Below are 72,089 nucleotides of genomic sequence, written 5' to 3'. Positions count from 1 at the left end.
AATAATTTACATTTTCATACTTTTAGTATTTCAATATGTATGATTATTGTATGGAATAGTTTGATGAGGCTTTTATTGCAAAAGAGGATAGATTCCCTAATGAAGTACATGGTAGTGAGGATGAAAATGGTTCAGATAAGATCACTATTGATCCTATTCGTATTTCACTCTCCTCCATAACCTCTTCAATTGACCTTTACCATAGGGTGTGTGCATGGTTAAATTCATGTTCCACTATATACAACATTGATAAACCTAAAATGATATATCCTAAACCTTTAGTAACGATAAAAGGATGTCCTTTAATAACAATTAAGGGTAAACCTAGAGATTCTTTCAATTTCTATGATAACACTGGTTCTATTCGACATTCTTATCACACATGGAATAACCCTCAGCCTATTTTTCTAGTTTCTTTACCACCTTCTTAGCCTATTCTTCCTCAAGCTCCTAAGTTTTCTTCTATTTTTAAAGAGTATAACTTAGTTGATCAATTGCATGCTACTCCTGCTAAGATATCCTTATGGGAGTTACTTCAAAATTTTCCCACATATTATGAGGCATTACAAAAACCTTTATCCACTCTTCTTGCTTCACCTCCCAACCAAGAGAACATTCATTCTATTTTAGATTTCATACATGCTTATATGCCTTTTATACCTCCTATTGTGTTTTCTAATAATGATTTACCTTCTATTGAGGTGAATAATCAATATGATACTCTTATGGTTGTTGTTTCTATTAACTACAATATTATTTGAAGAGCATTAATTGATAATAGATCTAGGCTTTACATTTGGAGCATGGAGATGCTTAAAGCAATTAAGGTTGATCTTACTACTATTCAACCTGATAATGTCCCTATACATGGATTTAATAATATTGTGAAAAGAACTTTGGGCATTATTATCTTACCTATTAAAGTTCATCTAGTTATTCTAAATATGCCTATTTATGTTATGCTTGGACCTCTCAATTATAACCTTCTTTTAGGAAGATCTTGGTTGCATTCTATGCATGTGGTCCCTTCTACTCTTCATCACAAGGTTCCTGTTCATTTATAACAACCTAATGTATACATTACATGCAGATGATGTGCCAAATCCTTTCTTAAATGCTAAATATGTTAAGATCTATTAGTCTCTTCAACCAAGTAAAGAGATTGAAAAATAACCTGAGATTCAAGAATCAGAATTTCAATCTTCTTCTTTAACTGATGATTATTGGGAGATGTTGTATTTTAGTCATACTTTCATTGGAAAATATAAGGTTTCTAATTTGGAATTCATGAAGCAACAAAGTGAATTTGAGAAACAAGTTTTTATTCCTTCTCTTTCTGAGGAATTAAATAGTAATTTTGTAGTCACTTCTATTAATGAAACAATTGAAATGATAAGACCTGATTGTTATGATATTGTGGCATATGCCACTCCTTAGATTCCATCTAAAATGGCTGATTGGTATGGTTCTGGTTAACATTTTCTTAAGAAATCTGGATTTAATGGGAAAGGATTTGGTAAATATGAGCAAGGTATACAAGTAATTTTGGATAATGAAATTTATGATCATAAGTATGGATTAGGATTTAATCCATATAAAAAAACCATCAGCTTTCCCCCTTAATATTAATCATATATGTGGTAGATAGTTGAAATTGGTTAACCCACTGCTCATTGATATGAATCAATCACCTATTTTGGATATTTTTCTTAAAGATAAAACTTTAATGGAATTTTTAGGGGTTTATGAAGATTTACCTAAGTTCCATCACAAATGAAGGAAGCCTTATTGTTTAAATAAAGATGCTTATTTTGGAGAACATGATAATCAAGATATTCTTTTTTTATCAATGGATCCTCCAATATGAAGTGATTTCTTAGTAACAGAGATTGTTGATATTCAAATGGATGAGAATATTCTTGAAAAGATAATAAAATTTGAGAAATGTTTGAATTGGGATGAACATGATCAATTGCATTCCATTTTACTTGAATTCGAGGATATTTTTGCTTGGACATATTCAGATATGTTGAGTATGATTCTAAGATTGATACTCATAATATTGTTTTAAAACCCAATATGAAACTTGTGAAGTAAAAAATTTGAAAGATGAATCCACAGATTGCTTTATTAGCCAAAAATGAAATTGAAAAATTCTTGGATTATGGATTTATTCATTCTATTGATTATTTAGATTTGATTTCAAACACTTTTCCTATTTCAAAAAGAGAAAATAAGATAAGGTTGTGTACTAATTTTCAAGATTTAAATGAAGCATCCTTAAAGGATGGTTTCCCATTGCCTGATATTGATATGATTGTGGATTCAATTGTGGGTCATGCTTTGCTATCTTTTATGGATGGTTTTTCTGGATATCATCAAATCTTTATTCCTTCTAAAGATAAATCTATAACTACATTTATAACACCATGGGGAACATTTTGTTGGGTCATGATGCCTTTTGGATTAAAAAATGTAGGAGCAACTTATCAATGAGCTATGACTTTGATTTTTCATGATTACATCCATAAGATTCTTGAAGATTATGTGGATGATATCTTAGCAAAATATATACAAAGAGAATATCATGCTACTATCTTGCAAAAAATATTTGAAAGGATTAGGAGTTACAACATGAGATTGAATCCTAAGAAATGTGTTTTTGGAGTAGCCTCTAGTAAATTATTGGGATTTATAAACTCTAAGATTGATGCGATTTTTAGTATGCCTCCTCCTAAGAATATTTCTCAGCTACAAAGTTTACAAGAAAAGATACAAGCTATTTGTTTCTTTGTTTCTAAATTAGTTGATCAAACAATTCCTTTTACTTCATTTCTTAGAAAAGATACCACTTTCTCTTGGAATGATGAATGTAAAAAAGTGATGCAGGAGCATCCAGAGGTATAAGGGCAATCCTGTGTCACCCAAAAAATGTACTTAGACTTAGTTTCTATTTCATGTCTTTACATTTTTGGATACCCATTTGGGTCAAACAAAGGTTCCAACTCTCACAGTTCCACTATCAGTGCGTTTGAAAATCTCAAAAAAATAGGAGCATGCAATTTGGCCATCATTTTGGTGACCTAGAAGGTGTGAATTGACCAGATGAATGTAATTGTGATTTAGAGCATTCTAGAAAAAGAATCAGGTCAAAAGGCCCCATGGTTTGAAAGTTATTGCAATTTTTTGGGTTTTGGAGACCCCCTAAGAATGCTTCAAAGTCAGGTTAGGGGCATTAAATGACCTCAAAAAGGGCCAAAAAATGGGGAACGAGTGAGGCTTGTCCATAAAACTATAGAGCACTTTGAGAGCTTTCTGAAAATGTAAACAGTTCGTCAATCGGAGCTACGGTTCAAAAGTTATGCCTCCCAAAAGTTCGGTTACCATTTCTGGATTCTTCTAGAATTGCACCAACTTCTAACGCAGCTTCCAGAACCTTCTATTTGGTCAGTGGATGCCTACTAGAACTTTCTAGAATTTACTCCTAGTCCTTAACCCTCTGGGGTCTATTTAAGGAGATTTTTGGCATTGTAAAAGGCAGTTCGGAGTGGAGTTTGAGAGGAGGTGCTAAAAGGAGAAATATTCTCTAGATTTATGCTATTGTAAGCCCTTAGGGCATGTTCTAAAGTTTATTTTCTCTATAATATTTGTACTAGCTTATTTTCTCAGTTAATATAATTTCCCTTTTCTGTTGTCTCCATTCTATTCTTGGGTTGTGTCCCCATCAAGTGGTATCAGAGCGGGTTTTCCTGAGTGTGTAGACAGAGCATCGACTGTGAGGCAGTTTGCACCAGGACTGTGCAGTTGTGGGTTCGAGTTAGAAGATGCCTCCATGAAGAGAGCATGGCAAAAGGGCCAGAGCCATTGATCCTAAGGAGGTTAGGGCCCTCCAGAGGCAGGTACATGCATTGCAAGAGGAGCTTCGTAGAGGAGCAAATGTTGCCGCAAGTGACAACAGTGAGGATGACAATGAAGAGGAAGTAATGGGACCAGAAGAGGAAGTTGACGGGGAAGTTCTGAATTCTGTAGAGGAAAGGATTTTTAGGGCCATTACTAAGTTTGGGAAAAGACCTACAATTGAAGTGGGTATATTTCCAGGAAATCTGAAACCAGATGAGTTGATCGATTGGATCAATGAACTGGAAGAATACTTTGAGTATGAGGATATAAGGGACCCAGATAGGGTTAAGTTTACAAAGGCTAAACTGAAAGGCTATGCCAAAATCTAGTGGCAAGAGGTTCAACTGGAAAGACTTAGAAGAGGAAAGGAGAATATCACAAGATGGGATCACATGGTGGACAAATTGAAGAAGCAGTTCATTCCTATGGACTACGAGCTTAATCTGTTTAAGAAGATGCATGAGTTAAAGCAAGAAGGAAGATCAGTCCAAGAATATACAGAGGAGTTTTACCGACTCTTGATTAGAGTGGGGCATGCAGAAGCAAATAATGAGAAGGTTGCTTGTTATATCAGTGGGTTGCGACCTAGCATCCAGGAGGAATTAAGTCTGGTAAGAATGACTAGCGTTGAAGAAGCATACCAGTTTGCCCCACGAGTTGAAGAGAAGTTGAGTAAAAGGTTTGAAGGAAGACAAAGAGGGTGCAGTCAAGGAGGAAGGGGAAGCACTAGATCATCTGGAGGCTGCAATGAAACCCAAAAGAAAAATGAAGATGTGGGTACTAGTAGAAACCAGAGGAATGAGGGTTTCAACCGCTCCCATGATCAAGACTTTGGAAATCAAAGAGGAAGAGGTAGAGGATGTGGACAAGGAAGAGGAGGCTTTCGTGGTACCTATTTCCATTGCAATGAAGAAGGTCATTATGCCTTTGAATGCCCTCAACGACAAAGAAGGACAGATAGGAGAGCTGAGGGCCAAGCTAGGGTTGCTCATGTGGATGAGGATGCACAATCATCACATTTAGAGGATGCAAAAAGAGGAGAGACCTTGGTAAATGAAAGAGTCCTACTAAGTGGTGAGAATGAACTAGGACAATGGAGGAGTTTGTTGAGTACCAGATGCAAGTGTGAGGATAAATGTTGTGATGTGATCATTGATGGTGGTAGCACTGATAACTTGGTATCAGAAGAGATGGTCTCTAAGCTGAAGCTCAAGAGGGAGAAACATCCCCAGCCCTATCGGATTTCTGAGAAGAACCTCCTTATAGCAATACTGTGAGAATGCTCGAAATAACAGAATACAAAGTGATAGCAGAACTCAGAATAAATCTACTGATCGCAGGCCACTTCGAGGGGGTAACCTCCTTTGAGCAAGCTCAATACAATAAATTCGTCCGTGCCCATCAAGGGCCTCAACCTATTCTTATATACTGGGTACGATCTAGAAAAGTAATACTACCTATGCATGTGGGATAATAAAATAAACTCACGGGACGACTTACAAAGCATATGCGTCCAACAACTCTACTGTAACAAAATAAACAGAAGGAACACACAGGTTCCTAACATCCCCTCTCCCTTAGAAAAAAGCTTTTTCCTCAAAGCTTAAGGTGTGGAAATTGTTGTTGAATCTGAAGAAGGGGTTCCCAGGTAGCATCCTCTGGTTGCATGCCATGCCACTGAATCAAGACCTCAGAGATGGAGCGAGAGCGAAGCTGGCGAGTGCGCTGGTCAATGATTGCCACCGGCTCCAGGATAATGGATCCTTCCGTATCCATTTTAGGGAGAGTAGTTTGTGCTCTGACAGTGGTACCCAAAACTTTCTTTAGACAAGAAACATGAAAGACTGGATGAATGCGGGAAGAAGGAGGAAGTTCCAGTTTATAAGCAACTGAACCAATCTTCTGCAGAACCTGATAAGGCCCATAAAATTTTGGGGCCAGCTTATGACGCCCTTTCAGCTTTAGGGAGGATTGTTTGTATGGCTGTAGACGAAGAAAAACCATATCCCCAACTTGAAATGAGCACTCAGAACGGTGTTGATCTGCTTGCTGTTTCATCCGATTACGGGCCATGTGAAGATTATCCTGTAAGGTACGAAGAATCTGATCCCTGCTGCGGAGAACTATGTCAACTGCCTGGACTGGTGAGCTATTGGGAGTGTAGGGAAGGAGCACTGGAGGTGCCTGACCATAGACTGCTTCATATGGAGTCATTTTAGAGGTAGTGTGGTAAGAGGTATTGTACCACCATTCAGCTAAAGGGAGCCACTTGGCCCACTGATGTTGTTGTTCGGAAGTGAAGCAACGAAGATAAGTTTCCAAGCATTTATTGACAATTTCCGTTTGACCATCAGTTTGTGGGTGATAGCCCGAACTCATCTTCAGTTTGGTGCCAGTTTTCTGAAACAGTTCAGTCCAAAAATGACTGGTAAAAGTTGCATCACGATTAGAGACAATGGAAGAAGGGAGTCCATGAAGACGAAATATCTGGTCCATGAAGATTTGTGCAACAGAGGAGGCAGTATAGGGGTGGCTGAGGGCACAAAAATGACTATATTTCGAGAGACGATCAACCACAACCAAGATCACTGTCTTGCCACCGGATTTAGGAAGCCCTTCAATGAAATCCATAGAAATATCAGTCCAAATCTGTGTAGGGATGGGCAATGGTTCGAGCAAGCCAGGAAGGAGGGTCGTTTCACCCTTGTGGCGTTGGCAAGTATCACATTCAGCCACCATCTGTTGAATCGTCTGTTTCATCCCTTTCCAAAAGAAGTTTCTCCTTGCTCGCTCATAAGTTTTGAGAAAGCCTGAGTGCCCTGCTGAAGGAGAAGCATGGAGTTCATAAAAAATAGCCTGATGTAGAGCTGGGTTCTGAGGAAGCACTAGCCGACCCTTGTATCGAAGAGAAGCACCATCCCAAGAGTAATGTGGTATAGCAGAAGGATTATTGGCTAGCTGGTGAATGATTTGAGATAAAGAAGAGTCACTGTCATAGCCCCTTCTTGTAGGTGATCTCATAATCATACCCCATGAGTTTGCTGACCCATTTTTGTTGTGTAGGAGAGGATACCCGTTGTTCCAGGAAGTATTTCAGACTTTGGTGATCGGTTCTGATGCAAAAATGACTCCCTAAGAGGTATGGCCGCCACTTCTGTACAGCATGCAAAATAGCCATCATTTCTTTTTCATAAGTAGAGAGGGCTAGATTCTTACCAGAGAGGGCTTTGCTAGTGAATGCAATAGGATGGTCATCTTGCAGGAGAACAGCACCCAATCCATTGCCGCAAGCATCACTCTCAATAGTGAAGGGTTTGGAAAAATCTGGCATCGCGAGAACAGGTGTACTGCACATAGCCTGTTTCAGTTGTTCAAATGCAGTCTCAGCAACAGGGGTCCAGGAGAAGGCATCCTTTTTTAACAGAGCTGTCAATGGTGCTGCAATTTTCCCGTAATCTTTGACAAACTTGCGGTAGTAGCCAGTCAACCCCAAAAAACCCCGAAGGCTCTTGAGAGTTTTAGGATGCGGCCAAGTTTTCATGGCATCTATTTTTGTAGGATCCACCCGCACTCCATGGTGTGCAACAATATGCTCGAGATACTCCACTTCCTCCTGGCCAAACACACATTTAGATAGTTTTGCACAAAGTTGATGATCAGAGAGAAGTTGCAAGACAAGCTCCAGATGATGGAGATGCTCAGCCCAAGTTTTGCTATATATGAGGATATCATCAAAGAAGACCAGAATGAATTTCCGGAGGTATGGTCGAAATATGTTATTCATCACTGCCTGAAATGTTGAAGGAGCATTCGTGAGGCCAAAGGGCATGACTAAAAATTCATAGTGACCATCATGTGTGCGGAAGGCAATTTTAGGTATATCCTCCTCATTAACCCGAATTTGATGATACCCAGAACGAAGATCTAACTTGGAGAAAAAATGAGCCCCATGAAGTTCATCAAGAAGTTCATCAACAACTGGAATGGGAAACTTGTCCTTTATAGTGAGATGATTAAGTGCTCGGAAATCAATGCAGAGTCGCCATGACCCATCTTTTTTGCGAACAAGCAGAACTGGAGAAGAAGAGGAACTGGTACTAGGGCGAATAATACCTTGCTTCAGTAAGTCACGGACAAGTATCTCGATTTCGGTCTTCTGATGAAATGGGTAGCGGTAGGGCCTGATGTTGGGCGGAACACTGCCAGGAAGGAGCTGAATACGGTGGTCCTCTGGACGAGAAGGAGGTAATCCCACAGGTTCAGCAAATATACCAGAATACTTGTCCAAAATGTGTTGGAGATCGGCAGGAGTGCTAGAGACTGCTGATGGCTGCATCTGAATGGAATGGAGCTGAGCGATGACACCATGCGAATTCTTCTTAAGAAGTTTTTCCATACGGTGTGAACTGATGATGCTAAGAGACCCTGGTTGTAAGCCTTTCAAAGTGTGTTGGTGCCCCTCGGCTGAAAACTGCATCCAAAGTTCAGCAAAATCCCAGAGAATGGGGCCAAGAGTGCGTAACCATTGGGCACCCAAAACCACATCACAACCACCTAAGGGTAAGGCAAACATGTCAGAGCGCATGTTATAAGCTCCAATAGAGAGACGCACATTGCGACATTTCCCTTTACAAGGTAAAGTGCCCCCATTGGCAATCATGACTTCAAAGCTAGAGCAGGGATGGATAAAGCAATCAGCCTGTTTGGCTATTCGTGGATCAATGAAGTTATGAGTGCTACCAGAATCAATGAGTATAGTAAGAGGGATCTTCTTGAAGAAACCCTGGACCCGCATGGTTTGTGGAGTAGTGACTCCTGCCAACGCATGGACAGATATCTCTGGTGGAGCTTCTGGGGAAGGAGGTTCAGGCTGGTGAGGCTCAACCTCAGCATCCACTGTTTCCTGAGCATCTACATATTCTTCCAGTTCCGGTGGAGAATCCACATCCAAGAGATAGAACTTTTGCTGAACACATCTATGGCCCCGAGACCATTTCTCATCACAATTATAACAAAGCCCTTTGTCTCGCCTAACCCGCATCTCTGTTTCAGACAAGTGCTTGATCGGAGTAGTTCTGGGAGCTGGTATGGCTGGAGGGTTGTGAGAACCTGTATTTCTGAATGGAACAAAATTAGATCTGGAGCATTGTAGAGCACTAATCTTGTCTTTCGCTAACTTAGCCAACCCAAGGGCTTCCATCATTGTAGTAGGTCGAAACATTTTGACTTCTGAGCGAAGTGCATCCTTCAGACCACTGACAAAACAACTACGGAAGAATTCATCAGACAAGCCCTCTGTGTGATTAGCTAATTTTTCAAACTCTGTCTGGTATTCTCTTACAGTGCCTGTTTGACACAGTTTAGTGAGTGCTCCTATGAAATCATCAAAGGAACTAGGGCCAAAGCGCTCCAAAATGAGGGTGCACAATTCGCTCCACGTTGGGCCTACATTAGCCTTGATGTACCAACGGAACCATTGAAGAGCTTCATGTTCCAAATGAAAAGATGCAAGGGAGACTTTGTGGTTATCCAAAGTATTATGCAAGCTGAAATACTACTCTGCCCTATAGATCCATCCAGTCGGATCAGAACCATCGAAGCGTGGAAAATCAAGCTTTGGTCCACGGAAATTGCCAGAAGAGGACCCAGTATCTCCTGAATGGTTTCGGCTCATGGCTGACTGCTGAAAGTTAAGACCCAGAATTTTGTCATCCAGATCTTGAAGTCTGGTTTTGAGGGATGCAATTTCCTCTTCCATGATTTTTGCTCCTGTACGCGTAACAACCATAAAACAAGGTTTTTTTTTTTTTTTTTTTTTTTTTTTTTTTTTTTTTTTTTTTTTTTGGAACAGTTGACTTAGAAAAATTCACTCACAGACAGAGCAACGGAAAAGAGTTATTGCAATAACAAGAGATATTAGAAGTGAGAGGAACCTGAAGGCCACGACAGAAAAAAAATTTGATGTTATTTCCACCCAGCGAGCCCAAGAGAGTGCTCTGATACCAGATGAGAAGAACCTCCTTATAGCAATACTGTGAGAATGCTCGAAATAACAGAATACAAAGTGATAGCAGAACTCAGAATAAATCTACTGATCGCAGGCCACTTCGAGGGGGTAACCTCCTTTGAGCAAGCTCAATACAATAAATTCGTCCGTGCCCATCAAGGGCCTCAACCTATTCTTATATACTGGGTACGATCTAGAAAAGTAATACTACCTATGCATGTGGGATAATAAAATAAACTCACGGGATGACTTACAAAGCATATGCGTCCAACAAATCTACTGTAACAAAATAAACAGAAGGAACACACAGGTTCCTAACAATTTCTTGGGTAAAAGATGATCATAAGGTCCTGGTAAGTGAACAATGTTTAGTAAAATTCAAAATTGGGAGTTACCATGATGAAGTTCTCTGTGACGTTATTTCGATGGATGTTTGCCATCTATTGTTGGGTAGACCATGGCAGTTTGATAGACATGCAATACATGATGGACATGCAAACACATACTCTCTGACAAAGGATGGAGTTCACCACAAATTGAAGCCCATGAAAAAGAAAGTTGAAAAGGTATGTAGCAGTGCTAGGATTTGTCTTGTTGATGAAAGGAAGTTTTAAGATGGCATGAAACATCAGCATATGTGCTATGCTTTGATTCCTAGGACAGATAAAGAAGGTAGTAGTGAAATACCATTTGAAGTTTCAGATTTACTAGGGGAGTTTGGAGATATTATCTTTGATAATGTTCTAGATGGATTGCCACTAGTAAGGCAAATCAGTCATCAGATAGATCTAATTCCAGGAGCTAGTTTTCCAAACAAGGCTGCTCACAAGATGACTCCTACTGAAATAGAGGAGCTAAATAGACAGGTTCAAGAGCTATTGAGGAAGGGCTTGATTCGAGAGAGCCTGAGTCCATGTGTAGTACCTGTAGTACTCACACCAAAGAAGGATGGAGAATGGAGGATGTGTACAGATTCTCGAGCTATAAATAGGATCACCATCAAGTACCAGTTTCCTTTGCCAAGGATGGATGATATTATGGACTGCTTGAGTGGAGCTCAGTACTTCACAAAGATAGATCTGAAGAGTGGTTATCACCAGATACAGATTCGAGAAGGAGATGAGTGGAAAACAACCTTCAAGACCAAGGAGGGTCTTTATGAGTGTTTAGTCATGCCCTTTGGATTGACGAACGCCCCAAGCACCTTCGTGCGGGTCATGAATGAGGTACTTAAGAAGTTCTTGGGAAAATTTGTTATTGTCTATTTGGATGATATTTTAATTTTCAGCAAGACTTTGGAAGAACATTTACTGCATATTCGTAGTGTCCTTGAAAGGCTAAGGGAAGAGAAACTGTTAATTAATCTAAAGAAGTGTGTCTTTACAAAAAAGGAGTTAGTCTATTTGGGATTTGTTATATCACCTAAAGGTCTCAAAATGGATCCAGAGAAGATAAAAGCCATCTTGGAATGGCCTACTCCAAGGTCTGCTACTGAGGTAAGATCATTTCATGGTCTGGTTAGTTTTTACAGGAAGTTTATTAAGAATTTCAGTGGCATATGTGAACCCCTAACTAATACAATAAGAGGGGATAGAAAAGAGTTCAAATGGACTACAGCAGCTACAAAAAGTTTTGAATTGATGAAGAAGAAGGTGATAGAACAGCCTGTGTTGGCACTTCTAGATTTTAGAAAAGTGTTCCAGGTGGATTGTGATGCTAGTGGCAGCGCTATTGGGGCTGTATTAAGCCAAGAAGGTAAGCCTATTGCATATTTTAGTGAAAAATTGAATGATGCAAAGAAGAAGTATTCTGTTTATTATCAAGAGTTCTATGCAATAGTTCAGGCCTTAAAGAAATGGAGGCATTATTTATTGCCAAAGGAATTTATTTTGTATACTGATCATCAGGAATTACAGTACCCAAATAGCCAAGGTAAATTGAATCAGAGGCATATCAAGTGGGCAGAATTCTTGTAGAGTTATACATTTGTGTTGAAGCATAGAAGTGGAAAATCTAACAGGGTTGCAGATGCACTAAGTAGGAGACAATTGTTGCTTACAACAATGCAGGTTGAAGTAGTTGGGTTTGATGAACTCAAGAATTTGTACCCCGAGGATCCTGATTTTGCTGAAGCATGGAAAGCTTGTAAAGAACCTGTTGTTGTAGATAGAACCAAGTGGTTAGACTATTTGATTCAGGATGGCATGTTGTTCAAAGGTAGTCAATTGTGCATTCCAAGGAGTTCCATGAGGGAAAATCTGATTAAGGAGAAACACAGTGGAGGGATGGCAAGACATTTTGGTCGGGATAAGACCATTGCCATTCTTAGAGAACATTATTTTTTGCCTCAAATTACATAGGATGTGAAGAAGTTTGTACAGAGTTGCCAGGTTTGTCAAGTTGTCAAGGGGTTTAGGCAAAATACTGGCCTATATCAGCCATTGCCTGTTCCATCAAGGCCATGGGAGGACATAAGTATGGATTTTGTTCTTGGATTGCTAAGGACACAAAGGGGTAATGACTCATTATTCGTGGTGGTTGATAGGTTCTCCAAAATGGCACATTTCATTTCATGCCACAAAACTCATGATGCTGTCCATATTCCAGACTTGTTTTTCAAAGAGGTGGTAAGACTACATGGTCTTCCAAGGAGTATAGTTTCTGACAGAGATACTAAATTTGTGGGGTATTTCTAGAGGACATTGTGGAAGAAGTTGAGAACAGACTTGAAATTCAGTTCCACACATCACCCACAGACTTATGGCCAAACAGAAGTGGTAAATAGAAGTCTGGGCAATTTGCTAAGATGTTTAGTTGGGGAGAAGCCCAAGGGATGGGATTTGATTCTACCATAGGCAGAATTTGCTTATAATAACTCTATAAATAGGAGTACTAGAAAATCACCATTCCAAATTGTATATGGGAATAGCCCAAGGACTGCACCAAAGCTGAGGAAGATAGAACCAGGGGAGAGGACAAGTGCTAAAGCTGAGAAATTTGTTGAACATATCAAGCATCTACATGAGGAGGTTCAGGCACACATAACCAAGATGAATCAAGAGTATAAAGCTAGGGCTGATCAAAGGAGAAGACATAAGGAATTCCAAGTAGGAGATTTAGTCATGGTACACTTACGAAAAGAAAGATTCCCAGCCGGTACCTACAACAAGCTGAAAATGAAGAAGTTTGTCCCCTACAAAATTTTGAAGAAACATGACTCAGGAAATGCATATGAAGTAGAACTGCCAGATGGTATTCAGATTTCTCCCATTTTCAACATTGCAGATTTAACAGAGTATCATGATGATGGTGCAGATGAGGAGTTGGTGTTAGATCCATGTCTGATTCCTGCTTCTAAGAAGGAGGAGATAGAAGACATTCTAGATCATCGTGTGGGTAGGAGTACTAGAAATAGGCAGTAGAAGAGTATTTGGTCAAATGGAAAGGACGGCCAATTGAGGACTCAAGTTGGATTTCAGCAGCTGAGGTTTCCCATTTGGGATTTCCTCTACCATCCATAAAGTGACAGGGTCACTTTTCAATCTACCCTGGGTGTCTGATGCAGGAGCATCTAGAGGTATAAGGGCAATCCTATGTCACCCAAAAAATGTACTTAGACTTAGTTTTTGTTTCATGTCTTTACATTTTTGGATACCCATTTGGGTCAAATAAAGGTTCCAACTCTCATAGTTCCACTATTAGTGCATTTGAAAATCCTAAAAAAATAGGAGCATGCAATTTGGCCATCATTTTTGTGACCTAGAAGGTGTGAATTTACTAGATGAATGTAATTGTGATTCAGAGCATTCCAGAAAAAGAATCAGGTCAAAAGGCCCCACGGTTTGAAAGTTATTGCAGTTTTTCAGGTTTTGGAGACCCCCTAAGAATGCTTCGAAGTCAGGTTAGGGGCATTAAATGACCTCAAAAAGGGCTGAAAAATGGGGGACAAGGGAAGCTTGTCGATAAAACTATAGAGTACTTCGAGAGCTTTCCAAAAATGTAAATGGTTCGTCAATCAGAGCTACAGTTCAAAATTTATGCCTCCCGGAAGTTCGGTTACTGTTTTTGGATTCTTCTAGAATTGCACCGACTTCTAACGCAGCTTCCAGAACCTTCTATTTGGTCGGTGGATGCCTACTAGCACTTTCTAGAATGTACTCCTAGTCCTTAACCCTCTAGGGTCTATTTAAGGAGATTTCTGGCATTGTAAAAGGCAGTTCGGAGTGGAGTTTGAGAGGAGGTGCTAAAAGGAGAAATATTCTCCAGATTTATGCTATTGTAAGCCCTTAGGGCATGTTCTAAAGTTTATTTTCTCTGTACTATTTGTACTAGCTTATTTTCTCAGTTAATATAATTTCCCTTTTCTATTGTGTCCATTCTATTCTTGGGTTGTGTCCCCATCAAAAAGCATTTGAGAAATTTAAGGAACATCTAGCAAATCCTCCCATCTTGTAGTCAACTAAATTTGATAAACCATTTCATTTGTACTCAAAAGGCTGTGAGTGCCTTGTTAGCTCAAAATGGTGATAATGGTAAGGAAAGACCTATGTATTACATTAATTGGACTTTACTTGATTATGAAATAAGATACACATATTTGGAAAGAAAATGTCTATTGTAGTTTATACATGTTAGAAACTTGAGTATTATCTTATAAATGCTGAAGTCAATGTGATTGTCAAGTTTGATCCTTTGAAACATCTTTTCTCACAAACTGATCTCTCTGGAAAGTGGGTGATGTTACTTATAGAATTTGATCTTAATTTTATTTCTTAGAAGTTTGTTAAGGGATAAGATTTAATACATTATTTAGTTGAAGCTCCTTGTCCTCATTCAGATACATGTTCTACTTCAATAGAATTTACTAATGATAAAATTTTAGCTATTCAAAAAGATGATATTTGGAAATTATATTTTGATGGATCTAAAAGTATGATAGGTTCTGGTGTTGGTATTATTTTTATTCCTCCTATAAAAAAGCCAATCCCTTTATCATACAAATTAACCCTTACTTGTACTAATAATATTGTAGAGCATGAAGCTCTTATATCTAGTTTATGAGAAACTTCATCCCTTAACATCAAACACTTGCAAATATATGGAGATTCGTAATTGATTGTTGAAAAAATTAAAGGAGCTTATCAAACTAAGAATGATAAAATGACATAATATAGAGATTTGGATCTAAATGTGCTTTCACAATTCTCTTCTTATATGATTCATATATTACCTATAAAAGATCATCGACATGCAAACGTGATGGCAAGTGCAACATTTTTGGTGTGTCTTGAAAATAATGCTGAAATTTTTCAATTTACTATACAAACTCTTAAAAACCCTACAATTTTTGAAATCATTGCCGCTAATTGTTTCAATTTGCATTTGGATGAATGGTATTCACACATTTTTCATTTTTTGAAAGATGGTACTTTTCTTGAATAAAAAACAAGAAACACATGTAATCATATTAGGAAGCTTGCAGTGCATTACATTATTTTAGGAGATGTTGTGTTTTCACAATGCACACCCCATTTTGAGTCACAATATAGTGATCCCCTAGCTTAAAAATTCCCTATGAGCCATCCTGTTTGAAGCCTCAATCATTTTGGATCCTCCTCTAGGTGAAACCTTGACCTTTGATTGAGAAGGGTTGGGCAATCAAATAGAGAAAAAATATCAACTTTAAGATTTCATGTGCTTAAAGTACCCACATGTACACTTGTGCACATGTGCACTTTACCCCCACTCCATAGATGTGTATATGCACACATGTGCATGTGCACACCCTCTAAGGTGTCCACCTTTGCAAGATGTGCACTTGTGAAGTTGTGCACTCAGGTCCCCCCCACACTTGCACAATGCCACAATGCTCAACTGCACAATTGTGCACCATGTGAACCTTTTCAACTTGCACATGTGTGCTAGTGTGTAGTTATGCACTTTTCCATCTCCAAGGAAAATTTGTGCACCTACCACACCTTTTAAGGTGTGTTAGTGTGCAAAACTAGCTTTTGAAGGGGGCATATCCAATGTCTTATCTATTTTGACTAATGTTGACCCAATTTTTGATAGTCTAAGTCTTATGGAGTCCTCTTTTGGGTCTTCCAATAGATTACAACTAATGTTTTTTTCTTTTTGCAGATAAAAAATGCATCCTTAACTTGTCAAGGTCATAAATTTTGACCTAGAGCTCATAATTCAAAACCATTTACATTGTTGGAAAGAAGAACCAAAAATTTAATTTTAATCTCTAAAATAGTGAGCCTTCAGCAACCCATTTTTTGGGACCAATGAAAGTTTCAACGTGAAATTTTGAGTAGAAAACCTCTGAAAAAGCTAGTTAAAAATGCCTAGAAAATCTTGTTAAAAATAGGAATTTTTAAAAAACTTTTGGATAATTTGGATCACCTAGTCTCTAATCGAGAAGGATCAAGTAATTAGAGAGAAGAAACAAATCAAGGAATGGACTTCATAGTGCATTATGATGTGCATAACACAAAGGTATGCAAGTGTGCATAACATGAACGTGTGACACATAATGCACATGTGCACATATTATCATAGCATCTTCATTGTCAATAGCAATATTGATCTCACCTAAGCTGGTAACCTTCACCTTCAAAGGAGTCATGCACAAGTTTTGATTCATGAATTTACACTAAAGATCAAAGATATAGATGTTGGACATATGAACTAGAACAAATTCCTCATTTTATGAAACTATTAATGACAAGATTCAACATAGGTGCCTTGGGATTTCAAATAGAAGAAGCATAAGGATTTCAAATCTATGAAAATGTTTGCATATAAAGAGGGTATAAATCATCAAAAAGGAAAAAATAAGTACACTAGAGTGCTCCTAGACCTCATCTGAGAAAAACCCAGAAACTATTTTCAAAATTGAGAACTTTGGTTTTTTGGTGAATTGAGCACATTACACAAATTTCATCAAGGTGCATAAGTTTGTAGATGTGCAACGTGCATTATTCATAGAGGTGTGTTGATAGTTAATTGCTAGTTGCTAATTTAGAGCTTTCCATGCACTGGAAATGCATTTTGATGGTAATTCAACTCCTAAAAACATCCAAAGAAGGTCAAGCTTCCATTTTTAGAGCTTATAGTGACTCACAAATCCTCTTGCAACTTCCTTCTTCTTGTCTACTACTTATTTATTTGTTTCAAGTCATGTAAAGGCTCATGCACCCATTAATTGATATAAACAAGGGGGGAGACCTACTTAGCACCATTTAGAGAGTCAGTTTGTACATAATTATAATTGTTTGATTAGTTTTAAGCATATATTTGTATGAAGAGATCTCTCACTCTCAACACAAATTGAGGAAATGATTTCTTATAAATTGATGAATGTAAAATATATTCTAGGCCATTATTTTGATGCAATAATATATTCTTTTAGTGTTCTCATTCTAAGTGTAGTTATTCTTGCTGGAGTGTGTTATTTTTGTGGATTTTTGTTCACAATAATAATGGAGCCAATATTTTTGTTGTGTTGATTTGATTGTGCGATATTTTAGTTCTAGTGTTTACCATGTGTTGACAAATTTTGCTGACGTACTAAGTTGGAGAGATGATCAACTTATTGTTCCTACATAACTTCTTGTCTCACATGAGTGCACTTTCCATGGCCTTGCGATTTGATAAGTAGTGAAAAATCCTTTGGTTTTACTAATTTTCCATCGATGATTGCATTAGTGGATTTGAGGAAGTGTTTCTCGTACTTTCATTGGTTTCCTACCCGATCTTTTCAACAATTTAAATTGTAAATGTGTTTTTACCATGGTTTATGTCTATTAGGAATTTCTCTTCTATGTTATTTACTTTCATCTTTCATTATCTCATCTTTGTTATTTTCTTTGCTAACCCTTGGTTAAATTAGGAATTCATATAGTTGCATAGTTATATTGCATATATTCAAAAAATATAAAATACCAAAAAATATATTTCTTTTTGTGGTTAATTTTGAAAGAACAAGTAGATTGATCATCTTATCCAAAATTGGTTTGAACCAACAAAGGCCTCTTTGTGAAAAAATACATTTATCTTCAACTAACAAGATTCCAGTAGGTCACAAGATCACCTAGAACCTTGGAGTTGATCCCAAATCAACTTTTCAAGAGGAGTTCGAAAGGATTCCTACCATCAAGCTTCATGCAACATGAAAGCTCAATAAGAGATACACTTGAAAAACACTCTTATGAAGGATTATTATTAAGATGTCTCAATATAATTGAAATTTTGATTGCTTCTCATTCTAGTTCTTATGGAGGGAATTTTGGTGGAAAGTCTATGGTTAATAAATTACTTAGAATGGGATATTATTGGCAAATGATGGAGTAAGAATCTTTTATTTTTGTTAAGAAATGTCCTCAATGTCAACAACATAGTAGTTTGATTTATGCTCCTACTCATGAGCTTCATAATCAAATTTCTCCATGTCATTTTAGTATTTTTTTTTTGACCTTATTGGAAAAATCTCAATAGATTCTTCTCAAGGGAATACTTATATTCTGACTACTACGGATTATTTCATGAAGTGGTTTGAAGCTATCCCTCTTTTTTCAACAATTGTGGATGTTATTTGTGATTTTGTCCTTAATAATATCATAACATGATTTGGTATACCTTCAATGATAGTTTTGGATAATGGTACCTCTTTTAAAAACAAAGAAGTCATGAAATTCTTGGAGAGATATCAAATTCAACATAAATTTTCAACTCCTTATTACCCTCAATCTAATGATCAAGATGAAGCATCAAATAAAATTATTGAGAAAATTCTGAGAAAAATAGTTAATAAGCATGCAAAAGATTGGCATACTCAATTGACATATGCTTTATGGGCTTATAGGATGAGTGTTTGTACTACAATGGGTACTTCTCCTTATAGTATCATTTATGGTACTGATGCTATTATAGCTTTGGAATTAGAAATACCTTCTTTGCATATTTCATTTCATGGGATAATTGATAAAGATACTTCTAGAAACAATGTTTTCAAGAACTAGAAATGTTGGAGGAACAACAAATACATGCATTAGAAAATATAAAAGCTTATCATAAATCTCTATAGAAGCAGTATAATCATAAAGTAATTGAATGAAATTTTTCAATTGGTGATTTAGTTCTATATGAGAATCAACAAAATGTGAATGTCTGATGAGAAAGGAAAGTTTAGCCCTAATTCACTTGGACCTTTTGTTGTCATTGAATAATTTGGTTTAGGTTCTTATAAACTTATTGATATGGATAGTATTTCTTTTAAGGAACCTATTAATATTGTGCATCTTAAAAGTTATAATCCTTAAGTTCATTATTTATTTTCTACATTTATATATTCCTTATAGACTTTGTTTTATAGGTTTTATAGTTTTAGAAAAATTATATAGTGCATATATTTATGTATATTCATTCTTTCTATTAAGTTTTATATTGAACATAGAATTAATTAGTAAAGAAAGTTTTTCATTCATCAAAAAGTGATTCAAGTTCTGATACATATGTGGTAAATGGCCCTGTCTCTCACTATGTCTATCACTAAGCTTTGAAGGCTAATGTTTGTTGGATGTCTTTGGCCTATGATATGAAGATGTAGATCTATGTGTCCACATCTGGCTCCTTGATATGCTCATTACCATGTGAGCACTCTTGGGCACTCTATAGATTAGCTATCAATTTATCCTCCCTTTCTTTGCACATCCTTAACTCTCATCGGACAAGTGCAGAGATATCAGAATTCCTACAAGGATCTGTATAGCCAACATAAGACTCTTGCTCACTCATTTCTAGTCAGTAGGATATGCATGTATCCTTTAGATTCGTGGATACTAATGAATGTATGCTCCGATACCACTTGATGAAGGGTGCTCCCCTTAATACCATAAACTTGTAACAAAGAACAAAGAAATAACAACAAATGTGAGAAAAAGATATGGACTTCTTATTTTTACCAAAAATGTGTAATTACACAATTCACAAGTACAATATTCTAACCCACATGGGCACCTTCATTACAATAATTTGCAAGACAAGATGTGAACTATCACCTAGAGCTGTCCTAAACAATCAAAGAGATCAAATTTCCACAATCCATTGAAATTGTTGGCACTTGTTTTTGGATTAGATTGTGTTGAATTTTTTATCATCAACGTTTTGAATCACACTATGTGATTCATCATTAAGATGAGAGAGCAAGATTTGTAAACCAAAGTAGGTTGCAGAATTGGACAAATTCCAAAGAAATAGGGAACTAGAGAGAGAGAGAGAAAAAAGGCACACAAACCAAGGGTGGAAAACCTAAAAACCTAAAAAGTAAAAATGAAAGTGAATAAATAAATAACAAAAAGAATAAGACATAAATTAAAGTACGAATAAAATAATAAATAAAGACATAAATAAGACAAAAGAGCACACTGAACAAAACTCCCACTCAAAGAACCTATACATACATACATACATACATACATACATATACATATATGTGTGTGTGTGTGTGTGTGTGTGTGTGTGTGTGTGTGTGTGTGTACCTACATAGAAAACTATATTTTTATACATACATACATAAAGATATATATCTATCTATAAATATATACATGCATACATACATACATATATATATATATATACATATATATATATATATATATATATATATATAAACATGTATGCATGTGTGTGTGTGAAAGTATATATACACACACATACATATATGTGTATATATGTATATATGTATACAAATATCATATATATATATGTATGTATGTATGTATGTATGTATGTATGTATATATGTATGTATGTATATGTATGTATGTATGTATATAAATATAAATATATATATATACCCAAATATGCATGTGTGTGTGAATGTATACACACACACACACATACACACACACACACACATATACACATATCAAATGTGTGTGTGTGTGTGTGTGTGTGTGTGAAGGCCTTGGGGAATAAGAGGCTTTAGAGATAAATTCCCAAGAGTTAAAGAGAGAGAGGACACTAAACCAAAGAGGGAAGGAAAAATGTTAGATAAAAAATTAAAATAAAAAATTTAAAAGTTAAATTAATAAATAAAACAATAATAAAAATAAAAAGAAAAGTTAACTGAAGCAAGCCAATAACGACCAACGCGGTGGGTGTCTATATATATAAAACTACCCACACATGCATGCGTGTATAAATATGAATACCCCACAAACATATATATGCATAAACAAGTCTAAATGCATATATATAAATGTAAATGTGTATGTGTATGCATGTGAATGTATATATGCAAAAAAAAAAAAAGAGAACAAAGAGAACAACAACAAGCACAAAACCCAAAAAAAACCAAGAAAGGAAGAGAGAGCCTAGGACCTAGACCTGACACCTACAAGAGATGCTTTGTGTGAGTAACAAACCCACTAGACACACATGAGACACTACTTAAGTAGAAGGGAGCATGAACCAACCAAGCAAAGGAGGGGTGGAAAGAGAAAGCCAAGCTAGCTCCTATCGATGGAGAGGAGGTGCAAAAGAAGTGGAAAAAAGGGGCAGGGAAAGATTAGCCTTGAAGATGCTCCTTGGAAGCAAGCATAGGCTGCCAAGCGGGGTTAAGGATCCAACCATCACCATGATTGAGGTTGATGGGGTGGTTTTTGATTTCAATGGCTTCCTTGAGCTTTCTTTTTAAAAAGTTATCCTCTTTGGCAAGGATTTGTGTGTTTTCCATACAAATTTGATGTTTGGTAGAAAAGGAATGCTCAACTAAGGCCAACTTGTAGACCCTATCGTATCTAATGTTGACAATGTGTTCTTTGATCTAAATGTGGAATGAGTGGCCCATTTCACCAATATAAGGTGTGCCACAAGAGCAGGGAACTTTGTAAATTCTAGAGTTAGAATGAATATCTCTGGAGTCCTTGATAGGAGGGACTTGGTTCCTAAGCCTGAAGAGAGGTTTGAAAGCTACATGAAGACCTTTTTTGTACAAGATCTTAGAGATGTTTTGGGAGATGCCTTCCACAAAAGGGAGGGAGGCATTCAACACCTGAGGTAGAAGGGAAGGTTTAGGGTTAGATGAGGAGAGATAGAAGGCCTCCACTTTCTTGAGAGCCCTCAAAATTTGTTTGGGGGAATAGCCATTACATCCAAAGACTTGACGAAGATGGTTAACCTCCATATTAAGGTAATCTACATCACAAATTCTATGGGCTCTCAAAGAAATTCTTAAGACTACCAACTTTTTGCCTAGGGTGGTGGTGGGAGGATGAATGGATGTACAAATCTATGTGTGTGCCCTTTCAAAAAACACAATGACCAAGGGAACCATCGGGTTTCCTAATGAGAAGGACGTCAAGGAAAGGTAATTGTTTATCAAATTCAACCTCTTTGGTTAAGGAAATACACTAAGAAATGTTGTTGATGTGTTGGTAGAACTCATCTAATTTGTCCAATCCATGAGGCCAACAAACATTAGTGTCATCCACATACTGTTTCCACCACTTAGGTCTAAGGGGGAAAGATTGAAGTGCTAGCTCTTTGAAATGCTCCATGTAAAGATTGGAAACAACAAGGGAGAGAGGCGATCCCATGGCTACTCCATCAACTTTCTCGTAGTGGCATCTTGGAAGGAGGAAAAAGTGGATCTAAGGCACAACTCCACCAAACTAGAAATCTCTATACTGGTCATACATTTCACAATCTTCATAGCATCAGGGATTGGGACCTAGTGAAAAGAGAGACCATGTCAAAGCTTACCACTATATCATTATTATTGAGATGTGCATTCTTGATGAATTGAATGAAGTGGGCTAAGTCTTTGACATAGGAATCAAATTTTCCTACCAAGGGGGAGATTAGTTTGGCCAAATGTGTAGCTAAAGGGTATGTGGGGGAGTCTATGGTGTCGATGATTGGTCTCCAGGGTATGCCCTTTTTGTGAATTTTTGGGACACCATAGATGTGAGGGGACATCATCAAAGGACAAGGCTATAACACTTACTTTAACTTTTTCTAAGATTTTGGCACATGGGTTATTGGACACAATTTTGTAGCAAAGAGGATCTGAGAGAAGGTCTAACATCTTGGTGATATAATATTGCTTGTTTATAATAATTTTAGCATTGCCTTTATCAGATTTGATGATAGCCAAGTCATTATGTTGTAATAAGCTTTTAAAGGCATTAAGCTTGACTCTAGGGATGTTACATCTAGGTGGTTTGGCACTATGAAGAGTAATTGCACAATCCTGTCTGATTTCTTCAGCAACATAATTGGGAAGTGTATAGATAGCACTCTCAAATTTCAACAAGGAAGTTAGCATATAGAATGTTGTGAGGTGCCACTACAAAATTAAGACCCCATTTCAAAAAGTTGAAAGAATGGGGGTCTAGGGTGGCAAGTATATGCTTTCGGGGAAGTTTCTAGATGGTCAAACTTAATACCTAGGGCTGAAAAACCCTACAATACATATAGAGTTGGCTAAATACAATTTTGACAAATTATTTTAGATATTTTGGTAGCCCAAATTTTGAAGGCCATAACTCTCAAACCGTTGCTTCAATTGGCTATTATAACCACTTTTCAAAAATGCTAACTCATGATCTACAAGCTTGGAATGATGCTAGCACCCTTCTGTCAAGTTTTTAGACCTCATCCAAGCACTCTAAGGCCTCCAATAGTGAGCCCAAAGACTTTTTGACAATTTTTTTCCACCAAAAATATGCAATAACTTCTTTGATACTTAAGCTGGAGCAATGAGATTTTTATGGTAGGCTTATAATTCCAAAATGAACCTTCCTGTAGAAAATGAGAACATTTCAAGCTCATATGAATAACTTACTAAAAATAGCAAGTTCCCATAAATAGTAACCACCTTTTCTACTAGTTCTTATTAAAATAAAAAGATTGAAAAGAAAATATTTATAGGGTGATGCAAGATTTCTCTTACACCCAAGAAACTCCTACATCAAACACCTAGGGTGATTTGAGAAGTGACTCCATCACATCTTAGGTGTCTAGAGGAAAACCAAGATGGTTAACCTCCTCCTTTGTGAGCCATGATCAATCCTTAGCTAACCTCCCTTTCCATTTGACCAGATATTCCTCATAAGTTATGTTCCTAGTAGTTTTTCCAACATGACTATCCAGTATTCTCCTTAATCTCCTTTGTAGCCAAACTAGCTGCTAGAATACTCCACTGTGCTTCTACAACTTCATCTTCATAACCTCCTTTACTATGTCAAATCTAAAATGATTCCCTGGACTACCTACCAGCTGAAATAGGGATCCCAAGGTATAACGGTGGGAGGTGTTCGATTTGGAACCTGAGAATATGAGCAACTCTTCACTGAATGGAAGTTGGAGTGTTGAAGGAAAAAATAGAAGACTTACCCTCATTGATTAGCTGTCCTGAAGCACCCAAGTACATATCCAACACCTTACACATATTAGAAGCTTCCCTACAGTAGCCATGCCCATCAAAGCCATATCATCTACAAACTAGAGGTGAGATTGAATAGGAAGACCCCCTCCCCATTGCCAGCCTTGAATGAAACCCTCTTCAACATTCATTTTGAACAACCATCCCAAACCCTCCACTAGAAGAAGAAATAGGTAAGGAGAGAGAGGGTCACCTTGCCACAAACCTTGAGAGGCCCCAAAGAGATTAGAATGCTCCCCATTGATCAAGATTGAGAAGGAAGTTGAATTTACACAACTCATAACCCAGCGAATCCATTCCTCCTCCAAACCAAAGGCCCCCAAAACCTTTGGAAGAAAGGACCACTGGACTCTATCATAAGGCTTGGCCATGTATAGCTTGATAAACATAGCCTTCTCCTTGGACTTAGCCATGGAATGAATAGTCTCAATAGCCACAACTACCCCATCTAAAATCTGATGACCCTCCACAAATCCACTTTGTTCTTGAGAAATTCGCACTACAAGACACTTTTTAAGTCTCTCAGCAATCAACTTAGATATAATTTTATAAGTTGCATTGCACAAAGAAATAGAATAAAATTGACTTAGCCGATCAACCTTCTCCCCCTTGGGAATGCGAACAAGGAAAGTAGAGTTCAAGGCCTAGAGAATTCACTTATTCTTTTGGGATTCTTGAACAACTGCCAGTAAATCTAATTTTATAATATCCCAAAATTCTTGGAAGAATTCAATCGAGAAGCCATCAGGACCAAGTGCCTTCCCCTTTTTCATTTGGAAAAAAATCTTCTCCAACTCCCCCAGAGATATGGCACTCATAAGATTCTCTTTCATCTCCAAAGATACTAAGTCTAGGATACAGGAAAGGACTTGGGCCTTAGCAATTGAATCCCCTTGTGCTTCTTCCCTAAATAAAGAATCAAAATACTGCATAGCTTCATTCAAAATATCTTGACTAGAGGAAATAACCTCCCCCTTGTCAGTAACCAAGGATGAAATAGAATTACTATGTTGTCTGGATTTCACCAAATTGAAGAAGAAAGCAGTGTTCTTGTCCCCCTCCTAGAGCCACTCAACTTGAGCTTTCTATTTCTAAAAGATTTCCTCTCTTAGCTCCCATTCCTCCAGAGTTTTTAGAGCCCTAGCTTCCTCTTGCAAAAATTCTTCGACACCCCATCCTCCCTAATCAACCTAGTAATATTGTTCAACTCTACTTGAGCCTCATATTTTTCTTGGAAAATATTCCCAAAGCACTATCGGTTCCATCGCTTGAGCTGATACTTTACATATTGTAGGAGTTTAGCAAAGATATACATTGTTGTCCCAAAAGTAGGCCTACCTTCCTTCCACCATTTTACTACATAGCCATAAAGTTTTGGATCCCTGAGCCACCTAAGCTGAAATTTGAATGGTGGCTTTTGAGGCAAATGGGCTGAAGAGATGACAAGCTTAATGGGCCAATGATCTGACTCTCCAATCTAATATCTTAGAATTAGAAGACCAAAGTCCTCCCACCCAAAAATAGGACACCATAAATTGATCTAATCTTTCACCAATGCAACAGTCACCGACCCTTCTATTATTCCAAGTGAATTGACCATTGCTAGGCTTGATATCCACCAAGTTGAGTGCTGACATATTATCTTGAAGAAAAATAGAAGAGGGCTCCAGTCTTGCATTACCTCCTCATTTTTTAGTTAAATAAAGAATAACATTAAAGTCTGCAGCAATAATCCATGGCAACTAAGGAAATAAGCTACAAATTAAATGAATATTATTGCAAACTAGAAGCTTACTTTGAAAATCAATAGGAGCATAGAAATTGGAGAAAAGGAAAGATTCTCTTGATTCAATGCATAAAGCCACCATGGATAAGGAGGATTTGAAAGAAATCCACAACACAAGTTAGATCTTCCATGGGTTCCAGAGACATGCCACACCCCTTGAAGATCCCTGGGGCCTAATGCATTGATATTGGCCATTTCTACACAATTTAGGCACCATAATCATCATAAATTCCACAAAAAATTTAGTCTCTTGAATAAAAATAACATCAAGGGAATGATTTCTAACTAATTCTCGAACAGCTTTTTGTTTAGGGCCATTGTTCAAGCCCCTAACATTCCAAGAAATAATAATCATTTTAGAGCAGTTAAGAAGTGGGAATCCAAGGTCTTAATAGAACCTAACTCCACCAAAGTCTCCCCTATCATCTTAATCTTCTCCAAGTCCTTCTTGCACCCCATTTTAACAATTTTCTCTAAAACACTCTTCCTACCATCCTTTTGGAGAATGCCCAAGTGAGAAGTTGATTTACCTCGCTTATCTATATTTGAAGCAGTAGTCCTTGCAGGAAGAGTTACGTCCTCCACTCCTTGACCCAAAACAACATTTAGCTCTCAAATTCTCTGAGTTCCTGTCTATTCCTCCATGACCATAGGCATGGAAAATTCCATCTAAGATACAAATGGAAGGATGGTAGAACAAATCTCACATCTAGACTCTGCCACCAATAGTTCTGCATTAAGTAATCCTGGGTTAACTTCTTGTTGACCCAATTCATCTAAGACCTCAAACTTGTTAAACGTGTCCTCATCTTGTCTCTCCATTAAAGTCCTCTTTTGACCTTTATTATGATTTTGAGCCTTAACCTGAACAAACCCCTCAGCATCCTTGCCCTCACTTGTAGCTGACTTCTTCCCCTTATCAATACCAGAAGTGTTACAAGGAGGAGGTGGAGATTGCTACTCCATTGACTTGGCCTTCAAACATCTTCTCACAAGATGGCCATATTTGTGACAATGATTACATCAGAAAGGAAGAGTCTCATAGTCCAGCTATTGCACCCAAGAATGTGAGCCCGCACACATTTCCACCATGTCAGGCAATGGTTTACTCAAATCAAGTTCCACACAAATTCGGGCAAAAGTCATCACTTTCTTCCCCAAGGTTTGTGTAGAAGGCCCCACTGATTTACCTATCATTGATGCAATCATATGAAGAACATCCTCTCTGCAACATTCTATTGGAAATCTAGGTAATTGAACCCACATCGAGACCCAATTTGGAAGCTCCTCAAATGGATTAAATCCTACATGCCATGGTTTGATGAATAGTCCAACCTGTTTATAAAAATAAGGCCCACCCTCAAAAACCCTATTACGATCAGCCAGGCAATTGAATGTAACCATGAAAAAATTATTTGCAAGCATCGTGACCTCCATTTCACCCTCTAGATCCCATACTCTCTGAGCCCAATTCTCCAATAATTTAAGAGAAACTCTCAACCCCAAAAACTTACAGTCCAGTGAATGTTTAGAATAATATTTGACATCCTCAGTGATCATTTCAAAAGGAAAAACCAATTTGGGTCTCTCTCTACAGTGCTTGAGGCATCTATTAATCCATGATTCATGATCCCCCAGGTAGGCTCAAATTTGTAGCATCTATATTTTGAGAAAATAGGGCATTCTCAAAAACCCTAGCCTCGTGTCCCAACATACTCAAATCCATCATATCCTACGTTTCTACAATAGGCAATACCCTAGAGGGCTCACCCTTTGCCATACTTCGCACTCAGCCCTAGTCAATCCATAGCAGTAGGATTAGACCAGGCCCTCACGCCATTTAGTATCTGCACAACATCCACACAAAACCAAAAAACTAGAACCTACAAATGAAAGAACTCCCCTCCCCATGCAACAAAACTATCCCCGTCCCCTGCACATGCCCAGTCACAACAAAGAGGAGCTAGGACACGACTACCCTAGCCCTACAAAAGGTTGCAGATAGCCAATGCCACTGTCAATTCCCACTAAAATTTGTCTTAATTATGCATTGTCAACTCTCTAGACTAATGTTTGCTTCTTTTGGTAGGTAAAATTGGCATCCTCAACTTGTTGGGGTCATAACTTTTGACTTGGAGCTTAGAATTCAGAATTGTTTAAACTGTTGGAAAGAAGAATTGAAGATCTAATTTTAATCCCTAAAATAATGAGCCTTTGGTTGCCTAATTTTAGGGATTGATGAAGGTCTCAACTTGAAATTTTGAGTAGAAGACCTCTGAAAAAGCCATTTAAAAGTGCCTAGAAAAACTTGTAAAGAAAATATGAAAAAATTTCAAACATTTGATCATTTTGGATAATCTGGATCACTTGGTTTTTCATTGGGAAGGATAGGGCAGTTGAAGAGAAGACAAATGTTGAAGATATAGAGGTTGGACACATGAAGTGAAATAAGCTCCTCATCTTATGCAACTATTAATGACAAGATTCAACACAGGTGTCTTGGGATTTTAGATTGAAGAAGCAGAAAGAGTTCAAGTTTATGAAAGTGATTGGCTATAAAGATGGTATAAATCATCAAAAATGGGCAAAGTATGTACACAAAAAAGTGATCTAAAACCCCATTTGAGCATAAGCTAGAAACTATTTTCAAAATTGACAACTTTGATTTTTTGGCGATTTGAGCTATCAAGGTGCATAGGTCTGCAGCTCTGCATTTTCACATAGCTCCACAAGTTTGTAGCTCCACAATGTAGAGGTGCACCGATAGTTGACTGCTAGTTCCAAAAATAGCACTTTCCATGGATTGGGAGCATATTTTGATGGCAAGTTAACTCTGATATGCGCCTAGTGAAGGGCTAGCTTCTATTTTTGGTGTCTCCATGCACTTCCACTTTGACTGATGGCTTCCTCCTACTTTCTCTCTCATTTCTTCTTTTTTTTTGACATGTAAAGGACTCATGCATCCAAATAATGAGTAAAATATGAATGGAGTCCCTCTAAGCACTAGATTAGTTGATAGTCTATAAATATTTAGTTTATTTTTATTATTAAAAGCATTTTATTGCAAGAAAGATATCTCTCACTCTCAACACAAATTGAGGAGATGATTTATTATAAATACCCCATTGTAAAATGTAACAAGGGCTGCCATTATTATGGAATAAAATTATGCTTTTGGTGCTTGCATTTGGAGTGTAGTGATTCTTGCCCAAATGTGTCATTATTTTATGGATTTTATTCATGAGATTGTGATTGAGCCAAAGGTTTATTGCGTTGTTTTTGGTTGTGTGATCTTTTAGTTCTCATGTTTGCTATAGATTTATGAATTTTGCTAACATAACGAGCTTGAGAAGAGACCATCCAATCGTGTCTTCATACCTTTTTGTCTTGCATGAGCGCACTTTCTATGGCCTTGCAATTTTGATGAAGAGTGAAATATCATTTGATTTGTTAAAGTTTTTCATTGATGATTACATCAGTGGATTCTAGGAAGTGTTTCTCCTATTTTCATTGGTTTCCTACCAATTTCTTCAAAGGTTTAACTCATAGTGTGTTGTGTTCTGTAGCTTATGTCTGTTTAGGAATTTCAATTTCAAGTCATTTGATTTCATGTTATTTGCTTTCAGTTTTGTTATTTTCTTTGCTAACCCCTTGTTAAAATAGGACCTCATATTAGCTGCATTGTTAGAATTGCATTCATCGAAAAAATAGAAAATACACAAATATTGTTCTCTTTGGTGTGTCTTTTTGAGACAGCAAACATATTTACTTCGATTTTGAGACAAAAAGTATTTTTAGAACCAACAAAGGCCTCGTTGTGGACAATTACATTTATCTTCAACTGAGCAGATTCTAGTGCATCACAATACAAACAAGGAACCTTGGAGCTGATCTCAAAAGGATTAGCTTTTCAAGAGAGGAATTACGCAATGAATTCCTACCATTGGCCTTGTGCAAAATGAGCCCCCAACAGTAATGAAGGGTTTCATGTAAGTAATCCAAGAAAATGACCATGTCAAGTGATTGCTAAGAATTGATTTTTCTTCTTTCTTTCATTGATCAAGACCAAAGGGTTAACTGAATAGAATAAAAAAGTTTGTTATGGAGGTTATCAGTGAATGAGTTTGGGAATAAGGACATTTGAAGGATAATAAAGATCATTATAGGATGTCATGGATGGAAGAATTACACATGACGCCTATTTACCAAGAAGGTGCCACAAGAAGGGGTTTTCACCATAGGATGGATTTATTTTTCTTTACTTTTGCTACCAAGGTGCCTATTTCTAGGTTTTCACTAAGGCACTTTTTCTTCTTTTCTTTTTTTTTGGGGGATTTTTAGAGTTTTTTGGAAAGAATTCAAGCTTTTCACTAAGGCACTTTTTCTTCTTCTTTTTTTTTTTTTTGGGATTTTTAGAGTTTTTTGGAAAGAATTCAAGCCTTTCTCAAGTTATATAGCATGCCTATAAGAAAGATAAGTAATGATAACCCAAGGCCATAGCAAGGTATACACAAAGATGCCAATAAGGTAACAAAAGGGAGATAGTAGAAAATATATATGGAGGATAAGGTTTTAGGCTATGTATGAGATAAATGGGATGGAAGGATAAGAGGTGGAGGATAGAAGGTGGAATGGATAAGGAGAAGAAAAAGTGGGTAAGATCAACATTGACACACACCTTGAAGGGTAGTGGAATGATGGAGGAAATATGGATGAAATAGTATGAGGTTTAGATGTATAAGGTGGCAAAGTCATTTTGAAGAGGGGTGGAGTAGAAGGTTTTGAAACATTTTAAGGAAGATGTTGGGGGGTATGTGCAGGATCATGGTGTGCCAAAAAGTGGCGATCTGAAAAATATATAGTTCTGAAATGCCTCAAAGAATTTCAAAATCTATTCCAACTTTTTTCCCACCCATCCTGATACTAAATGAAAACAATTAATATCTTTATAATTCCTACTATATCTTTCGATACCAACCTTATATGTTCATCTTTAAAACATCCCGAAAATGTGTTTTTGACATGTTCTTATGTGTTTTTTTACTTCAAGCATGTAGCTGACGACTTTTTTTAAACCAAAATTTGATGTAATGAAAAGGGTTTGTTAAGAATGTTCTTAGCTTTTCATAAATTTAAGGTTTGTCAAATTATGAGTTCACTAAGTAATTATTACTTATTTTCTATTGGAGTTAGCTACAAAGTGTTGATTGACATACTAGTTGAAAAATAGCTATAACTTTCAAACCGTATAAGATTTGTGAAATCCAAAAGATGCATCACATTCTATGCTTCAACTAGTATAAGAAAAAAATAATAATTTAATTTGATTTTTTTTGAATTAGTTAAGGTGGTCAAACACGGGATTTTTTTAATTCTGAAAATAGTATAGTAGAAAATTCATAATTTATTATTTATTTGGAATAAAAATTCCAAAAAATATGCATCACATCTAGGCATGAGTCTACTTTTTATAGCTAAAATTATATTTAAAAATATTATCATTTGATTATGATTAAGGTGGTCAGACATACACCTACTTTTTTTTTTGCCCTGAAATTTTTGTAGTACTGCATTAAAATCCAAACTTTTGACCAATCAAATATTTTTTTCTCTAGATAAGGCCTTGTATTTTAGAAACTAGATTCAATTATCTAAAAATTATTTTCTTACAACTTTTTGATATAAATTCTAGAACCACTTTAAAATTATGTGTCAAGTTGAGATAACCTTGATTTGCTGGTTTTTCACTGCCACTTAAGGCGATAGTTTGGTACACCATGATCCTGTACATACCTTGGGAAGAAGATGGAGAGGAAGCCTTTGGAAGCTTGAATGTCAACTTTGATTTTTTTTCAATATTCAAGCCCTTCAAGAGAGAATTGGGAATCCATATAGTTTTTGATTTTTCATTAGATGCTTTGGAATGTATTTCTTCAATAACAGATTTAAGAAACCACACTTTTCTTGGTTGAGCTCTTTGAATAGTGGACCTTTGCGGTCTCTTTTGTGTATTTTCCTTCTTTACATTCACATGTCTATTAGAGGAGGCATAGTGAACTTTTGAGGATGGATTCATGCACTTGTGTTTGAGTTGATCATCCAAATTCCTTCCAAGGGACTTAGGACCTATGGATGAATGAGGCCAATATGACTAGTTTAGATGGAAATGTGAATGTGAAGAGTTCAAGTATGTGTATCTTTGTTGATCTTGGGGTAGGGTAGGATGAATGTGTAAGGAATTGAGAGTGGAAGTAGGAGATAGAGGAACATAAGGTCCCAATATGGATGGAAGGTTTGAAGGTTTTAGCTTAGATGGATAGGGACAAAGGATAGATTTAGAAAATGTGCATGGACCACAAGTAGGGATATCGGCATCTTCAGAGTGAAAAACATGACCTGGGCCATCAATAGATTTATGAGTAACTGTTATAGGAGCAATACCTTTGATAGGAGTATTTAAAGCTTGAGAATAGTTTTGAAGTGAACGTAGAAAGGTAGAACAAGAGGGTGAGGGAACACTTTTCTCTTCAAACGGAATTTTAGGTATCATAGGGAATGTATCATTCTCTTGGTCTTTAATAATCTCCTTAGGGATGGTGGAAGGAATATCTTGATCTTGCTTAGTAGAGGTGCATGATATGGGAGATGGAGGACTATGTGAATCTTCAGATGGAGGGATGAAATCTTGAGGGATATGAGAGGGTTCTTGATCTTGATATTTATATTTGTTTAAATCCTCTTGACATGGATCCATTTTTGATGACAAAGTAGAATGTGGAGTTTGTGTGGTAGCCTCTTGAAGAGATAGTGAAGGGCTAGTTGGAGTGGGAATAATAGGAGTAGCAACAAATGTAGGTTTTGGATCTTTAGTTTGAGTATTATGGGAGAGGTTTGCAACTAATTCAAGGCTAGTTTGGGTTTCTTTTAGAGGAATCCTTTGAGGGTATACATAGTCAACAAGGGGAGTAGCGAGTTCTTTGTTTGGTGAAAATGTGTTGGAAAGATTAGACACTTTAGAAGGTGGTTGTATGTTGGAAGAGATAAGTGTCACATTCAAAACCATTACTAGACTTGGTTTCATGATGTTGATCCTTCTTGAGAGTATTATCTCTAGTAGATGAAAGCTTAGATTTTTGAATTATGTCATTGTCAAAGAGATCTTGGGTCTTGTTTTTCAGCTCCTTACAATGTGAAGTTTTATGTAAATTATGTCTATGATAAGCACAATAGTTACTCATAAAGGAAACTCCCACCAAAGTGACCTTAGGTAACACAATGAGTTTCTTTTGAAGAATTTCTTCCAAAGTTGATTCATAAGATCTTCCCAAAGGGTTGAAATCATGCTTTGGTTTAGTTTCCTAAGGTTTTTCTTCAAAAATACTTCTAAATTCCTTGGGTGTTTTTGAAGTGTTCTCAGATATCTTGGATTCAAGATCACAAGAATTTGATTTTTGGTTGTCATAGGAGGAAGGGAAATTTTCTCCCAAGGAGAATTTGTTCAATGATGTTTCATCTTCCTCCTTCAGTCTTTGAAGTTGAGTGCTCATTGATTGGATTTGTTGCTTCATCTTTGCAATAAGAAACTCTTCTTCCTCACTAGGAACATTGGATTTAAACCATTTGTTGTTAGCCACTTTGATATACTATGTTTCAAGGAGTGATAGCCAAGTTTTAGAAAATAAGTCAAGTTGCCATAGTCATAGACAATGACAAAAAGAAAAATCTTAGGCAAGGACCACACTACAACATAGTCTCAAAAAAGCAAGATAAGAGTGTTGTATACTTAAGTACGAGTTGTCTGAGTAATGGCTAGAATAGCCAAGGTTTATGACTATCGTGACACCAAGTATGACAAACATAGAAGGACAATAACAAGATAACTAAAAGATGAGACTAATCAAAGTATGGATCACAAGTCATCAGCTAATAAGAAAGATGCCACTATTTGGGATTGTCTTCAAACATAAAAGAGGTGAATTTTTGTAGGAAGCAGACTACACTTAGAGTGTAGATAGCTCTGATAGACTAGTTTGATAGTTTTGACTCAAGATCCCATCTGAAGATACTTTGTAAGCCACAAGAGAAAGTACATAAGCATAGGCAAGGACTCAAAACAACAATTTAAACTTGCATTAAGATTTGTATAGAAGCATGCAAAAATATGCTAGGACTTGTAAGCAAAATAGAATCTAGATAGTAGGACAAGACTGCAAGATCTCACATGGAGATTTGCGATCTCACATGGAGATTTGCATAAGCTCATGAAAAAACCTAGATAGGGCCACATGAAGAAATGACAAGACAAAAGCTACTCATGCAAAATTTTGAAAACTATGTGCAAAAATGGAGACTAGACTGATAACTGAACTAGATTCTAAATAGACTTTGAAGATTTTAGATTGTTGATTCATTTGGTAGATTTTAGACAGATACTAAGGTTGATTTTCAAGTGTTTAAACAACATTTGGTTTTGAACAAGGCATGTGTTTTCAACAAGACACGAGAAGCAAGTAGTAGTCAAATATAATCCAACTAAGGAAAAAGAAACTCAGAGGGATGGGGAAGTCTTGACCTTCAGGTTTTTTAGATAGGACATATTTAAGACTCGATAACAAACACACTCTATCCCTAAAACCAAAAATGGTAGAGAAGGCAAGAGCTTTGTCCCACAACTTATGTGCATGTGTGCACCTCACACAACTATGTCACCCCCTAAAGGGTGCCTATGTTTCTAGTGTATTCAAAGGGCTTAGTAACATATACATTGAGTGAACACCCTTGTGGTAGGGGTCAAGCATGTATACCACCTTCCAATACCTAGTAGCATGCCTATGGTGAGTTTTATAGGAGAGATTCTTCCCCCTCCTTGCACAAAGATTATGCCTCTTTTTGAAGGTGATCTAGGTAGCTTCAAACTAAAATTTTTTACTTGGCTTCCATTCATATTAATCCTAGGTGGCTCTACAAGTAAAGTTGAGACTAGCAACCCACACCAACATTTGAGAGTGCATGCACTTGCTTAGCAAGACTAAGGTCGGTGCCGACCAGTATAATAGATAGAGCTTCCCCTTGATAAGTGATATCAAGAATCAAGGGAAAAAATTTAATCTAGCTTTGGAGTCTTTCACTCTACAAAGAATCTTGATTATAGTGAGGTGGAATCTCTAGCTAAAGGAGTGTGCTCACTTGGGTCATTCCTAGAGGTTGGATCACTCTAGCAAGCCCTCTAAAGGATTGACTCAGATTGGTGGTTTGAACATAAGGGTCAAAGTTTCTAATTTCCCTCAAGGGGAAAGAACATACTCCTCTACCTTAGTTTCTAAGCCAAACATGCAGAACACATTAATTACTGACTTAGGTTAATCAATCTAGACTCATCCTTCCTAAAGATTTTGATTCCCTTGAAAGGAAACCATCATCTCATCATAGAAAAGGATTAGCACTAGAGAATCACTTGTAGACACCTAAATTTGATTACACTATTTTAGTAATCCTATTTAGTTATCTAAAAAGGCATTATTAATTAAATTTCTATTTAATTAATCCTTTGTCATCCCCTAGTTGATTAATTTAATTAATCATCTATAGTCCTAATTGATAAATCAAATAATCTATTATTTATCAATTAAATCCTATTCTTCTATCTAATTCCAAAAATCCCCATTTATTAAATAAATCTATTTGATAAATGAAATCCTCAAATTCAAAAACCCCTAACCTATTTCTAATCCTCCATTTAGCCTAATCCACCCCATCCACCCATACTAACCAAGCTTAGCCACTAACTCACCCACCCTCATTAATGCCATCCACTTGCACATCTCTAACATCCCTAATCTAATCCTAAACCCAAGCCTAATCCACCCCCTAATGTTGTCACATTCCTTAAACAAGTTTAAGACTTTCCTAATCCAAACCAAAGTCTCCCCTCAAAAAAACCCAACCACTAAGTCATGAGTGCTCTTACAAAACATAAAGACTCTTACAAGCCCACTCATGACTCTTACATCCATCTTACACACTCTTACCTCTTCCACACTCATTCCTCTTACATCCCTCTTACATACTCAACCCCACTCATCATGACTTTAACCAACCCTTAACCCTACCCTCTCACACTCATCCTCCTTGTGACAAGTGTCACCTTCCCATTGGTGCTAAACAAGCACAATCCATGTGCTCCCCTTTGAGTGCATCCTAGCCCTCCTTAAGCCTTCATCCATCCTTGCATCTAAGCCCTCCATCCCTCTACCCCTTAGCCTATAAATTGAATCCCATCCCAAGCCATTTCATCAACAATATTTGAGCTAAAGTTACCATGCTATTTTGAGAACCAAAGCCATCAACCATACCCTTATAATGCCAAATTGAGAGCTCACAAAGCTACCAATTTGCCATTACCCATCTCCATTGAAGCAGCTTTTGAGCATCTTGAGCATACATCCACAACAAAAGGACACATCTACAGAATCAAGAAAGCATGGATGGAGTGTTTTCTCTTGTGAGGTTTGCACTTCTTATTTTCTTTCTTAGTCTAAGCATATATGTGAATTTAGGTTTTGGTTTGTGAATGTTTACTTCATTTGTTAATGTTCTTTGCATACTGATTCTGGTTCTACATTTTGGCACGCCCGGTGGGACCCCACTATGGGTCATTTAATCATCTATTTTCATCTATATGTCATTTTTCTAACCATCTAATGTTTGCTGTTGTTTGAGTGTGTTGTGAGGGTGTTTTGCTTGTTTTTGTAGGTTAAAGAACGCACTTAGGAAGAAGAAATACCATTAAAAAAAAAAAAAAAATTCGCATTTTCAGCTTTTTTTTGGCGCCTGCAACCTGTTCTGTCTGCGAAAATCGACTTTTGCGAAAATCCGCGTTTGCAAAAATCGACATCTGCGAAAATCCGCGTCTGCGCAAATCGACATCTGCGAAAATTCACGTCTGCGAAAATCAACGTCTGCGAAAATCTGCGTTTGCGAAAATCGACATCTCTGTTTTGTCATCTTCGTATTTTGGCGCCTCTGTAGTTCAGCGTCTTTGTATTTTGGCAGACTGTGTTCTCTGCTTGCTTCTGTTCCATTTCTGCTATATTATTGACTTTTTGTGGTTCCGTAGGATTTAGACCATTTTAAGTATTTTTACGCATAGAAAAAACAACAAAAAAAGTTAAAAAAAATTTTCCCATAGTTAAGCTCTCATTTTTGAAGATTTTGGCTAACTAACTAAATTGCTTTTTTTTGTCTCATTGCAGGTTGGAGCACATATGGAACCACTAACCATGTTTCTTGCAGGTTTTCATGTTGCTAAAAAATGAACTTGAATGGTTAAACACATTTTTCATTGAATGAATGTTGCTCAAAAACACACTCTTGAATGTCATGGGTTAAAATCAACTTTCTTTGGAATGCATGCTTAAAACAAAAAAATCCAATCTTGAATGCCAAGGATCAATTAACCATTACAAATCTCTTTTTCACATGCAATCTAGGTAAAGTTGGATTTTTGGACATTTAAGAAACTTTGTTAAGTTAAAATACAAATTTACAAAAATCAATTTGAGTCGTTCCTTGGACTCACCTCTTTTCTAATCACCCATCAAATATTAACCATTGGTTGCAATCTCAGCGCCATTTATGGGGATGGGTCTACTTGAAAAAGGTGTTAAATGTTCCACAATCTAACTCACTCACTTGGTCTTTGAACATTTGCTTTAACTTTATCAAAATTCTTAAATGGTCAAAACTCTAGATTAAATCGATCACACTTCAAGTTTGGGCACTAAAATTGAACAACAACTGACGTGGAGAGCCTCCGGGCGCGCGCTTGAAATCGAATCTCACACACTTTTGTTTTGGGCTTAAAACAAACTCACACTCAATCTTGAATGCCTTAAAGAAAATTAATCGATACTTGACGTGGAGGGCCTCCGGGCGCGCGAGTTTGCTTTTGTTGACCCTAACTCTTCTTATTGTGTGCATTCTTCGATCGATTTACTTTTGTTGGCGCTTCAAGTTGGAATTGAACATTGTCTCTTAAACATGAGTGCTTGCAAAGTCTAGATTAGCACACATAAGAGTCAGTTGGTAAAAGAACAAGCGTGTTTTTTAGCCCAAGGTCATCCGAGTCTTCTCTCCCCTTGTCGTCTTTCGAGGCCATCTTGGGTGCATAAGATTAGGATCCAAAACCTTGTTTCTTTTTTAGGAGGTCTGCTTGGGGATTTCATCACCCCTTGGACGACCTCAACTCCAGCGTTCCGGCGGAGTATAAGAATTGGGAGGTGAATCGAAAGACACCTCTCTTGGGATCAAGATTTTGTCATTCGGGCTAAGCCTCAAGGAACTTTATACCCTTGAGAAGTGAAAGAGGAGAAGTGGGTTACTGCTCCTCTCGGCTGTGTGACATCCTCTTGGTATCATCTATGGATTTGGGCCTCACGTACCTTGCGTATATCGAGGACTCCCTAGCTAAACCAATTGTCTGCCTTGCAGAAAACCATCTAGGATGTTAATGTGTTTGGAGTGACTGATCGAAACATTTGTAGAACATACACACTCCTTGGCGCAAGTACCACATTCTGAGAACCACAAACTTCTATCTGGGTGTTCCTATCTATTGCTTGTTTTTATTTTACTTGTTGAATGAATGTTTGCCAAACTTGGTCAATCCTAGCTTAGGGCACACTTAGCGTAGTCACTGCCTATTTTGGAAGTTGAACAAGTTGAAGCAAAACAACTGAGATTTTTTCCAAAGCCAAGCAGATTCAGGAATTTATGTCGGAACAACCCAAACCCAAACCCAAACAGAAGTTTCACAAGGTCAAACTCAAGCCATCTCTAGCATACCAAGAACTTTCAGCCAAGAGAAAAGCAATAACACTAAGCCCACGAATTTCCAAACTCCACAAAGCAGAGGATAAAGCTACCGACGAAGCACTTCAAGAGGCCTGGTTAGAGCGCACCATCAAATTTAGCCAACATCCAGGAGTTAATCCTGCTTATGCCTTACCAACTAGGCATGATTTCTATGATTAGACACCCTTGTTTCTCCACATCTTCTTGGATAAGCATCACTTTAGAGTCATCTTTGTAGAAAAGCCAGCCATCTTAGCTTATCCCCTTAAGCATTATTAGCTCATCCATCTCATTTAGAATCATACCATCTAGCTAGTAGTCAAAAATTTGCACATCTAAACTTTCAAAATTGTTGTCACCTTGCTAAAAGTTTTCCATTCCTAAAATCTTCCAAATCCACCAATCTCACCAAGGTTATCCCTTTGACAGAGCTTTGTCTAGGGTAATCTAGCTTTGTCACTTGTTATCCCTCATCACCTTGAGCTAAAGGTTGGGATTCGCAAGTGGTCAATCTTGTGTTCTTCCTAAAGGATCATCAGTCTATCCTTAAGTTGACACAATCACCACCAAGCTTCCACATAGGAAAGTAGACCTTTTGTACTTTGACAACATATCTTTGAAGTTAGAATCCCCAACCCAATCCTCCTTAGGTTTTGTCATATAGCTTTGCCTCAACCTAGGAAATCATTTGCATAGAAAAGCCTTCCCCCTTTTGCATCCATCAGCATTATTGCATCTCATCCCTAGGAGCATTTTTCATGCCACCCGTCACTCACTTAGCCAAGAAGAAAGAAACAATGGAGCCCTATCATTTGGATCGAACAGCCTCACCCCCCTTGAGCACTCAGCCATCCTTCAACCCAGAGCCAGCTATGCCATCGCCTACTGACATTGAAGCTTTCATGAACCAACCAGGAAATGCAGTATTGGTAAACGCCATTATAGACAAAAACAAAGAGACAATCATGGCTAATTTTCGAAGGGACAATGTAGGAACCTTTGACTTTGGAAGACCCCCTCCATTATCAAATCCATCTCACCCATTGTTTGGGCAGCTGCCACCACCCATAGGCTCTTATGATCCAAATTATCCTCAATTTATTCCAAAAGAAGAGCCTCCAGCCAATCCATATGACCCAACAGACCCAAACATACCATCATCCACCCAAGTTGAAATCTCCATGCCGCAAGCCAACCCAACCACCACCACTCCATCCTTGGTTCATACCTCTCCGCTCCAAACCCCCTTTACCCAAAACACCTCACCATTCACCCCCTTCACTATTGCTGCTACTCCCCAACCTAGCCTTCCCAATCCACCCATCTCCCAAATCAATGCTAGCATCTTTGGCCAACCTCAGCAATATACAATAGGGATGCCACCCATGGGGCCAAGTAATCAACCTTTCATCGCCCTTAGCTTGTTCACCACAGCCCAAAGCACAATCCCATCATTTCCATTAGGTCTTGGGAGCTCAATACCACCAACCACAAATCCACAGGCTACTACCTTCACTCCACAAAGCTATCAAAATCCACAAGCTACTGCCAATCTTCTACCAAGCTCCCAAGTGACCCTAGCTCCCACCACCACTCTACCAAGCTTCCAAATCCAGCCACAAAGCTATCAAACCCCATCAGTTCCATTCCCAAGCTTTCAATTCCCACCACCTCCACCACCAACTAATCCATTACCTCCAATTACCAACTACTTTTCAATGCCACTTCTAGGAGGTAATCCACCACCCCAGCCAACCACCAATTATTTGCAGATGCCATCCCAAATGGGGGCACAACCCACATACATTGGTCAAACCCCACAAGCCCTCCGATCCTTTCCTCAAGCCTCACAACCACCTTATACCTTACCTCCACAAAGCAATCCATTTATCCCACAGCTAGCTTATGTTCCTCAATCCCAACCCCAAATCCCATATCAACAGCAAGCCTCGCAGCACATGCAGCAATATGCGCCACCTCCCCCTCAACAACCCGTCATCCACCATGCAGCTGCCCAAACAATGTACAATCCCTATCAGCAAATCCCTCATAACCATCCATATTCAATGGCCCCATCTAGCACATACCTACCTCAAGGCACTCCTACATTGGGGGCACCCCAACCATCGCCTATCAATTCAGAGTGGGAGCAAATGAAGACAGCCTTGAAAGCCATCCAAGAAGGGAATGATCCGAAGACATTCAAGTTTGAGAATGTGTGTCCTTACCCATTTGACAGAGCCATTACCACAACACCATTTCCCAAACACTTTGAGGTACCTAAATTTGACAAATTCAGAGGAAAAGGAGATCCTGTCACACATATCAAAGAATTTTACATGCATTGCCAGGACGTGGCATACAATGATGTCTTCCTCTTGCGCCTTTTTCCCAAAAGCTTGGCTGGACCAGCTCTTGAATGGTTTTATAGAATCCCCTATGGAACAATTAAGAACTTTTCTGAATTATCTGAGGCATTTGTAGCCCAATATGCCCATCTTGTTGAAACAGAGCTATCAATAGTTGATCTTGTCCACACCAAGCAAAAAGGTGGAGAAAGCCTTGCCGAATACCTGCAAAGATGGCAAACCCTTACCACCCGCATATCCTGCACCTTGCCAGAACACCATGTGGTGAAAATGTTTATTGATAATGCACATCCCAGCTTGGCTCACCACATGACCATGAACTGTTTGCAGACCTATAAGGATATCAAAGAGAAAGGAATGATCCTTGAGCAAGGACTCATCAAAGATGGTGTGGTAAAGATTTACAAAGAGGCCAACCAAAATCAATCACATTCCAATGACAAGTCTAGGTATTGGAACAAAAACAAGCATGTTGCAACAGATGGGGTTACTGACACCAGACATGTGAATATCATTGGTCCTTCTCGAAACCAGTCTAACCCACCATATCAAACAAACAACCAACAAGCTACCAATTACCAACAACGAAATAACCAAAGCTATCAAAACCACAATACAAGACCCAACTTTCAAGGGTCTAACAATCAAGCTAATGCCATCAATGTAGCTGCAGGGCAAAAGCCCAGATTCCAACCTGCACCTAGAAACTATACACCCCTTGGTGAGCCATTGGATGTTATTTTTGAGAAATTGGCTAAGGAAAACCTCATCAAATTTCCTCCTACCCAGCAAATTGATCCAAGCCAATCCAAAGCTGCATGGTACAAGGACAATGAGTATTGCAAGTTCCATAGGGTAAATGGTCACACCACCCTCAGATGCATGAAACTGAAAGACTATGTGCAAGACCTCATTGATCAGAAGGAAATCACTGTTGGTGCCCAAAACTCTCCCAATGCAAGCTTACAAATTTATCAAAATGCTTTTCCTCCACACAACAACCAAAATCTTGGAAAAGCACCTATCCAAAACAACACCAACAACCGTAAGCCAAACCAACAGCATGGGAAGAACAATGACCACACTTCATCCTATATAGACTATGGTAGCCTTATAGGTTGTATATCTGAGAAAGAGCCTTCAGTCAATGTTATCAATATTCGAGGACCAGACAATGAGTGTGCGGTCACCACTCGAAGAGCGCGATTTAACATCGCAGGCCCACCAGTTTCGTCAACACCATCAGCTCCATCAAAAAGCCAGTACAATATCTTGGAACACCTTGGGAACATGCCAGCCCAAATATCCATTTTAGACCTTCTCCGCACTAGTCCTGTGTACAAAGACATCCTTGACAGTGCTCTCATAGAATCTCGTGTCCCTTCTGATATCAATGCTATTGATTTTCGTAATCTTGTTGGACACCTTTCATCCTCATGTGCCCTATCTTTCAAACCCACTGACATACCCGCGGTTGAGCCAGATCACACCCTTCCACTTCACATAGCCATCATGGTATCCAATTTTGCCGTGAAAAGAGTAATGATAGATAATGGATCAGCCTTGAACATTTGCACCCTAAAATTCATAAAACAAGCTGGGTATACTGAGGCAGATATGATCAGTGAGGTTATCACCATCAAAGCTTATGACAACTTGGAAAGGACCACAGAAGGGACTATTTTGCTACCAATCAAGGTTGGGCCAGTCATTCCAGAGACAGTTTGCCATGTTGTTGATCTAAACCTACCATTTAACATCCTCCTCGGTCGCCCATGGATTCATGCTATGAAGGCCGTTCCATCCACCTACCATCAGTGCATCAAATTTCCGCATCAAGGCACTGAGGTAACCATCCATGCCGATCCAGAACCCTTTGCTTACTGCAATGCAGTTGAAGCTTCATATACAAACCATTGCCCTGGAATAGACATCAGCACAGCCATCGCCAGCTCATCCCACACTTGTAATGACGTAGAAACCATCCTTGCCTCTACCCTATCTACTGTAAAGATCAACAACAAAGGATGTGGAGAATATAGTCTATCAGATGCATTTGCTGTCGGAGCAATCCCACTTGATCCACATACCCATGGATGACCAACATATCACAAAGCTAAGGAGATTCCACCTCCTCGATACAAACAGTTTGGCCCAACCACCTTTTTGTCCTCAAAAACCCCTCTTCATGAGGAGCTCACTCCAGATATCAACAATTGGCTACATAAGGATGCACCTCCAAGAAATCAAGCACGCCTTGATCACTTCAGCCAGAAGTATCCCAAACAACATAAGCTTGTCACTGAAAAATGGAACTATCAAGGAGGTGGACTAGGACCAGAAGAAAGGGGCATGCAATGTCCCATCGAAGCACATGATTGGGAAGTAAAGTTAGGTCTTGGCTTTGGCATACCCACAACTGGGGGCACCAACGAGAACGGTCACGCTTTTTCGAACATCCACCATGACCTTTTCGAAATCGAAGACATTCCTGAGGAAGTTGAAAAGAGAGCCTACGACGATATCCCAGACCAAATCTTCCTAGGAGACTCTGTTCTCCGAGAACTATCCATCCATCTCATTGACCTACCACTTGCTCATCCACAACTCATAGATTGGGACCAACCAAGTGTCATACATATTGATGAGTTTGCATCAGAGGAAGCACTTCTAAGATTCATGGGAGCTGAAACTCCTCATAAGAAGACAAAGCCAGATTCTGCCTACATCTACAAGCTAGATCCCAAGGGGTATTTTGGAGAAAATCCCCAACCTAGTTTCGATACACCCAAAACTGGAACTAAGGTAAATCTGGGACTAGCTAAGGCAGCGAAGAGAACCCCTCAGCAAGAAAATCCAGAGCCACAAGCAGAACATGAGGATTTAGTATTGCCTCCTCAAGATAATCGACCAGAGGTGTCTTCTATTCTAATAGAGGATACTAGAGAAGTCAACATTGGTTCTTCAGAGATCCCTAGAATTGTTCACATTGCTGCATCCCTATCACAAGACCAAGCTGACCTCCTCTTTGAGGTTTTACGAGAGAACATTGGACGATTTTCATGGTCATATCAGGACATGCCAGGACTTGATCCAAAGCTTGTAGTTCATCATCTTGCAGTCGATCCAAAGATCAAACCCATCAGACAAAAGCTTAGAAAAATGCACCCCAAGGTGGCATTACTAGTCAAAGCTGAACTAGAAAGAATGTTAGCTGCTAAGGTTATCCGGCCTATTGACTACTCAGAATGGATCTCCAACATGGTCCCTATCACTAAGCCTTCTGGTGACATCAGAATCTGCACTGATTTTAGAGATCTTAACAAAGCTTGTCCAAAGGATGATTTTCCCTTGCCCAACATAGATATGATTGTAGATCTTACAGCTGGACATGAAATTTTGTCCCTTATGGATGGATTTTCTGGGTATAATCAGATCAAGATTGCAGAAGAGGACCAGCATAAGACAGCATTCACTACCCCTTGGGGAACCTTTTGCTACACCATGATGCCTTTTGGCCTAAAGAATGCTAGGGCTACCTATCAAAGAGCTATGACAGCCATTTTCCATGATCTTATCCATAGCATTTTGGAAGATTATGTGGACGATATCCTAGTCAAATCTCACACCTTCATGGATCATCTTGCTGACCTGGAAAAAGTCTTTGATAGGTTGGCCCAATATTATCTCATGCTAAATCCCAAGAAGTGTGTCTTTGGGGTCACATCTGGCAAGCTTCTAGGCTTCATAGTCTCTAAACGGGGTATAGAGATCGACCCCAAAAAGGTCAAGGCTATCTTAGACATGCCCCTTCCCCAGACACTGCGACAGCTTCGCTCTCTTCAAGGAAAACTTCAATCTGTCCGGCGCTTCATCTCCCAACTTGCAGATAAGTGTACACCATTTTCACACTTGCTAAAGAAGAATGAGAACTTCAAGTGGGATCTTTTATGTCAGCGCAGCTTCGATCAGCTCAAGCAGTATCTCACCAATCCCCCTATCTTGGTTCCACCAGTTCCTGGTCGTCCCTTGATCTTGTATATATCAGCAACACCTACTGCTCTAGGGGCACTTCTAGCACAACATGATGATTATAGCAGAGAGAGAGAGCCATCTACTATATCAGTAGAACCCTAGTTGGTTATGAAATCAATTACACTCCTATGGAAAAGGCTTGTTTGGCAGTTGTTTTCTCAACTCAAAAGCTTCGCCACTACATGCTAAGTCATACCATCCAACTAGTCTCCAAGATTGACCCTCTCAAGTATATGCTCTCCAGAACAACACTTACAGGCCGTTTGGCCAAATGGGTTATGCTACTAAGTGAGTTTGACATCCAGTATGTGGACAGAAAGGCAATCAAAGGGCAAGCTATAGTAGATCACCTAGCTGATGCACCTCTAGTAGATGCATATCCTTTGCTCACAGAATTTCCAGATGAGCATATCTGCCAAATTGAAGAACAACACCCATGGAAGCTTTATTTTGATGGCTCATACACCTCTCATGGATCAGGGGCAGGAATATTATTAGTTACACCTCAAGGAGATTATATTCCAAAAGCCTTCAAGCTACAATTCCCTAGCACCAACAATATAGCAGAATATGAAGCTCTTGTAGCAGGATTAAAGATAGCTACAGAATGGAATATCACCGAGTTACAAGTCTTTGGTGATTCCCAACTCATCATCAAACAAGTCTTAAATGAATATCAAACCAAAGATGAAAAGCTATTACCCTATAAAGAGCTAGTTGATCAGCTGACCCAGCATTTTACAAAGCTTCAGTTTACACAAGTGCCTCGAATGCAGAACAAGGCAGCAGATGCCATGGCCACTATCGGCTCGCTCTTGGAAATTCCCCAAGAAGCTACACAGTATGAGTTTTTAGTTGAGCAGCTCCTCACACCTGCCTATGCGAATGAGGATTCAAACCATGTTTGTATCTTGGTTGGTCCCCAATCCCCTTGGTACCATGAAATTCATGCTTACCTTAACGATGGTATCATATCCCCTCACCTCACACGTACCCAACGCCAGAACCTCATCTGAAAATCATCCCGCTATGTTATCATAGCCAATACCCTATATCGTCGGGGTTATCACGATACTCTCTCTCGATGTTTAGATAAAAATGAGGCCACAATGGCATTAAAAGAAGTACATTCCGGACTTTGCGGTGCCCACACGAGTGGTATTGTCCTAGCACGACAAATCCTTAGAGCAGGCTACTATTGGCCTACCATTGAAGAAGACTCTTGTGACTTTGTTAGAAAGTGTCTCCCATGTCAGCAGCATGCAAATCTTGTGCACGCTCTAGCACAGGATCTACAGCCTATTGCACCACCTTGGCCTTTCGCTTGTTGGGGCCTTGATCTAGTTGGAACTATCACCCCTCTCTCATCTGATGGACATAAATGGATAATAACAGCTACAGACTATTTCACTAAGTGGGTGGAAGCAGTCCCCCTAGTCTCAGCTACAGGAGTTCAAGTCTCCAAGTTCATCTTGTACCACATTGTTTGCCGGTTCGGGATCCCATCCACCATCTTCACTGACCACGGAGGTAATTTTGAAAACCTCAACATGAAAGAATTATGCACTTCCCTCCGCATCCATCACCACTTTTCTAGCCCATATTTCCCACAAGGTAACGGCCAGGCAGAGGCAACTAATAAAACCCTCCTCAAAATCCTAAACAAAGTTGTCAATGATTCCGGCCGTGATTGGCACCTTCAAATAAACCTGGCTCTATGGGCCTATCGAACCTCCTTCCGTACATCCATAGGCACAACTCCATACTCCCTAGTCTATGGTGCCGAAGTGGTATTACCTATAGAAGTTGAACTTCCCTCACTACGCATATCTTTGCGAGGGCAAATCTCAGATGAAGAATACAGAGCAGCTCGACTCACCCAGCTAGATCTCTTAGACGAGAAGAGACAACAAGCCTATGACCATCTCACAGTCTATCAAACTCGTCTCAAAAAGAATTTCAACAAGAAGGTGCTCCCACGACACTTTCAGCCAGGTGACATGGTCCTCAAAGAAAATATGAAAGTCCAAGCAGATCGAGAAAAGAAAGGCAAGTTTGAACCTACATGGCTTGGTCCCTATGTGGTTACCGCCTCCTTTGGCTCCGGAGCCTATCAATTATCTACACCAGAAGGAGAACTCTTGAATGATCCCACTAACATCATTCATCTCAAGAAGTTCTATGCTTGAAGATCCTTGGTATACCCAGCTTTTGATTAATACAAGAAAAAAAATAGTAAAGAGAAATAAGCATCCAATGGTGAAAACTTGGCAATTCAAGCGCCTTGGATAGGTACCTTGGTGAAAACCTGGTAATTCAGGCACCTTGTGTGCTAAAGACTAATCCATTATCTATCACTATCCTATCCCTCATACATCCACCCACCATCCCATAAAACACCTGCTTGTTCCCTTGGTGTTCCAATCAAATATCCAAAATCTGATGGAGCTTGTCAATACCTCTTGTACAGCTTGTAAATCTTGTACCAAAGCTGGTATTATACCTTGTAAATCTTGTACCATACCTTGTATATATTCGAATCTTGTCCAAAGCTTGTACCATATTCCATCTTGTAAATGATCTTGTATCCTAGCTTGTATCCTATCACATGCACACACAGAATCCCATTTTCCTTAAACTTTTCACAAACCATCTACCTATCCACCTATCAACTATTATAGACATCCCATCCTTCACAAAAATTTCCATCTCACAGAAAAACCAAAACATGTACGAACTTGTACATTTGTAACATATCTTGGTCTATCAGCTTATACATCCTCTTTAGCTTAGTATCATTGTATCTATCCGGCTTTCATGTTAGTTCATCCTTGGTCAACATCTTGCACACATTGCACACCTTGGTTAGATATTCCAATGCATCCTTTAGCTAGATCTCCTATCACCAAAGTGTTATCCTTCTTAGTTCAGCTTGCCAGATGCATCACTCATCCAGATCCATCAGCTTAGGTGCTCTCTGATAGATTTTTGCAAGATATAGCTTTCCTCATGTCTGATCTTGGTCCGTTAGTACCTCGTCCTACCCATCTCGTTGGCAAACAATTCTCTTTTGGATTTTCACTTTCTTTTGATTTGGGATCTTCCCTTTTGGGTCTTGAAATATCTTTTCCAAGCAATCTCCTTGTTCCCTCCTCAAGGTTGCCATGATCTTCCATATCATGGTATGCTGCGAATGGGGCAATTAGAGCGTAAGGTCTTGATCAGGTCTTTTGCTTGTTTTCTTTTTCTGCTTGTGGGTTACCTAGTGTCGTTTCCATGCTGCTTCCTCTGGGATTCATGTGTGATACTGGGGCAATCCTTGTGTGTTTTTTTTGAGTCAGTTCGTCAGTCCTCTGGACAGTTGGTGAAAAGGCCTTGATGTTCTTGGTAACCTTGGCAATTAACCAACAGTCCTATAGCAAATCTAGTGCTCAACTACATGGTGGTACTTCTCTTTGAAGTATCCCCCCACTCAAAAAGCTTCAATGGATTCCTTTTATAGCGCTCCGCTCCTCCATCTCCCCCCCCCCAATCCTGGAAAGTCTTAAGCTTGCTTTACTATTGTGCCTCTGATTTCCCTTTATCATTCTCCCGTAGTGAGAGTTTGAGCTAATTCAGCCCCTTCTCTTCGCCAACCTGCGTCTAAGCTTGTCTCAATTTCTTGTACTTTTCAAGAAGTCATCGAGCCTCATTTCTCTCCCCGCTGCCTTCTTGAGGGGGCATCATCTAAGTCTAGTCTCTCCTCTTCTTATCCGAGACTGGGGCAACCTTGTTGCTAAAACATCTTCTTCGTGTCGTCTTCATTCAAACTTCTTTGAAATAGTGTTGTCTCAACACTATGTCAAAGAGGGGCAAAATGTAGACACCTAAATTTGATTACACTATTTTAGTAATCCTATTTAGTTATCTAAAAAGGCATTATTAATTAAATTTCTATTTAATTAATCCTTTGTCATCCCCTAGTTGATTAATTTAATTAATCATCTATAGTCCTAATTGATAAATCAAATAATCTATTATTTATCAATTAAATCCTATTCTTCTATCTAATTCCAAAAATCCCCATTTATTAAATAAATCTATTTGATAAATGAAATCCTCAAATTCAAAAACCCCTAACCTATTTCTAATCCTCCATTTAGCCTAATCCACCCCATCCACCCATACTAACCAAGCTTAGCCACTAACTCACCCACCCTCATTAATGCCATCCACTTGCACATCTCTAACATCCCTAATCTAATCCTAAACCCAAGCCTAATCCACCCCCTAATGTTGTCACATTCCTTAAACAAGTTTAAGAATTTCCTAATCCAAACCAAAGTCTCCCCTCAAAAAAACCCAACCACTAAGTCATGAGTGCTCTTACAAAACATAAAGACTCTTACAAGCCCACTCATGACTCTTACATCCATCTTACGCACTCTTCCCTCTTCCACACTCATTCCTCTTACATCCCTCTTACATACTCAACCCCACTCATCATGACTTTAACCAACCCTTAACCCTACCCTCTCACACTCATCCTCCTTGTGACAAGTGTCACCTTCCCATTGGTGCTAAACAAGCACAATCCATGTGCTCCCCTTTGAGTGCATCCTAGCCCTCCTTAAGCCTTCATCCATCCTTGCATCTAAGCCCTCCATCCCTCTACCCCTTAGCCTATAAATTGAATCCCATCCCAAGCCATTTCATCAACAATCTTTGAGCTAAAGTTACCATGCTATTTTGAGAACCAAAGCCATCAACCATACCCTTATAATGCCAAATTGAGAGCTCACAAAGCTACCAATTTGCCATTACCCATCTCCATTGAAGCATCTTTTGAGCATCTTGAGCATACATCCACAACAAAAGGACACATCTACAGAATCAAGAAAGCATGGAGTGTTTTCTCTTGTGAGGTTTGCACTTCTTATTTTCTTTCTTAGTCTAAGCATATATGTGAATTTAGTTTTTGGTTTGTGAATGTTTACTTCATTTGTTAATGTTCTTTGCATACTGATTCACCCTTTGGAAGCTACTTTCCTTCTTTGGAATGCTATCTTTTATAAGTGTCTAGGTTTCTAATTCACCCTTGGTCATGACCTCCAAGTGGTGAAGAGCATAATCCCCTATTCTTCTATCTTGCACCCTAAGAAGTTCACAAGCCCTAATTTGACTATGTTTAGAAAGTAGGAAAGAAAACACATTTTTTTGTGGGTTTTAATATTGTTTTTCAATAAATGTTTCTTTGAAAATTGTCTTGTAAACAAATAGTCAATTCATGTTTGGAGGGTTTGTATAAGGAATCTTTGTCAAACATCCTACAGACAATTGTTAAGCTATAGAAAACTAGGAAAATAGTACAGTAATGCTTCAAAGAAAAACATGTCAGTAAAAGATAATGAACAACATGTTGAAAAATAATAAAATTAACCTTGCTATTTCAAAATTTCATGCAAAATCTTGTGCAAGACTGCACGAGATCTTTCATTGACCTGCATGAGAAAATGAGGTACCACATGAAGACTTGTGCAATAGGGCACTTTTACAAGTGAGAAAGTATAGAGATTCAGGCAAGACCTTCAAATCTTCGTGCGAAAATGAAATTTATCGTGTGAGAATTTGGAAAAATGTATGGAACAATACAGATATAATAACAAAAAATAATAGAAAATTAAATAAATGAGGCCAAAAAATTATTTTTCTCAGCCCCATAGTGGGTGCCAAAAATGCATGCATGAATTTGTGGGCCTTTGAACCTCACACACACTTCAATGTGGTCCCTACCTGTGGATTTATCCTAGAATGAACATGGGATAGTTCATCTAAGAGGTCCAACAATGCAACCCATTGCCTTCTATCTAGAAGGATTTTGCCTATTTATGCTCTCAGAATCAAGATGCAGGCAACTAGACCTTTCTAGAATGAAGGGTTTTAGAATGCAATTAAATCTAGACGATGTGCAATTATTCTATAGGAAAGATTCAAGTAATCTAATAACATATTAAAAAAATTAGGCTATATGTGTGCATATTAAATATATATGATATTAAATCTAAATAATAAAAATCTTATGGTAATAGTGAGCAAATGAATGCACATTTCGACAGAAATTTGATGCAAACCCTCTTCAACCCCCATAATGAGGAATTAGGAGTCTCTTAAATAGAATTCTTGGAATCCATCAATGGTTGAGATCCACTCAGATTGATAGTCAGGATTGAAGCCAAGATTTAGAAAAAGTGGAAGATTCCCAATATAGATGCAGTTAACTGACTTAGATCTTGACTACAAGAATTAGTTAACTCAGATTCACTTTAGTGTGAGAGTGTGTGAATTAAGTTACTTCTAATTCGAGAAGTAGTTAACTAAGAATTTCTATTTTGAACTAAGAAATAGAAATTGGGAAAGATATTCAATTTAATAAAACGAGGCAGGACCTCATAAATGTCCTTTCTATTTAATTGAGTAATTACATTCAATTAATTGAAATAAGCATAATTATTAAATTAGATATTTTTAATTCATTAGTACATTAGCCTTAGGAGATAATTTAATTTAATTAAAGTGTAAATACTTTAAATTAAATTAAATCTTAATCAGTAGGTTTACTGTGACTAATATGAGTCAATACTTTAGGAATTAAATAAATAGTATGATTAATGAAGATTTAGGGTTATTTGCATTTGACAATTAAGTCAAGTAGCAAATATTAGAATAAGAATTGCCTAGTGACATAGGACTTAGGATTGATTGAAATAGACTAGAATTGGTGGTCATAGAAATGAGCCAATTTTGGGGTATTATAGGTAAGAGGTGTGGAAAATATGGTACCCTTTGAGTTGGTAATACAACCAAGGATACCATACCTAGCATCACTCTTTGTACCAAAGGTGTAGATCCTAATAGTATGGATGATAGAAGGACATAATCTGATGGGGTTCACATCTACGGAACCCATCCCAAGAAATACTCCTTATTTGAAGGGATCTCCTCACAAACCCATTATTCTCTAGGTCTAATGATCTCACCTCAGACTAGAAGCTACAAGATCCTATAAACATTCTCTAATGTCACTATAATCTCTCTAGAGCGAAGATGGAAGGAGCATGTATCCTCTATTGGATACAATTGATCAATTGTGTGTTGTCTTTAATGTTACCAAAATATCATATCAATATTAGTCAGTATATGTCAAGCTCACTCAAGTAGTGAAGATAGTTCTCAATGTCTACCGAGTGTTCCTTTGTTTTCCTTGTTCAAAAGGTAGTGTCTATAGAGTTCACTCAGGCATCAAAAGAAAAGTTGCAGAAAGTGAGTGTTAATCAAGCTCACTCAGTTAATGAAGGAAAGTTGGATGGAACTAGTGCTAAGTGAGCTCTCTCGATTGCCAAAGGACTTTTGCAAGTTTTTAGTGTTAATTAAGCTTCTATTGGTTAACAAAGAAAATTGTTTCTGAGTTAGTTTCTACTGAGCTAGGTTAGCTAACAAAGGATTTTCTCATTTTGGCATATTAAGCTTAATAGATTTATCTATTGATTCTGGCTGACTAAGGTGATGACAATTGATTATTCTAAGTTGTATTTGAGTCAAATTGACAAAGTGAAAGATATAAGTATAAGGTCAAGTTGTGATTTCAAAGTGTGTAATTCATGAAGATGTGATTAAAGATTTAATGATGAGAAGAGGAAGCAATTTTGAAGAACAAGCAGAATATCCTTATAGAGTAGCAAAACTATATTTCATTAGGAAGGATCAAGTATAAGCCAAAATAGAGATCTAAAATCAGCAATTCAGTTGCAATCAAACAAGTCATCTCGTTGTTACTCTCTAACCAAATGTGTAGCAATGATCTAAATCTCCTAACAGAGTTGGCTTACCAGCTATTTGCAAATCCTCTAACAAGGTGACAATTCTATTGAATTATTCTCAAGACCTCTAATAAGGCCACTCCTAATAGGGTGATTATATCCTTTAGTAGGGTCACACCTAACAGTGTGTTTTGTAACCTTTAACAGGGTTGGCTCCTAATAGGGCTCACTTTAGAAGAGTGAAAATAATAACTAGTTGCATTTGGCAGTTTTTCCCAAATTGGGTTTCCACATTAAAATCTGGTGTCAAATGTGTTCATGCTATTTTCTATTATGTGTTTACAACTATTTTAAAGTAATGGTAATCATAGATAACATCTAAAGGCTCATTTTTTAATCATTTACAAAGCTAATCCAGTTATTACTGAGTTACAACATTCTGTGTGTTTACCATGCTTTAGTAATATTTAGTATCTATTTGCATTTTGTATTGACATCTATGGGATCTGAGATTTATTTTTGTAGTAACTAATTCACCCCTCCCCTCTTAATTACTCCTCTTATATTTCCAACATCCTCATCCCACCTCTTAATCAGAGTTGATAGCATGGCTCAATGTAGTCAAATTTGTGGTAGGACTACTACCTAGTATAGTCCTACATCTCTTAGTAGTTGTATCTCCTCCTCATCAAGCTCAAATAGTCTCTATTTGACGATCACAAACAATTCTCCAAAGAGATGCTCTTAGAGATGGACCATGTCCTATAAGCACAAACAAGCATCATATTAGAATTCTACATCATCAAATTTGCAATTTCAACTTGACTAGGTCAAGGTCAACCTCACTTAGGTTAGGTTGACCTTCTTGGGTCAAGGTCAACCTTTCTAGGTTAGGGTTGGCCTTTTTGGGTCAAGGATGACCTCATCTCATAATAGGTGGAGATCTTCCATTTTATGTTGATCTCCTTTTGTCAAGGTTGACATTATTAGGTTAGGGTCAACCTTTCCTATAGAAATCAAATATTTGCAAAGTATAGAAACACACAACAACAAACTCACCATGGGAAGTGACCATTTGGTAGCTAAGCATTTTCTTAGAAGCTCCACATGTGTCACTCAAAGTTCTCTCCTCAACATCTTGCTTTCTTTATTTTAATCTAAAAAAGGTAAGAATGAGTAATTATGGCATCTTTTTCATTAGTTATAGCTGAATTTAGGGTTTCTTATAGATTTTACTCATGGTAAACTCAGATTCTCCTTTTTATGCATTTAGATAGACATCCACTCTTTTAATCATAACTTGAGTTCGATAACTTCATTTTTAATGTCATCAATGGTGTTGGAATCATGATTTAGATACCTAACTCCTTGAATTAGTTTAGGAAGGGTAATAATCCTTCTAATTTCTTTAAAAAATATCTTTTCAACAAACTTTATATCTAGTATTTATGGTTATCCTTATCACCATGTTTCACCCTTCAGAAATAGAAAGCTGAAATATGGGGCATAAGGGGATTTATACACTTCTCAAGTGTCATTTGTAAGATTAGGTGATTTTTAGATTTTCATTAACCTTTTGTGTTGCAAGTTCTAATAGTTTTTTTGATGCAGGGTGCTCCCCTTAATACCATAAACTCATAACAGAAACAAGAAAACAACAACAAATGAAAGAACATAATATGGACTTATTATTTGTGCCACAGATGTAGAATTACAAAATTCATAAGTACAATATGCTAACCCACATGGGCAACTTTGTTACAAAAATTTGAAAGACAAGCTGCGAACTATCATGTAAAGTATCCAATACAATGTTCAGGCCTTTTTTAAGTAGGTGATTTTATGCGGCCTAGTCAGCTAAATACATTTTTGATAAATTATTTTAGATATTTTGGTAGCTCAACTTTTGAAGGCCATAAGTCTCAAACCATTGCTTCAATTGGCTATTATAACTACTTTTAAGAAATGCCATCTTGACCTATAGGCTTTAAAAGACACTAGTGCCCTTTCCTCAAGTTTTCAGACCTCATCTAGAAATCTAAGGCCTCAAACGATGAGCCTAAATATTTTTCTACAAAAATTTTCCACTAAAAATTTGCAATAACTTCTCTGATACTTAAGCTGGAGCAATGAGATTTTTATTAGAAAATGAGACTTTTCTGAGCTCATATAACAAACCTACTAAAGATGGAAAGTTCCCATAAATAGTAATCACTCTATCTACTAGTCCTTATTAAAATAGAAAAGACTAAAAATAAAATATTTTTGGGTGATGCAAGATTGCACTTACAGCTAGGATGCTCTTGCATCAAACACTTGGGGTAATTTGATAAGTGACCCCATCACATCTCAATTGCTCAAAGGAAAACCAAGATGGTTAACCTCCTTTGCTAGCCATGATGAATCCTCAACTGGTCTCCCTTTCCATTTGACCAAATATTCCTCATAAGTTCTATTTCTAGTACTTTTTCCAACATGACTGTCTAGTATCTCCTCAATCTCCTTTGTAGCCAAACTAGTTGCTAGAATGCTCCACTATGATTTTGCAACTTCATCTCCATCACCTCCTTCATAATACTCTATCAAAACTACAATATTAAATACTATCAAAATATTCAATTCAGTAGAAAACTCCACTTCATACGCATTTCCAAAATCATGCCTTTTGACTATTTTCCATGGTCCAAACTTCTTCATCTTCATCTTATTATATGTACCCACTAGAAAAATCTCCTTTCTCAAATGAACCATGACTTCATCTACAATCTAAAATTCCTTATATCTCCTTTTCACATCTACCTTAGTCTTATACTGTGTATTCATCTTTATGATGTGCTTCCTTGCCTCCAAATGAATGTTCTTCAAATGTTTAGCAAAATCTTCTGCTTCAACACTATTTATCTCACCTTTATCCAACTGTCTCAATTTAGAAGCATTTTTGGGACTACTCTCATATACAATCTGGAATGGTGATTTACTAGTTCTCCTATTGATAGAATTATTATATGCAAATTTTTCCTTTGTTTAAATCATATCCCATCCTTTTGGTTTATCTCCAATCAAGCATCTCAGCAAGTTTCCCAAACTATGATTCACAACTTTTGTCTACTCATTAGTCTATGGATTATGTGATGAACTAAACTTCAAATCTATCTTCAACTTCTTCCATAATGTATGCCAAAAATACCCAACAAATTTGGTATCTCTATCTAAAACTATACTCTTTGGTAGACCATGTAATCTCAACACTTCTCTGAAAAAAAACTCTATTACATGAACAAAATCACTAGTCTTCTTGCAAGGAATAAAATGTACCATCTTTGAAAACTTGTCAACCACCACAAAAAAAGAATCATGCCTACATTTTTTCCTCAGTAATCCAAGAATAAAATCTATGCTGACATCCTCCCATGGCTTCTCTAGTATAGGTAATGGCTAATACAACTCTGTATTCTACTTCACTTCTTTCAGCATCTAGCATAGTCCATATCTTTCTACAAACTTCATCACATCTTGTTGCAACTATGGCCAATAATAATTTTCAACAACCAAAGCTATGCTTTTATCTCTTCCAAAATGTCAAGTCAATCCTCCAGTATGCTCCTTAATGAGATTCTCTCTCATTGAACTTCTAGGAATGCACAACTAGCTTCCTTTGAACAACATACTATCTTGGATCATGAAATTCAACCACTTTTTCCTATCAAGTGTAACACATTTTGTACAAACCTTTCATGCTTCACCAAAATTAGGATCATCTAGATACAATGTATCAAGTTCCTTGAACCCAACCACCTCTATCTGCATTTCTATCAGCAAAAGTTGTCTTCTACTAAGAGACTTTGTAACTTTGTTAGACTTCACACTCATGTGTTTCAAACAAATGCATAACTCTAAAAAAACTAAACCCACTTCAAATGCCTTTGGTTCAATTTTCCTTAACTATTCAAATATTGAAAAGCATGATGATGAATATACAAAACAAACTCCTTAGGAAGAAGATAGTGTCTCCACTTCTTTAATGCTTGAACTATAGCATAAAATTCCTAATCATAAACAAAATATTTTTTTCTTGTATCATTCAACTTCTCACTAAAATAAACAATAGGTTTACCTTCTTGGATCAAGAAAACTCCTATTGTAGTACCACTTGCATCACAGTCTACTTGAAATACCTTGTTCAAATTAGGAAGTGCTAAAACAAGTTGCTTAGTTAATTTTTGTTTCAATAGATTAACACTCTTATCTATTGTATAGTCCACTTAAATTCTTTCCTATCCCCTATCATTATTTCAGTCAAGTGTCCATAAATATTGCTAAAACCTCTTATGAACTTTCTGTTAAAACTAGATAGTCAATGAAAAGATCTTATCTTTGTTGCACTCCTTGGAGTAATCCATTCAATGATAGTCTTCACTTTCTCTAGGTCCATTGTTAGACCTTCTGCTAAAACTACAAATCCCAGGTACACCAACTCCTTTTTTACAAAACTGCACTTCTTCAGGTTTATTAACAACTTTTCTTCCCTTAACTTATTAAACTCCTTGTGAATATGAATCAAATGCTCCTCTAATGTTGTACTAAAGATCAACATATCATCTAGGTAAAGAATCACAAACTTACCTGGAAACTTTGTCAGTACCTCATTCATGAGCCTCATGAAAGTGCTCAGTGCATTGGTTAACCCATAAGGCATGACTAACCACTCATACAGTCCTTCCCTTATCTTGAAAGTAGTCTTCCAATCATCACCTTCTCTAATATGAATCTGATGGTACCCACTCTTTGGATCTATCTTTTTAAAATACTTAGCTCCACTCAAATAGTCCATAATATCATCCATCCTTGGCAATGGAAATCTATATTTGATTGTGATTTTGTTGATAGCAAAGGAATCTGCACACATCCTCCATTCTCTATTCTTCTTTATTGCTAATACTACTGGTACAACACATGGACTTAGACTCTCTTGAATAAACCCCTTCTGCAACAACTCATGAACTTGCCTATTCAACTCTTCACTTTCTATAGGTTTCTTTCTCTATGTTTCCTTGTTTGGTAAACTAGTTCTTGGAACCAAATCCATTTGGTGACTGGTCTTCTTCATTGGGGGCAATCCATCAAGTACATTATCTAACACAATAGTAAAAAAATCTCCCAATAGCTCTACAACTTTTGTAGGTATTTCATCTAATTCTTTTTTACTATCTTTAGGAATTATAGAAAAGCACATATGCTCACACTTCATACCTTTAAGAAACTATTTTCCATCAGTAAAACATATTCTTGTAGCACTGCATACCTTTTTTTTTTTCTCCTTCAATGGCTTCAACTTATATTTCACTCCATTCTTAGTTAGAGTGTAAGTATTTGCTCACCCATCATGTATAGCATGCTTGTCAAATTTCCAAGGCCCACCCAACAACATATGACATATATCCATAGGTATGATATCACATAGTACCTCATCCTGGTAGCTTCCAATCTTGAACTTCACTGAGCACTACTCATTGACCATGACCTTGTGGTCATCTTGCACCCAAGCAATACACTATGGATGTGGGTGTTTCTACCTCTTTAGCTTCAACTTGGTGACCATCATTCCTAAAGCAAGATTGTAAGTACTTCCACCATCAATGATCACATCACAAAACTTATCTTCACATCTACACCTTGTATGAAACAAGCTCCTTTTGTACTTAGGTTCATTCTCACCACTCAAAAAGACTCTTCAATTAATTAGGACTTCTCCTCTTTCAACATATTTAGAATGTGAGGATCTGGCATCTTCATCAACATGTGTAATGCTAGTCTAGCCTTTTATTCTTTGATTTGTCCTTCCTTGGCACTGGGTACATTCAAATGCTCTATGCCCTTCTTCTTCACAATAAAAACATTTCCCATGGAATCCACCTCTTCCTCTTTGATATCTATTGTTTTGATCATGGAAATGATTGGAATAATTTCCCCTCTATTTCTGACTACTACTTCTAGCCTCATCCTTGTTCTATTCATCATCATTACAACCACCATAAGATCATCCACAAGATCTTCCACTATGACCTCTTCCACTATTCTTATTGTCAAACTTCTTGCTTAGTTTCTCTTAAATTTTTAGGGAAAAAAAGGTATGCCTCCTCAATACATCTCATATAGACCAGATTCAGCCCATCATGAATGCTTTTCCTTAACCAATTAAGATAATAAGTGACTTTCTCACTATCAGCTTTTGCATGGTTAGTTCTAATGAGAACTCAATAGAACTCTTCGATATACTCTTGAACAAATTTTCATGCTTACTTCAACCCTTGCATTTTCTTCAACAGATCAAGCTCATAATCCACAAGAATGAATTATCACTTTAGTTTAGTTACCATCCATTCCCATCTGGTAATTTTTTCCTTTCCCTTTCTATTTCACTCCACCTGAACCTCTTGCCACCAGATCTTTTCATCTCCCTTCAGTTTTGCCTTCACAAACTTGACCCTATTAGGATCTTCAATATCTTCATATTCAAAGTACTCCTTGAGTTCATTGATCCAATTTATTATCTCCTCTAGATTAATATTTTCCAAAACTATGGGAACTTCAAACTTAGGTCTTTTTCTAATCTTGGAGATGGCCCTAAAAAGTTTCTCTTCCTCTGGGTTTAAAATTGCCTTTGCTATGGCATTTTCTTCTACTTTTTTCTCATCCTCACTTTCATCTCTTAGAGGAAGATTTATTCCTCTATGTATTTTTTCCTCTAATTCTTGCATCTATCTTTGGAGGGCTCTAAAACCCTCAGGTGTAACACCTACAACTCTTCTACCATGCTCTCTTCATGGATGCATTTTTTCTCTTCTGCTAAAACCTTAGTGCAAACTATCTCAGAATTGGCGATCTTTATACATGCTCAGCCCAAACCATAGTCTTGGTGTGATTTTCCTAATAGTTAGTGATCTATACACACACTCAAGAACTCTAGCTATAATACCACTTGATGTAGGGTGCTCTCCTGAATACCATAAACTCATAACAAAAACAAAGAAATAGTAGCAAATACAAGGACTTCTTATTTTTGTGACAAATGTGGAATTATAGAATTCATAAGTAAAATATGATAACCCACATGGGAACCTTCATTACAAAAAATTGCAAGAAAAGCTACAAATTGTCACCTAGAGCTCTCCTAGACAAAGCTTGGGCCTTTCTTAAATAGGCAATTCTATGCCACTCAGGAAGGTTCTAGATGCTCAAACTTAATACCTAGGTCCAAAAAATGCTAAAAATACATATAGAGTCAGATAAATACATTTTTGACAAATTATTTTAGATATTTTGGTAACCCAACTTTTGAAGGCGATAACTCTCAAACTGTTGCTCTAATTGGCTATTATAATCGCTTTTTAGAAATGACAACTCATGATCTACAGGTTTGGAAATATGCAAACACCCTTTCATCAAGTTTTTAGACCTCATCTGAGCACTCTAAGGCCTCCAATAGTGAGTCTAGAGATTTATTCTACAAACTTTTCAACCAAAAATTTGCAATCACTTCTCTGATACTTAATTTGGAGCAATGAGATTTTTATGGTAGGCTTATATCTCTAAAATCAACCCTCCTATAGAAAATGAGAACATTCCAAGCTCATATGTAAAACTTACTAAAAATAATAAGTTCCCATCAATAGTAACCACCTTGTCTACTAGTCCTTATTAAAATAGAAAAGACTGAAAATAAAATATTTTTGGGTGATGCAAGATTTCCCTTACACCCAAGATGCTCCTACATCATTTTTTCAAGATCTCTACATCAAGGACATGGCTATATCCATTTTATTTAGTATGATGTTTTATTACTTTAGCTAGCATATTGTTAGGTTTAGCACCCTCTTCTAGTACATGTATCATGATAGACTTTCATTTAGGATTCATTATGCACTTGATTCCTTCACTCTAGGTGAAATTAAGGTTGGGATCTCAAAGATTCTCCTTAATTTCCCTCCTCTATGGCACTATTTTCTATGTAGCACTTAGGAATAGGTCCTCCTAGACTTGATCATGTTCATCATAGGATTTTGTGCCTATTCTTGGCACTTAGTCCTATTATGATATCATTTCTAGGTTTCTAGGCATCCTTGGGACCTCTTGTTTTTTACTCTAGCTAGATCTGGGCCCCTAGGTCAACCCTAACCTAGGGAAAGGTCAACCCTAACCTAGGGTAGGGTCAAGGTTATCCTTGACCTAGGTCAGGGTCAAGGTCATCTTTGACCTTCCTCAAAATTTGATTCCCCTTTCCAAATTTTGGTCTTGGAGGGCCCCAAAATCAATGTTGGGCTTTTGGATACAAATCCAGAAGGGTTTTCATTTGATATTCATTTAATTATTTTCCCTCCTTAGGTGGTTATTGTGATTGGACCATAATTCAAAGTTAAATTTGAATTATGGGTCCTCACATTACTCTAGGAGCCTCACCTTGAAGTCTCTATATAAATACTCTCATTTACATCCATTTACAACTAGAATTAGGCAACTAGAATCAAGAGATAACAAGAGAACAAGAAGATGCCATGAAGATGAAAGATTGCAATAGAATGATATAGAAGATCAAGCTATTGTGGATATCAAGCATCTTTATGAACACACCATTGTGAACATCTATTTGGACCGAGAAAGATCTTATCTTCCTTGATCTGCCATTATCAATATTGAAGCATTCAAAGTTACAATCATGGGGTAGTAGTTATAGATTATGAGTTTAGTAGGAGTAGTTTAGCCTTGGGGGCTTGTAGGCTTTCTTATCTTATTCAAATCTATGCATTGCTTTCTCATACATATTCATCCTAGTGTTTCAATCTAGTGGATTGGATCTTGGCATTATATATTCAATACACACATAGATTCTATTACATCTAGCTATTTATGGAGGTGGAAATCACCAAAATGGGGGTTCGACTATGGAAAAACCCTGTATTGTGAAACCAAAATACCATTTTTAAATTTATGCAAGTGTTTTTTTGAAGATCAAAGTACATATTTGGATACCCTTTTTGGCAAACTTTTGAGATCTAGGAACATAATTTTCATTAGAGAAGTGTAGGTTAAGGTTGAATTTTTGGGGCACAGTTGTACCCAAGGGTAAGATTATACCCCACTATCTAGGTCAAGGTCGACCTACCCTCAAAAGGATAAATTTTTTCTGTGTTTTCTCTATCTTGATATTTCCAATTTGGAATAGGTTTCAAATTTTCTAGAAACTATGCACAGGCATCAGAAAACAAGTATTTCCAGATTGGTTCTATTTTGAGGTATGTATCTTATCTTGTCTAATTTCAAGCATTTTCATTAGTTATCCCATATCAACTCTAAATTAAAAATGAATAGTGGTGAATATTAGAAGCATTGTTAAAGATCCATTTTTACGACATTCACAATCAAAAATGAGAGTCAGCAAAGGCACAAAAAAGGGATCACATGAGTAGATTACATGAAGGTACATCATCAAATTCCTCCAATTTAAGTGATAAAAATCTACCTATTGATATTGATGTCACAAATGCACCCAAGTTGACAAACAAAAATGTTCAACATACCCCAATTGAAATGATTATGAAAAATACACCTACATCACCTAGTACCCCTAATTCGACATCTCAAGTTTAAATGATGAATGCACATAATGCACCTAATGTAAATACATCAACATCTCCAAGAATAATTCATAGAAAACCAAAGCTTCTAATTGATATTGATGAAAATATTTTGAAGCGAGTGCATTCTAAAATGTCAAAAAGAAATTGTACATGAATTATTAAAAATATTTGGAAGAAATATTTTGAAAAATTAAATCAAAGTGGAAGATTCCAACTTTTTTTTTGAAATACTTAAAAATATGAAATTTAGAGAGACAATTAGAATTTTGCAGTTAAGAACATATGAAAATAGTATTGAAAGAAGCATTGTTAGAAATCTCTTTGATGCATACCAATCCATTGGTACAAAATCATTTAGCAAAGATGTTAATACAAGTCAACATGTCCTCACATCAACCATAATAGGAAAGGAAGCAACAAAATCTTATATGATAAGCCAAACAAGTAAATAATTAAAGATCTGTAGAACAACATTAGTCAAAGCCTTAGCAAGGTGAGGGAAAATTGATAATTCTAATGATACTTATTTTTTGTCATTCCAAGGTAGATTCCCACATAAGGATAAAGATACTGTTGATGCACTAAGAACATTAATTTAAAAATTTTGGCGTTACAACACAAGGGCTTCACCACAAAAAAAGATTCTATCAAAAAATGAATTGGAAAAGAAAAACCATGAGCCACATGCAAAAGACAAAGTTTTATGAAATTCTTCTTCAAAGGTTTCCTCAAATTAAAATTAGACAAAGTTTTTTTGAACCAAACCTTTCTATGTTAGGATAAATCATACACACATTACATGTTTTTGTAGGGTGCATGTTGTATTTTCTATGCATTATGATGTTTATCATTATATATGTTGTACTTTTCATACTATTGATATATTGTAGAAATGTGGTCTGCAAGAACCTCCAAAGTCATCAAGAGAATTTATTGCAAGTATACTATGTAAATGAGATAATGAGTGCATTTATTATAAGACCATGTGTTTGAGAGGTTTTTTTCCCTCAATGTGGTCATTTGCAAAACTTGTGTAGATGCCTACATCTAGATAACACATGAAATTGGTAAGACAATAGTTTCTCTTGAAAAGTATAAGTCAATTATATATGGTATTTCAAAAGGGAAAAGAATTAAAGAGGTATAAATTAGTAAACAATGATGTATGTGTAGCTGATTTTATGAAATTATTTCAAGAGAAAATAGTTTATGATTACATATGTCATACACATAGAGCTAGATGGTTAGATGAGAAATCAAATTGTATAAGGACACTTTTCCCCTACGTATAATTCTGTCATTTTTTGACTTTACTAAAAACTATACACTAAAACTCAAAATGAAGTGAAACCAATGTATTAAAACTCTATAAAAGTGTCAATATTTGTACACATAGCATTTATTCATGCACATAATAGCACAAAGGAGGAAAGAAAGGTATTAAGAGAGCATCACTTTTATAGTAGCGATGATTGGACTCATTCATCAAATTTTGTGCAAGGATAATTTAGAGTTTTCTATGAAAATTTAAGGGAAACAGATGTAAGATACAATCAACACATTATATGGTTAGACAATAGCACTGTACATTCCAAGAATGCAAGGATTCTTTATTGGCTTAGTATGATGCATGTGACAAGTGGTGTAATACCTACCCCTAGTTTAGTTTCATCTTTCTTGTAGGCTTCTAGGAGTAAGCCTATGTCTAAGGGGAGTGGATGTAATGCCTACCCCTAGTTGACTTTTCTTATTGTAGTTGAAAATTATTTTAGGCCTTTTTATGTTTATGTTTATGATTATCAATATTGGGTTACTAGATTAGATTAAATGTATTTTATACTCAGTTGAGATATGTGATGAGTTACTTGAGTTATTCAATTATTTCATATGTTCATGACTATTTAAATGATGATAAATGTATGTTCATAAAATAATTTTAGTTATTTCCAAATGTTAGATAGATGAATTATTTATATGTGGTTTATATGGATACTGAACCCATACTTGCATGTGTATGGTGTACTTGTATGTTTTACTTTATGTTTGACATTCTTGATGTGGTTGAGGGAGGGGGTCATAGTCACCTACTAGTTGGGATCTACAAGATGTACAACTCCTTGCCATTACCTATTTAGTTTATAATATATGAGTATGTGTTATAATTCTTTAGAATAATTGAGAGGGGGGGTGAATCAGTTATTTAAGGTCCAAATGCCATAATAAAAATCTTTCCTTTTTTTTTACAAATCCTTAATGGTGCATAACTAAACTTATCATGCATGCAATTTAAATATTGAAACAACTAAGAAAAGTAGACATGCATCACACCATAACACTAAGAATTTGATAACCCATAAATCCTTCAGGAATAAGAAGGTAAAACTAGGGTGAGAATGATACCCACAAAATAACTGTGCAATTGATTTTAACCACTTCTGATGGTCTGCCCTGTGAGAAGCCTACCATGTTAAAGGCTAAAACACATTGTTAAATGCAACCTTGTTAGAGGATTTCACAAAACTATTAGGAATGGGCCTGGTTAAAGGACTTCATAACATTCACTTGGAATGTCACCCTGTTAAAGGATTTATAGTATGGCTATTAAACCAACCTAAGTCCATAGGATTTATCTTAACTGTTACAATTGCTAGAAAGTAACAACAATGGCTTTGATTTGATACAACTTACAACATAACTTGCAGATTATAGATCACACTTCTGTTCATTCCTTTGCTTGGATTTTAATCACTTCAGTTCTGTTGGCTTGTCTTCCTCTCAAGCTTTGTTCCCTTGAGTCTTCTTTACTCATCATACCAATGCAATCATATATGTGGTCATCCAGCAAAACAGAGTATTCTTTGCTCTCTTTCTCCTTAGCACTTTTCTTCAGTAGCTCATGCTTTCATACTTTCTCACTACCACCACACTTCTACTTTGTGACCTTATGACTTCTTAAATAGAAATCTGAAATATCTCTCTCACTCAATTCTCCCTCTCCAATTTTAGGGTTTCAATGGATTAGGTAGGATACAATGTATCTACCCTATATTTCTTCTTCATCTAGAAACCTTGTCTAGCATTGAGTTGTATTTGCTAAAAACCATTTTACATGGTGTTCTATGACACCAGCTCATCACTCTTATCTTCTACCTAGTTTACAAACTTCTAGGTAACAACCTTGTTGGCTCAGATCTAGAGAATCTTCGATTTCAAAATAATGTAGCTACTCGACATTATTGGTGTACTGATACTCAGCTTGTTCTATGTTACTCAGCACTTGTTTCTTGCTCGGCATCTATATCTTTACTCGGCACTTGTTTCTTGCTCGGCATCTATGTCTTTACTCGGCACTTGTTTCTTGCTCGGCATTTTTATCTTTACTTGGCACCTGTTTCTTGCTCGGCACTTATTTTTTTCTCGGCATCAACTAAGAATTTGTTCAGCACTAACTAGCTTTCCCAACATTCTCTTATGAACTTAGTTAGGCTATCACAAATATCATAGCTAAACCCTTACATCTTTGATATGTTTTAATGTGTCTATTATATGTGTCTTAGTTACATCTTATTGATTGCCACCTCCTTGTCAATCAACCAATTGATAGTATTTGGATCACTAAAAAAATTGTCATTCCTGCAAGTAGCAAGTTTGACATCAATGACAAAACAATGATTGAAAACATTATTTTGCTAGTTCTATCATTCTTATTCAATCATTTCCAACAATCTCCCTCTTTGGCATTGATGGCAAACCAAACTGATCATTTGATCAACTTATCAAAAATTACATTTTTTACTACTGATCATATATCTTTACCTTTCAATTTCTCATAAGTCTCTCTCTTTCATATATATCTCCCTTATGAGTATCTCTCTCTTATTTTGTTTATTTTGATCAGTTTCTTCATATCTCCCTCTTTGACATAACTGCCAAAGATGTAGCATCTTTAACATGTGAAATATAGACTTTGCATCTCATATTTTCTCCCTCTGTCACCATGCTTGTGATTGATTTGGAGTTTCTTGTTTCTGTTGTCATCCTCTACATCACTTCTTCTAATATTTCAATGATATACTTTTGTTGGTGTAGGGCATCATTTTTGTTTCTTTAAACTGCTTGAGTTAGGGGCATTACCCCTAACTTGCCTCTTAGATATTCATAAGCATCCTTGGGCAATAGTTTGGTGAAGATATCTTAAATTTGTTCCTTTGTGTGAATATACTCCATCTTCACTTGTTTGTCTTCTACCAGTTCTCTGACATAGTGATACTTGATTGCAATATGCTTATTTTTTGCATGCATTACTGGATTCTTGGATATGTTTATAGCACTTGTGTTATCACAATACAATATCACAAGTTTGGTTACCTCTTCTTTCATTCCCTTCAATAAATGTTTGAGCCACAAAATGTTTCGGCAATTGACTACTCCTGCCACGTATTCTAATTCTACAGTGGACTGAGATGTGCATGTTTTCTTCTTACTGGTCCAAGTAACTAATCATTTTCCTAAAAATAATGCTCCTCCACTTGTAATTTTCCTATCATCAATGTTACCTCCCCAATCTGCATCTGTGTATGCATTGAACTTAAATTTTTCATTCTTTTTATAATATAGTCTAAAGTCATCGGTTCCTTTTAGATATCTCATTATTCTTTTTACTGCTTTGAGATGGTTCTCTTTGGGATTAGCAGAGAATCTAGCCACTATTCCAACTGCTGATGCTATGTTTGGTCTACTACGTACAACATATTGTAGTTTTCCAATCATGGATCTGTACATTTTTTGATTAACTTCAGCTCATACATCATTTTTGAATAGCTTATGTCCTGTTTCCATTGGTGTGCTAACAGGTTTGGAGTTTTCTAATCCAAATTTTTTAAGTATCTCTTTGATGTACTTTCATTGAGTCATAAATATACCATGTTTTAGCTGATGTACTTGTAAACCAACAAAGAATTTGATTTCTCCAAACATAGACATTTCAAATTCATGTTTCATTTTGTCAGCAAAACTTTTGCAAAGCACTTCCTTTCTTCCAAACACTATGTCATCTACAAAGATTTCAGATACAATAATGTCCTTACCTTCTTCTAATTTGATGTACATGTTGCTGTTGTAATCAGTTCTTTCAAATCCAATTTGCACTAGATACTTGTGAAGTCTCTCATATCATGCTCTAGGTGCTTGTTACAGACCATAGAGTGCTTTATGTAGTTTATAAACCATATCTTTGTTATTTTCATCAACAAAACCATTTGGTTGTTCAATGTAGACTTCCTCTTCCAATATACCATTCAGAAAAGCAGACTTTACATCCATCTGATAGAATTTAAAACCTTTATATGCAGCATATGCAAGTAAAGTTCTTACTCCTTCCATTCTTGCAATAGGGGAAAATGTTTCCCCATAGTCTAATCCTTCTTCTTGAGCATAACCTTTACATACTAGTCTAGCTTTATTTCTAGTAATTTCTCCATTCTCATCTAGCTTGTTTCTGAATACCCATTTGGTACCAATCACATTTTTGTCAACTAATCTGGGAACTAAACTCCAAGTTTTGTTCTTCTTTATTTGATCAATTTCTTCTTCCATAGCTTTATACAAGTCACCATCTTGTAATGCATCATACACTATCTTAGGTTCAATTTTTCTTAGTAGACATGATTCATTTATTAGTCTATTCCTTGTCATTGGTCTTGCATCTTTGTCACCAATTATTTGTTCAGCAGGGTGATGCCTCTTCACATATTTGGACAATCTTGGTTCTATCTTTGTTTCCATATTTGATCTTTCAGATTCAGGATCACTATGTACTTCATTTTCAAGTAGCTCTACATCTTTGTCATATGTACTAACTTCAAAGTTAGAATGAGCATTTTCTTCATTCTGTAACTCAGTTTCTAAATGCAACTTGGCATTCACTAGTTGTGAGTTGGCTGAAATTGAAACTTGTTGAATCCCAGTTTGATTGATGGTATCTTTGTCAATGGGCATTCCTTCATAAGAATACATGAAGGTTCTGTAGTCATCTATTTTCTTTGGTTTTTCAACTTGGACATCTTCATGCTCATCAAAGTTTACATTTGCACTTTCCACAATTTTGTCAGTGTTAGTATTTAAACACTTATATGCTTTACTTCTAGTGGAGTAACCAAGGAATATGCCTTCATCACTTTTTGCATCAAATTTTCCATTTCTAGCATCTTTAAAGATAAAACATTTTCAGCCAAATACTTTGAAATGCTTTACATTGGGTGAGTGACCATATCATAATTCGAAAGGTGTTGCATTTGTACCTTTCTTGACTTGTACTCGGTTCAGTGTATGAATAGCCACACTTACAGCTTCTCTCCAATATTTTAGAGCAACAGTCTTTTCCATCATTAATGTTCTGGCATAGTCAATCATAGATCTATTTCTTCTTTCAGTAATTCCATTTTTTGGGGGAGTTCTTGGAGCTGATGTTTGTCTCTTGATTCCTTGGTCATTGCAGAATATCTCGAATTCATTTGATGTAAATTCACCACCTCTATCCAATCTCAGGAATTTCAAACTTTTTCCTATTTCCTTTTCAACTCTAGCCACATACCACTTAAACATTTGAAAAGCATTATATTTTTTCTTTAAAAACATAATAGTCATCATCCTAGAATAATCATCAACAAACAACATTATATATTTGTCTTCTTTGTAGCTTTTTACTTCCATTGGACCACATAAGTTAGTATGGACTAACTCAAGTACTTCTTTAGATGTATAGTTTTTACTTTTGAAACTTGACTTGGTCATCTTTCCTAGCTAACATTGTTTGCACATGATATTGTCAAGCTTCTTCAGTTTGGGTAAACCTCTGACTTTCTTCATTTTATTGATACAACAAGACAAGAGGTATTTTCTAGATCAAGATAAAATAGATTACTTCTTGTTTGATCTCCTTTTCCTATCAGTCTACCATCAGTATCATAGGTTTTTGCAGTTTTATTTCCAAATTCTACTTTGCAACCTACATTGCCTAACTGTGAGACACTTAGCAAATTGTAGTTTAGTCCTTCAACATAGTATGCATTATCACATGAAATTTATTCTGTATGCTTAATGGAACCTTTTCCTTTAACTTGACATGGAGCATCATTACCAAATCTAACACAATTTCCATCATACTGAGTAAAGTTAACAAACTTAATTTTGTCTCCTATCATGTGATGTGAGCATCCACTGTCTATGATCCATTTATCATTATTGTTCATGCATGTTACCAGTGCTGGTGGCTCTTCTTCATCAAATTGGTCCTTCATGGCCATATAAATAACTTCATCATCATTATCATCAGAATCCTCTTCAGCAATATAGAACTTCTTGCCTTTGTCTTTGATGCAGGAGCATCTAGAGGTATAAGGGCAATCCTGTGTCACCCAAAAAAATGTACTTAGACTTAGTTTTTGTTTGATGTGTTTTCATTTTTGGATACCCATTTGGGTCAAATAAAGGTTCCAACTCTCACAGTTCCACTATCAGTGCATTTGAAAATCTTGAAAAAATAGGAGCATGTATTTGGGCCATCATTTTGGTAAACTAGAAGGTGTGAATTGGCCAGATGAATGTAGTCATGATTTAGAGTATTCCAAAAAAAGAATCAGGTCAATAGGCCCCATAGTTTGAAAGTTATTGCAATTTTTTGTGTTTTGGAGACCTCCTAAGAATGCTTCAAAGTCAGGTTTGGGGCATTAAATGACCTCAAAAAGGGTCAAAAAATGGGTTATGACTGAAGCTTGTCCATAGGGCTATAGAGCACTTTGAGAGCTTTTCGAAAATGTAAATGGTTTGTCAATCGGAGCTATGGTTCAAAAGTTATGCCTCCCGGAAGTTCGGTTACCGTTTCTGGATTCTTCTAGATTTGCACCGACTTCTAACGCAGCTTTTGGAACCTTCTATTTTGTTGGTGGATGCCTACTAGCACTTTCTAGAATGTACTCCTAGTCCTTCACCCTTCGGGGTCTATTTAAGGAAATTTCTAGCATTGTAAAAGGCAGTTCGGAGTGGAGTTTGAGAGGAGGTACTGAAAGGAGAAATTATCTCCAGATTTGTGCTATTGTAAGCCCTTAGGGCATGTTCTGAAGTTTATTTTCTTTGTACTATTTGTAATAGCTTATTTTATTAGTTAATATAATTTTCCCTTTCTGTTGTTTCCATTTTGTTCTTGGGTTGTGTCCCCATCAAGTGGTATCAGAGCGGGTTTTCCTGAGTGTGTAGACAGAAGCGCCGACTGTGAGGTAGTTTGCACCAGGACTGTGTGGTTGTGGGTTCAAGTTAGAAGATGCCTCCACAAAGAGAGCATGGTGGAAGGGCCAGTGCTATTAATCCTGAGGACATTAGAGCCCTCCAAAGGCAGGTGCAGGCATTGCAAGAGGAGCTTCATAGAGGAGCAAATGTTGCCGCAGGTGACAACAGTGAGGATGACAATGAAGAAGAAGAAATGGGACCAGAAGGGGAACTTGATGGGGAAGTTTTGAATCCTATAGAGGAAAGGCTTTTTAGGGCCATTACTAAGTTTGGGAAAATACCTACAATTGAAGTGGGTGTATTTTCAGGAAATTTGAAACCAGATGAGTTGATCGATTGGATCAATGAACTGGAAGAATACTTTGAGTATGAGGATATCAGGGACCCATATAGGGTTAAGTTTGCAAAGGCCAAACTGAAAGGCCATGCCAAAATCTAGTGGCAAGAGGTTCAATTGGAAAGAAACAGAAGAGGAAAGGAGAAGATCACAAGATGGGATCGCATGGTGGACAAATTGAAGAAGCAGTTCATTCTTGTGGACTACAAGCTTGATCTGTTTAACAAGATGCATGGGTTAAAGAAAGCAGGAAGATCAGCCCAAGAATATATAGAGGAGTTTTACCAACTCTTTATTAGAGTGGGGCATGTAGAAGCAAATAAGGAGAAGTTTGCTCGTTATATTAATGGGTTGCGACCTAGCATCCAAGAGGAATTAAGTCTGGTAAGAATGACCAGCGTTGAAGAGGCATACCAGTATGCCCTATGAGTTGAAGAGAATCTGAATAAAAGGTTTGAAGGAAGACAAAGAGGGCGCGGTCAAGGAGGAAGGGGAAGCGGTAGATCATCTGGAGGCCGCAATGAAACCCAAAAGAAAAATGAAGATGTGGGTACTAGCAGGAACCAGAGGAATGAGGGTTTCAACCACTCCCATGATTAAGACTTTGGAAATTAGAGAGGAAGAGGTAGAGGACG

This window comes from Cupressus sempervirens, chromosome 2 (genome assembly GCF_028749045.1).
Source record: "Cupressus sempervirens isolate cs-2001-9-10 chromosome 2, ASM2874904v1, whole genome shotgun sequence".
NCBI lineage: Eukaryota > Viridiplantae > Streptophyta > Pinopsida > Cupressales > Cupressaceae > Cupressus > Cupressus sempervirens.
The sequence above is the reverse complement of the archived record's forward strand: the minus strand, read 5'-3'. Positions refer to the sequence as shown.